This window comes from Ylistrum balloti, unplaced genomic scaffold (assembly GCF_031769215.1).
Source record: "Ylistrum balloti isolate Yb309-2 unplaced genomic scaffold, AGI_CSIRO_Ybal_v1 Utg369712, whole genome shotgun sequence".
Classification (NCBI taxonomy): Eukaryota; Metazoa; Mollusca; class Bivalvia; order Pectinida; family Pectinidae; genus Ylistrum; species Ylistrum balloti.
The window spans coordinates 692,887-758,805 of record NW_026781937.1 but is presented as its reverse complement, the minus strand read 5'-3'; the positions used below and the strand labels follow the sequence as shown (position 1 = coordinate 758,805).

Below are 65,919 nucleotides of genomic sequence, written 5' to 3'. Positions count from 1 at the left end.
AATACAGTGTTATATATTTATAGCTATATAGGTACAGTGTGTAATGATGGTACGTAACATGATAAATACAGTGTAATATATTTATAGCTATATAGGTACAGTGTGTAATGATGGTACGTAACATGATAAATACAGTGTTATATATTTATAGCTATATAGGTACAGTGTGTAATGATGGTACGTAACATGATAAATACAGTGTAATATATTTATAGCTATATAGGTACAGTGTGTAATGATGGTACGTAACATGATAAATACAGTGTAATATATTTATAGCTATATAGGTACAGTGTGTAATGATGGTACGTAACATGATAAATACAGTGTAATATATTTATAGCTATATAGGTACAGTGTGTAATGATGGTACGTAACATGATAAATACAGTGTTATATATTTATAGCTATATAGGTACAGTGTGTAATGATGGTACGTAACATGATAAATACAGTGTTATATATTTATAGCTATATAGGTACAGTGTGTAATGATGGTACGTAACATGATAAATACAGTGTAATATATTTATAGCTATATAGGTACAGTGTGTAATGATGGTACGTAACATGATAAATACAGTGTAATATATTTATAGCTATATAGGTACAGTGTGTAATGATGGTACAACATGATAAATACAGTGTGCTATATAGGTACAGTGTGTAATGATGGTACGTAACATGATAAATACAGTGTAATATATTTATAGCTATATAGGTACAGTGTGTAATGATGGTACGTAACATGATACATACAGTGTTATATATTTATAGCTATATAGGTACAGTGTGTAATGATGATACGTAACATGATAAATACAGTGTTATATATTTATAGCTATATAGGTACAGTGTGTAATGATGGTACGTAACATGATAAATACAGTGTTATATATTTATAGCTATATAGGTACAGTGTGTAATGATGGTACGTAACATGATAAATACAGTGTTATATATTTATAGCTATATAGGTACAGTGTGTAATGATGGTACCTAACATGATAAATACAGTGTTATATATTTATAGCTATATAGGTACAGTGTGTAATGATGGTACGTAACATGATAAATACAGTGTTATATATTTATAGCTATATAGGTACAGTGTGTAATGATGGTACGTAACATGATAAAAACAGTGTTATATATTTATAGCTATATAGGTACAGTGTGTAATGATGGTACCTAACATGATAAATACAGTGTAATATATTTATAGCTATATAGGTACAGTATGTGATGATGATACGTAACATGATAAATACAGTGTTATATATTTATAGCTATATAGGTACAGTGTGTAATGATGGTACGTAACATGATAAAAACAGTGTTATATATTTATAGCTATATAGGTATAATGTGTGATGATGATACGTAACATGATAAATACAGTGTTATATATTTATAGACTTTGAAAACGCCCGCCGCGCCAAAGATAAAACTCTGAAATATGCCTTTCTCCTAGTTAACATGTATAAGGCAGTCTAATGGACTGAAGTCCGCCCTGATATGAAACTTAACCAATGGGGCATTAGATCGTGGTATTTCCATGATACGATCTTATAGAATATGGATAAAAGGAGGGGAGTTGGACGTAAAACCCGTTAGAATAAATAAATAAAGTAAATAAAAGGGTAGGGGACAGAGCTCGACTGGACAAGATGATGATGATGATGATGATGATGATGATGATGAAATAAGCTATTGCACATTTGTGTCCATGTTGTGGTGTTTAAAGGCACAGTTGTGCAATTCTGTTATGGTTGGTGTAAAATTCAGAAATGAATATAATAGTAGGATAGGGTTTATTTATTTTCTAAATATGTAACATTACAGCTGAGTATATCTCTGAATTGATGCATACATCTATAGGTTGTAGATTGATCGTGTAGATCCATCAGATACGGACTGAATAGTTATATACTCTAGTCAGTTCCGTGTACAAAGTGCCACGTTACCTCTGTATAACGCTCATTTTTCTAAAATTTTGTAAACAAATTATATATAGACAGGTAAATCTTACGTGTTGTGTTTGTCATATGGGCGACTTAGGCTATGCCCGTATAGAGGTATTTTTGTTGCTAAAGGCACAAAACTCGAGTCTGAGTTGTGAAACTTATACGGTAGAAAGAAATAATACAGGATCTAGTGTTATTTCAAAAAAGTCCAATTGAAAATGAATATGATCATCGATCATTTTTTATACGTTTGTGATCGCTATTTAGTCTTAACTATACGAACTTTCCGTTTGGTTTTCAATCAGTAATATTTATCATTCATTTTTACCAAACCGCGCAATATGTGATCCTATCGCACAGTTGTTGTAGATGCTGTATAATGCATGTGTGCGCAAGATGTATGCGTGATGTGCGCACGATTTTTTTTAATGATGAAGATGATGATGATGATGATGATGATGATGATGATGATGATGATGATGATGATGATGATGATGCATCATCACCACCACCGTCATCGTCGTCTTGTTTGATATTAGCCCAGTCGCGCAAACTGTAAATTTTATTTCCTTGATTTTGAATATAATTACACCAATTTGTTATCTCTTGGTTGTTATCCCAGCCATACATACTATAATTTGTGCTTCATTTAAGCATTAAATTTCTTTCATTTGGCATACATGGGCATATGAATGCCAACAAAATAAGCGCAAATTCAATGAAGCACGTTAGCTTGTCATACTGATTTTGCATTTATCCAAGAGGTATTTTTAGTTGTCTTTAACCACAGGGGAACACGACCTCAGTTTGCTAATATTTATTGTTATATGCCTGTCCTGTTGGCAGTTTATGAGCTGATAATACACAACTGACTTTGGTAAAGTTACATCGTAGCAATGCTATAGTGAGTATTAAAATATGAACCATCCGTGGATACAATTCCTTATGTTTCGATGAGTTTTGATTTCGTGTACATTCTACAGATATTGCTGCAGGAAGGGCACGGGTGAAGAAAAACAAATTAACATATATTTGCATTATTCATTCTGTTACATCGAAATGGGATGAGAGCAATATTTAAAATCGTTCATTTTCGTGGGAGATGTATTTTCGTTAATTTTATGGATACTATGTGCATGTCAATGAAATGTTAAAGTCAGTATGATTTTGTTTCTTTACAACTATCCAGGAAGTTTAAGAAAAAACTACAAAAAATATGGATTTTGTCTAAACTTTACTAAACTTTTAAAATTTTACTTGTATTTTTGCAATTGTGGGGCTTTTATCTTTTATTTTTCTCTTTTTCTTTTTTTAAAAAATTGTTATTTATCATTTAAGGTAACGTCTTTCTCAAAATGCTTATTACGTAAAATTTACATGTGGTAATAGCATCATGGATACAAAATGTCGATAACCTCTACAAAATGTTAAGAGTGTGACGGGAATCATAACCACTTCTCATCCGTCTGTATATCTCACGTCTCTTACTCAATCACTGCTTCTCTCGGGTGTCACTGGCACCTCAATTGACTGATCTTTTAAGGAAGGTGAGTTGATCGATCTCGTTTAGAATATAGGAGTGTTCTATGCATAACCATATACGTGTTTATTTAGATTTTCTGAGCTACCAAACGAAGACATAATTATCAGATAAAACCATCGGCGTACTGAGTGAAGCGTGTGCCTGATCAGTTTTTCTTCCTCGTGGAGTGGGAGGGGGGTTCTAAGGCAAAAATCTACCATCTTTCTGTATAGATAGTAGGTAGGGGGTTCTAAGGCACGAATCTACCATCTTTTTGTATAGATAGTAGATAGGGGGTTCTAAGGCAAAAATCTACCATCTTTTTGTATAGATAGTAGGTAGGGGGATTTAAGGCACAAATCTACCATCTGCTTGTAAAGATAGTGGATAGGGGGGTTCTAGGCACAAATCTACCGTCTTTTTTGTATAGATAGAAGGTAGGGAGGTTTAATTCACAAATCTAACAACTTTTTGTATAGATAGAAGGTAGGGGGGTTCTTAGGCACAAATCTACCATCTTTTTTTATAGATATTAGACAGGGAAGTTCTAAGGCACAAATCTACCGTCTTTTTTGTATAGATAGTAGGTAGGGGGGTTCTAAGTCACAAATCTACCATCTTTTTTATATAGATAGTAGGTAGGGGGATTTAAGGCACAAATCTACCATCTGCTTGTAAAGATAGTGGATAGGGGGGTTCTAGGCACAAATCTACCAACTTTTTGTATAGATAGAAGGTAGGGGGGTTCTTAGGCACAAATCTACCATCTTTTTTATAGATATTAGACAGGGAAGTTCTAAGGCACAAATCTACCGTCTTTTTTGTATAGATAGTAGGTAGGGGGTTCTAAGGCACGAATCTACCATCTTTTTGTATAGAAAGTATGTAGGGGGGTTGTAAAGCACAAATCTTCCATTTGTTTTGTATATATATATATTATATATAATAGGTAGGGGGTTCCAAGGCACAAATCTACCATCTTTTTTGTATAGATATTAGGTAGGGAGGTTTAATTCACAAATCCACCAACTTTTTGTATAGATAGAAGGTATGGGGGTTCTAAGGCACAAATCTACCATCTTTTTTATAGATATTAGTAGGGGGGTTCTAAGGCACAAATCTACCGTCTTTTTTGTATAGATAGTAGGTAGGGGGGTTCTAAGGCACAAATCTACCATCGTTTTGTATAGATATTAGACAGGGAAGTTCTAAGGCACAAATCTACCGTCTTTTTTGTATAGATAGTAGGTAGGGGGTTCTAAGGCACGAATCTACCATCTTTTTGTATAGATAGTATGTAGGGGGTTCTAAAGCACAAATCTTCCATCTTTTTGTATATATATATATATAGTAGGTAGGGGGTTCTAAGGCACAAATCTACTATCTTTTTGTATAGATAGTAGGTAGGGGGGGGGGTTCTGAGGCAAAAATCGACCGTTAGTTTTGTATAGATAGTAGATAGGGGGGTTCTAAGTCACAAATCTACCATCGTTTTGTATAGATATTAGGTAGGGGGATTTAAGGCACAAATCTACCATCTGCTTGTAAAGATAGTGGATAGGGGGGTTCTAGGCACAAATCTACCGTCTTTTTTGTATAGATAGTAGGTAGGGGGGTTCTTAGGCACAAATCTACCATCTTTTTTATAGATATTAGACAGGGAAGTTCTAAGGCACAAATCTGCCGTCTTTTTTGTATAGATAGTAGGTAGGGGGGTTCTAAGGCACAAATCTACCATCGTTTTGTATAGATAGTAGTAGGGGGGTTGTAAAGCACAAATCTTCCATTTCTTTTGTATATATATATATTATATATAATAGGTAGGGGGTTCCAAGGCACGAATCTACCGTCTTTTTTGTATAGATAGAAGGTAGGGAGGTTTATTTCACAAATCCACCAACTTTTTGTATAGATAGAAGGTAGGGGGGTTCTTAGGCACAAATCTACCATCTTTTTGTGAAGATAGTAGGTAGGGGGGTTCTAAGTCACAAATCTACCATCGTTTTGTATACATAGTAGGTGGGGAAGTTCTAGCTTTTTGTATAGATAGAAGGTAGGAGGGTTCTGAGGCAAAAATCGACCGTTAGTTTTGTATAGATAGTAGGTAGGGGGTTCTAAGATACAAATTTACCGTCTTTTTTGTATAGATAGTAGGTAGGGGGGTCTTCCATCTTTTTGTATATATATATATATAGGTAGGGGGTAAACAAATCTACTATCTTTTTGTATAGAGAGTAGGTAGGGGGGTTCTAGGCAAAAATCTACCATCTGTTTGTAAAGATAGTGGATAGGGTTTTGGATATTAGACAGTCTACCAACTTTTTGAATAGATAGTAGGTAGGGGGTTCTAAAGCACGAATCTACAGTCTTTTTTGTATAGATAGTAAGTAGTGAGGTTTAATTCACAAATCAACGAACTTTTTGTATAGATAGAAGGTATGGGGGTTCTAAGGCACAAATCTACCATCTTTTTGTGAAGATAGTAGGTAGGGGGGTTCTAAGTCACAAATCTACCATCGTTTTGTATACATAGTAGGTGGGGAAGTTCTAGCTTTTTGTATAGATAGAAGGTAGGGGGGTTATGAGGCAAAAATCGACCGTTAGTTTTGTATAGATAGTAGGTAGGGGGTTCTAAGATACAAATTTACCGTCTTTTTTGTACCATCTGCTTTTTGTAAGAGAGTAGTGGATAAAGATAGTGGATAGGGGGGTTCTAGGCACAAATCTACCGTCTTTTTTGTATAGATAGTAGGTAGGGGGTTCTAAGGCACAAATCTACCGGTTTTTTTTTTGTATAGATAGTAGGTAGGGGGGTTCTAAAGCACAAATCTACCGTCTTTTTTGTATAGATAGTAGGTAGGGGGTTCTAAGGCACAAATCTACCGTCTTTTTTGTATAGATAGTAGGTAGGGGGGGGTCTAAGGCACAAATCTACCGTCTTTTTTGTATAGATAGTAGGTAGGGGGTTATAATGCACGAATCTTCCGTCTTTTTTGTATAGATAGTAGGTAGGGGGGTTCTAAGGCATAAATCTACCGTCTTTTTTGTATAGATAGTAGGTAGGGGGGTTCTAAGGCATAAATCTACCGTCTTTTTTGTATAGATAGTAGGTAGGGGGGTTCTAAGGCACCAATCTACCATCTTTTTGTATAAATTGTAGGTAGGGGGTTCTAAGGCATAAATCTACCGTCTTTTTTGTATAGAGAGTAGGTAGGGGGGCTCTAAAGCACGAATCTACCATCATTTCTGTATTGATGGGGTAGGTTGTGGGTCAGGGGTCGAGTCTAATTCATTAATTAGCCATATTTTCTGTATGTATTTTCATAAATTGTTGATAAATGATAATTAACAGTTGGTTGAAGGTCGTAATATCATATGGTATTGTTACAAAGTACCATATCAATATGGAAATTTTACAGAAATGAAGTTGTTTGGGCTTTATGATGACATTCAATCTGCAAACACTTTTATTTCAGCCTTGAGAGAAATATTATATATTTTCATGCTGGTATAAAAAAAATCCAATTGACAAGCTGAACGAATGCGCGAAACATTAATCAAGTAATTTAATGAAGGAATTTTTATTCCCTTCACATAAGAGATTGTATGACGTGACGTGACTTGACGTGACGTCATTGACAACTTTTTCGCGCCACTTTCAGTGGCCAGTAAACAGGAATTCCATTCATGAATCAAAGCACTGTGAGGACACAAATGACAGAAAATATTTATACAAATACTAAATATTTAAACATTTTAAAGCTCTAGTGCAATAGTTACAGGCAAGGTTAAAGTTAAACTGATAAACAGACAGACAGACTACACAGAAACAAGATGCACGTGATCTTTCGATCCGGTGGTATAATAAGCGATAAAATTGAAACTCTGTAACTGAACATTCGGAATATGTATCAAATATTCCTTATATCAAAATGATTAAATATCGATAAATCATCTACATTTGCTTAGACCATTGTGATGTGATGATGGCGATAAAAAAAATAGTTGAACCAAATGCTTTGATAACTTTAAACTGGGTGTAACTTTCATAAACGTGTTGTCCACAATGTATGTTCCTGTATCAAGTTTTCCAAGAACACAGAAACAGCACAATGGGCATATGTTTGATTTTTACTTAATTATAGCCTAGATATAACAACAGGACGCTTGACATGGCAACCATTTTAGGCTAACAGTCTTTTGTTCGTCATGCGTCGTCTGTTAATTTTTTTCACATTTTTATCTGATACTCAATAACAGTTGAACCGATACAAACCGAACGTGGTCACAAGCATCCATATTTGAAGGGACAAAGTTTGTGTTCTCCATTCTCTTGGGTTTACAGCGCTGGGCAAATACAGTGAAACCATGTTATTTTAGATATCTCTCCAGGAGACAAATACTTTCTTTATCAAGTGTTTAATATGGTTGTAATGGCAAACAGTAGTCCGAGCGAAATAGCAAACTTTGTGGTCCCTTGATGTACCAGAGATGGAGGACGTTTTCGACGAAGCCAAAATACTGAAACAGCATTGAAATTCCAATTGGTTTGAAAACTATCAAGCATAAGCATACATACATGATTTTTTAGGAAGTGATGCAACGATTTGTTCGGCAAATTGTAAGATCTTCTGGTCAAATGTCATCAGCATTTCTCTCTAAAATCTTCAATTCTTTGTATAGGCCCTAAATAACAATGCTAAATGATGGTGTGAATATTGCAGTCAAGGGATCAAAGGTCGGCGACACATAGCATTAGTAAACTGCCAATTTCCTCCAAATACGGTACATTATATGTCTTAGCAATTTGAAACAATATCTTTTTATCGCATAAGCAATTCCTTAACCAACATCTTTATCTGAGTGCCACCTGCTGGTGATGTATGGGCATTGCAGTTTTAGAATTTTAGCAGACCCGATAACCCTGAAAATACCTGTAGACGTTGTGGTTTGAAATTTCTGCCTTTTTTTATAGCATCAAAGTTCACAGAAAGATCTTGATTTTTGCCACCGAACAGTCTTAATTAATTAGTTTTAGGTAATAATCATATAACTGACTCGTTTATTACTTGTTGTGAAAGAGTAATGTGATTTCAATGTCAGATCAATATCAAAGATTTTCTGCCAATCATCTTGCCCTGAAATTACAAGGGATCAAAGATGTTTGTACTATATTTGATTTGATTTAATAATTATTTTATTGCAAAACTTTGTACAATTGGATTGGGCACAAGTTTTTCCAACTTATTAAGCCCTCTCCATTACATGGATGGTAAAACAATACTTAACTACAAGCAATGTAACAATATATTGAATCATAATATTTTTCATTGAAACAAAAAAAAGAAGGATGTAAAGAAGAAAGGAGGATAGGTGAGGAAGGAAAAATGGAATATATAGTACAAAGGAAGAAATGCAGAAACTAGCCAAATCGCCCAGAGGCATCAATAAATTTTTGAACAGCTCTAGCTAAAAGTGAGTTTTCAGCTGAACTTAGTCGTACGTCTCCATTTAAAAGTACATCTATCGAGATATCACCCTGATACCACGACAGTTCGGTGAACAGGGTGTTACGATTTTGAATGTAGTTCGAACAATGAATTAAATAATGAAAGGAATCTTCAGAGGGATGTCCGCAGGAGCAAGATGCTGAGTTCATGAGATTGGCTCTGAATAGGTCATAGTTGAGTGAGCTTGCCCTATTTCTTAAACGACAATGAAGAATATTCAGTTGACGGGGGCCATATGATAGGAAACACGATTTAAGCTTGTTGGAGTTTTTTGGACGTAGTTTGGTTTTAAACAATTTTAGTGAACCAGCCGTTTTTAAAGATTCATCTAATCTATTCCAGAGTTCAGTTGTAGAAGGAAAAAAAGAGTTACACATAGATTGAAGACGATAAGTTGGTTGTCGTAACTGATCTGCATTTCGTAAGTCATACTTAGTGAGATTACCAATATGTTCAGGGATAAAGTCAGTGAGGAAAGATGGTGCGATCCCATTAATTATATTATAAAAAAGAGATAACTTGCGATGTTGACGTCGTAATTTAAGTTCTTCCCAGCCCGTTTCATTTAGTAGAAAGTCAGATCTAGTATAAATGGGTAAACCAGTCACAATTCGGGCTGCCTCTAATTGAATTTTTTCAATATTTGATGACATATTAACTCCACAATTATCCCAAACTTCACAGGCGTATTCTAATAATGGCCTTATGTATGTGAGATACATTTTTTCTAAAGTGTGCCTGTTTAGAATTAATTTTAACCTACGTAAAGTTGTTATATATTTAGATACCTTTTTAGTAACTTCTTCTACGTGTTTATTGTTAAAAATAAATTGTGGTTGGTGATCAGGTCGTGTGTTAGATATTATCATTATTTCTGTTTTGTGTGGATTAAAAGACATTAGCCAATCTTTCGACCATTTTTCTAATTTTCTCAGATCACTATTAACTGCTATTTCTATGTCTGCTATATTACGAGAAGAGTAGGAGAGTGATGTGTCATCTGCAAACAAGCGTGATAAAGATGTAAGTTCTGTGTATATATCATTTATATAGATTAGAAAAAGTAGAGGCCCTAGAACAGAACCTTGAGGAACTCCTGCAGAGGTATTCATAACAGTAGAGCGAGAATCATTTATAAAGACAGATTGGGTTCTATTGGAAAGATAACTTGAAAGCCATTGAAGAAGTTTACCATTAATTCCATGTTTTTCTAATTTATAAAGAAGACCAATATGCCAAACCCTGTCGAATGCCTTAGAAAAATCACAAAAGACAAATGCAGTATGCTCATAATTTTCTAAACTAAGTTGGAGGGTATGATACAACTCGATAAGTTGATGCGTGCAAGAATGATTTGGCTAGAAACCTGACTGGAATTTGTAGACAAGACTGTTGTCAAAAAGGAAGTTATATATGTGTTTGTATATTACACGTTCAAAAAGTTTACCGATACAGCTAAGAAGAGATATGGGTCTGTAATTTGACACTTTGTTGTGATCACCCGATTTGAAGATAGGCATTACACTAGCAAATGTCCATTTATCGGGATATGAGCCTTTGGAAAGAGAAAAATAATAGAAAGGGGTAAGGAAATTTCTTTGGAAATAAATTTCAACATTTTATGACTAATCCCATCTGGACCTGAAGCTTTATTTACATTTAATGAGTGAATTACATCTTCAATTTCATTTTGTGAAATAATGAGATCAGAAAGAGTAGAATTAGTTCTTTTCTTGAAGTGAGGTACAGACTTATCATTATCAGAAAGTGAAGATATGGAAGAAAAAAAGTTGTTTAAGAGTTCACACTTGTCTTTGTCATTAAAAATATATTCATGTGATTTTTCATCGTAGAGTGGGGGTATTTCAACATTTTTCTTTCCTTTCATCAATAGACGCAAGAGTTTCCAATAAGTTTTAGGTTCAGATTTACTTTTATCGATAATAGTATCAATATTTTCATAAAAAAAATTCTTTGGCCCGTTTAATCATATTATTAGCCTTATTTCTTGCAGTTTTATATTTGTTCTTATTAAAGTTACTACCTCTTCGAATATATTGTTTTTTTAATCTATCCCTTATTCTAATTTGATGACGTACAGAGTTGTTCATCCAGGTTTATCATGAGTACGTAATTGAACTTCCTTAAAAGGAATACAGGTGTTTGCAGCAATTAAGATATTGGTAGTTAAAAATTCGCACATATCATTTACATCATTTAACTCATTCAAAGCGTGATTCCATGGAATATCAGAAATAAATTTCTTAAGTCCGTCAGTGTCAGTTCTATTATATAACCAGACCTTTCTTTTGACCACTTTGTTTATAATATTAGGTACATCAATAATAACAAAGACAGCATCATGATCACTAATAGATCTATCGATAGTTATAACCTCCGAGTAGAGAATATTCACGCTGTCACTAATTAAAATTGGATCCAATAAAGAAGAAGATTCAGCCGTGACTCTGGTAGGTTCTGTAATAATATTTTTTAAGTTGTAAGATGTAAATATGGTAGAAGGTTCACCTCGGAGAGGTTTAAGAAAGTCTATATTAAGATCTCCCAATAGAATAACATTATTTGTGAGTTCAAAAGCCCGATCAAGAGAGAAATTTATACGTTGCCACAGCCCGTTCAAGTTACTTGTATTAGGAGGTCTATATAAATTACCAATAACAAAAAAATTACCTTTAAAAACAAATTGAGCCCATATAATTTCATCGTTAAGACATTCAAGATCAATTAGACGTTTTGCAACTAAAGAAGAAGAATAGTACATTATTACACCACCTCCAAACATATTTCTATCTTTTCTAAAGGGTTCCTTACAAAAACCATCTATTATAATTTGATCATTAGAAACAGTATTATCAAGATGTGTTTCTGTCAGACAAAGGACATCATCAGTCAGTGTTTGGATATAATCAAGTTTGTTTCTCAAGCTTCTGATATTTAAGTGCAGAATATTTAATGAGTGGATGATGGAACTGTTGTTTGATTTAGGACCGGGATTGGGATGGATATCCCCAGCAATAGCCAAAAGAATATAGATAAGAATTGCTATGTTTGAATTTGGAGTAGACATTTGTACAAACGTAAGGAACAAGGTAAAAATCCAACATCTAATGATAGTAATAAATATGCATGATAATGCATCGAATGAAGTTTTTGAAAAGTGGAAACTGATTAGAACTGTCGATAATTTAGAGTAAAAACTACCTATGGCGGCCCTCCATGCACACAAATCATTACCCACTACGGCGGATAATGAATGTGTGCTTGTCTGGCCGCCATAGACAGTGTGCTAATGCCATATATGGGCGATCTGGTAGCTAGTTTGAGAGGGTGATAAGTAGGAAAGACGTAGGGAAGAGAGAAGGGAAGTAAGGAAGAAGGAAGGAAGGTAGGATAAAGAACGAAATATAAAAAGCATAAGAGACAAGAGGGATATGACGATAGTAAGAGATGTGACCCGAGAGAGAGGTAAAATGAGAGTAAAGCAGAGAGCGTTTGAAAGAACGCAGAGTGAAGAGTCATTGTGAGAAAATGGCTAGAACGTATTCAGGATCGGGGTGACTTAGTGGACAGAAAAGGACAATATGGAATATATATTTACAAAATATTACATTTAGTATACATGAGTCATAACACCTACATGTAGTAAATATGCCACTATTCATAGATTAATTAATTATGAGGAAGTATTTGATTGAATTGACATTAGGAAAAAACGCACGAACTAAATTTACTATAAGCAAATCCTTATTCTATAAAATCCATATGATTATTTTTGAGGAAGAATAACTGTAAATCACTCTCCAAGTTACCAAGATATTGATACTCTTAAAGGATACAAATTATATACGGTATGTATTGGATATAGAACCATGATAAGTTTGAGCAATGACATCCTGTGGAAAACAAAAGTACCGCAGAGCGGAACTATACAAAATAATCAATCTGAATAAGGTAATATAAAATGGTATTAAGAAAGACCGTGATAAGTTCTAGCAAAAACATCAATGGTTAGTGGAAATTAAACATTTATAAATACAATTGTTACTATGATAGGATACGTGTTGTGTCATACAACAATAGAAACAAGAGTGCCGCACAGCGGAACAATACGAAATAAATAATCTGATCAAAGTAAAATTGAAAATCATTTAGAAAAAAAAAAAAAAAAACATGATTAGATCTAACGAAACATCCCGATTGAGTGATCAGTGGATATCAAACATTAAAGTAATAAATACAATACTGTGATAGGATACGTGTTGTATCATACAGCAATGGTAGCAATAACCGCACCGCAGAACAGTGCTAAACAATTAATGTGGTTAAAGTAAAATAAACGCGCTTTGGGAAAAACAAGAAAACAGGTTCATGTCGTGTTTGATAAGCCTATAAATGAAATCGGTTTGAAAAGGAAGAGATCTACATGTATTTAAAATTTTCAAGGGGGATAACTCTTGAAAACACACACTGCACACACACCCTAACTGTAATTTGTACACTTTATAGACTAGCATAAAGCAAATACCCGTGACCCCATAAAAGTAAAATTGACTAGGGAACTACGTAATATGAGAGAACGCAGTAACCCAGTCCTGAAGACTTACCAGGTAATATAGCAGACTTACAGTATAGAACTGACAAAATATCTAATCTGGACGAAATACCGTACAAGGTAACGAGCTGTGAGCACAAGTAATACAATAATAATATATGTGCAATGTTAAAACTCCTACGTTCAATGTTTGGTAAACGAATAATATGAATTGTTTACATGTGTACTTGTAGTCCCAAATACCATGCTAATAAGATGGGTTTAAATATACCAAACAACGAGATGCAATCCTGAGGCACAGGTTGGTCATTATACCTCAACTCAGTATAATTTAGCAGGATCACGTTATACACGTAATCTCTATTAACTGTTATGGACATGCTATATCAATTATGCATGATGTCAAGACCAAGTTAGTGTTTCAAAGTCTTAACGTACATTCGTCATCGATTTCATGAACGAATCGAATACATATATACACTTTTGACAATGACAGTTATTATGTGATCAAAGTTTCAAAATAGTGCATAAGCAATTCAAAAGAAATAACAAGTCACGGGGAACATAAAAAACTTTGAAATAATTATTGTAATCATAACCCCAGTACTGTAAAAATAGCGGGATAGTACCGGATGTACGTATTATATTGTAGTAAGGGTACCAGGGTATAGCGAGTTACCGGACAACGCCGCAGTAATATAGAATATAAGGTACAGATAGTTTTCGGCAGTATTAGACGTACTAATTAAAATACTGAGGTGACAATTTTGGATTGTAACAGGGACAGCAACACCTGTAGTAATGATGTAGTTATAACAGTAATAGTACAATTAATATGTGTAAGAGAGGAACGTAGGTAGTACTAAATACCAACAAGTACGCCATAACTTAGACATAAATATATGATGATACCCAACTGCATGTTTCATTTACATTATGTAATCACAATTAATCATTTGATCGCGAATATGTAATTAGTCTGAGGAATACAAACTAAGACATACACACGTTTTGCCAGACTGTACTTACGGTGGGAAGTAAACGAATCATAGTACTAATAATTACGTAGTAGGGATTGTTTATCATAAACACAGTATGTTTTACATTGAATGAGTGTAATAGCAACACTCCCTTGAATGAACCGCCCTGGGCTGATCAAGATGTATACATGCATAAATACAAAAACTTTCACAATTGGAAGTTTTGGAAAACTGGAGATTACACATACATATACACTTTTTTATAATGAGATCTTTATATTCTGTATAAGCTAGAAAACATTATTTGAATATTCTGTATAAGCTAGAAAACATTATTTGATTGTGCCTACAACAGATGTACGCTGATGGTTTAACATTTTTATATTTGACGTATATTTTGATCAGAAAAAGTTAAGTATTTAATTCAGTGTATAATACATGTAGAATCATTTCTACTGTATCAATTCAGGTACCAACTTTGAACACTTTCGGAGAATCGACTGAAACACATTTTGCTTCACTTTTTAAATAATTCAAAGAGTAGTATCCGACAATTATGTATGGCTTAAAAATTGACAGAAATTATAGAACTTGTAAAAAACGAAAATACTTATTGTTGAAATTTGCAAATTGTTGTTATATAATCAATTATTTAAAATAGTGCATAACGGACAATTGACTCAACCACATTTTGCTACACTTTTTAAATACTGCAAAGAGTAGTAACTGACGATTATGCGTGGCTTAAAAATTGACAGAAATTATAGAACTTGTAAAAAACGAAAATACTTATTGTTGAGATTGGCAATTTGGAGTTGGTGTTCCGTGCCAGTGACTGAATTCCATAGCTGAGCAACAATATCCCATAGCCTCCACAAAGTGGGACAGTCCATAGGTCACTGTGGCCTCGGAATGAACGCATATACAAGAATTCAGCCATAGGAAAGGTACACACTTAAATATAAAACAGCTTTACTCGTGAAAAACAAGTAACAAACATATCGGAGATTTATGGTCATGTCACTTTGTCGGCTAGTTGAATCTACAACCAGGATTAGCACAGATAATTTCTAGATGGTATGGGATTAAAAAAAATAAATGAAAGTCTGCATTGGTTTAGGTAACACTCAATGGTAAACATGATATGGATATACATGTTTGTCAGTCAGTCACTACCAGTAAGTTTTAACGATTACTGATCAGAGTTGGGTACTAACAGGTACCCTAGGCGAGTAGACATAATTGGGAACCACATTCGATATTTCAGACAGATTTTTGATTTGCACTTTTGGGGAGTCTGTGTCTTTCTTCACAAAGATCCTACCGTCACGTGTTCTGAAAGATGCTATTTTCCTTTCATGCCGAAGTTTGTTAAGTTCATTAACAATGGTCTGGCGCTTTTTGGTCAGGGCTTCAACTACGAGAGTTTTATCCGGATTATGGCGGAGATTACCGTTTGCCTCAAAAACACGCTGACGGTCATAATACCTTACGAAACGCACAATTACGTTCACATTCTGATTTTTAATTTGGCCCAAGATGTGACATCTGGAGATAGCGTTGGAGGGAACTTTGACTTTCAAGGACCTTTCACAGATAGAAAGGACAGCAGCCAAAGCATCGAATGATTGGTTGGTTTGGTTAGGTGGTACTGGCACGTTAAGGAACTTCAGGCATGTTCTTCGGGAATATTGCTCTTGTTCTTCAACTGTATTTTGGAGATCAACCTTTGATTGTTCAAGGTCCTCGATTTTGGATTTCAACGATTCTATGGCTGCTTCCTGCATTGAAATTTTGTCAATTAAATCGACGCTCATAGGACCATAGGAGTGACATTGCGAAATGGCGTCCTTAATCAGGGCACCGTCACTGATAAGGGTTGTCACGTGTTTTTCAATAATAGGATGAAGTTCATCCATGAGTGTTTTTTGGATGATTGACGCAACTATGTCGGCTACCGGGTGGATGATGGTCTGAATGAGATGATTAACGAATGTTGGAGACGATATAGCTTTATAAATAGAGTCAGTAATAGCAGAAGATGAAGCCGGGCTTTTCTGGAGAAGGGGTTTCTTGGAGTCTTTTTGTGCGGAATTGTCAGGTGATATTTCAAAAAGAAATCTTTTTCTAGCTTCACTATCAAATAGAGGTGACGAAAACAACACAGCCTGTTCATGTGTTATCGACCCAGGGTTAACAAAGGTCATGCCTGTAGGCTGTGCAAAGGTAGAAGTAACGTCGCTACGGTTTGATGCGTTTACCTGAGTGACTGAGACGTCAGCCTGCACGTGGGTTTCACCTACTACTATATGCAGTTTCAAGGGAGATCACCTCAGTACTTTTCTTTGGATTGTGTCTGGATGTATATTGATAGCAATATTTATGGGGAAAATACCTAAAATAATTTTGCATGGTGAAACTTTGATACAGAAAAAACGCAGCAAACCTTGTTATTACATAGTCAATGCTTTCCATTTCATCAGTACCGACAAGCTGTAAAGGAAGTCTACAAGACGCATACGTATCTATTAATTTGTTACAAATCATTAGTGAGTGTAATTCGTAGCTAATTGATACAAGAACTTAATTAGGCTGGACTTCCATACAATCCTGAAAGCTTTGAGAAATAATTCGATAAACAATAGCCTAAAATACTTTTAACTGACAAAGAATAAAAGATCTTTTGAAAAACCTAAATTTCGTTTCTTTTTGACATGTTCATATTTGTCGCGTTGTTTACGCTTTTTATTTGTGAGACTATTCAATTTTTTCTTTTCTCATTTTGACATTAGCCCAATTCTCTCGTCACTGTTTTGGCAAATGCACCTTAAACTAACAAAGCACACGGCTATATACTGTAACAAACAGAAGGGAAGATATTATTAACATTTCGCTTCCCTCGATTGTTTACGAGTAAACTATAATGCTATCGACACATTGTCAATATACAGATCTGATTTTAAAGATACCATCTACAAACATCGGGTGAAAAAAAAAAGAACAACTTTTTATATTTATTTCCGGTGACCTTTCAATGCTCGCAAAAAATGATAATCCTTGTAGTTTGGTAACTTCAAAGTGGTATTAGATAAACAGGTTTGTGATATTCTTCTCTCAATCTATGCGAAGCTTAGACTTAAAAATTCTTCAACTATCTGTATAAGCAGCGTTAACGAAAAAAGGAAACAGAGAACAATATTACTGGAAAATAGATTGGAAAGTTAACGGTATCCACGGAAAGTTAACGGTATCCACGGAAAGTTAACGGTATCCACAACCATCAAATTCTTGTAATGGCGAAACAGAAAGTTAAGCGTTGCTATACATGCACAAAAATAGATATAGGATATGTTATACATTTGGAAAGAGAAAATGAAGAAATATTTTTAATGCACACGTCGTTAAGGATGTAATCCTCTGAGAATAAAAAAAAACAGCATTTAAATTTTTCAGGTAAAGAGGTTTTATCTTAGGAATATAATATAATTTATTACCAAATATTATTTTCATTTTTTTCCTTAAAAAACATATATTCTCTGATATTTTCGTGACAGCATTTTTAGGTCATCTGACCCAAAGGGTTAAGGTGACCTATTGCTGTCGTGCATAATCCCTCGTCGTGCGCCGTCCGTGAACTTTTCCTTTTCAACTCTATTTCTGGCTAAGGTGGTCGGGTGGTGCTGTGGTAACGCTCTCGCCTTTCACCTAACTGTCCGGTGTTCGATTCCCGGAATGGATGTGAAAAGGTACAGGGTCACCTGCCCGACCACATGGTTTTCCCAGGGTACTGCGGTTTCCTCCCTCACTGAGAGCCCTCGCGCGTTTCATCCGAGCCAACAAGAGTGATAAATATCAGTTGGAAAAACTTGCTTCGCAATTGTTGTAGAGCCACAAAGGGATAGTTAGACAATACTTTGCTTCAAAACATCACTCTCCTTAATGCTTGAAACTATTTCATTCAAATTTTGTCTGTAATATCAGTAGGGGTACACAAATAATTCTTGAATTCAGAAATTCAGACTCGGGGGTAGTGCCCCAAAAGGGGAAAATTAGACAATATTTTGCTTCAAAACGCTACTCCTTCTTAATGCCCGGGTAGATTTCAACCAACTTTTGTGTGAAACATTATTGAAGGTGGGTTGTCATTTCTAGATTTCAGAGTTTATTTGACCCCTAGGAAGCGGACACGAATGGGGCCCCAAAAGGGAAAGTTCTACCTTCAAAATTTCCATGGATTTCAACCAAATTTGGTATGAAACTTTATTGAGAGTAGGGAATCATTTCATAGATTCAGAAGTTTGATTTGTCCCCTAGGGACACGGAGGCGGGCAAGGACCCCTAATGGAACAGTTAGTCTATGTTTTGCATCAAAATGCAACTCTTTCTTAATTCTTGAAAGAATTTCATCATTGAGATTGGAGAACCATTTCTTAAATTCAGGAAGTTGATTTGACCCCTAGGGACCAATTGGGAAAATAAGTTACTAGTGCTTCAAAACGCAACTCTTCCTTGAGGCTTTAATGGTTTTTAACCAAATGTGATACATCATTGCTGGCGGAGAACCATTTCTTAAATTCAGTTTGAGTCGACCACTAGGGATTTATGGACGAGGCTCCAAAAAGGAAAGTTAGACAATATTTTGCTTCACAATGATACTCCTTTTTAATGCCTTTGTAGATTTCAACCAAATTTGACCTGAAACATTATCAGGGAGAAGCATTGAAATCAAACATGCATGAAGTGATCCTGAGATTTTTCTGACCAAGTCTTATTTTTACACTTTGGTCCAAGATCCAACATATCTCATTTCATATTGAATTATGTCTTACTTCCGGTCAAAACATGAGGGGAGTGTATCCTTAATTTTTTTCAATATTTTATCAATTCAAATTTCAAACGGGCTTATTACAGAACAACGTCATTTGCCGAAATTTCTACTAGATACTGTAGAACTAATCAATAGGTTATAGTTTAATCAAACAACATCAAGCAACAAAGAGAATGTATAAAAGTTCCACTATGATGAATAACTGGACATTTTTTTCAAAACGAAACACATAACTATAGATGTAAATGAACTTTACTGGAGAACATTATCAAATAGCTATACATCTGTTTATTTATATCTATGTTCAAATTTTCAAGCCTTGGAACTCTCAGCAAAGCATACCATACAAGCTTGTGGTTCCTCTGGTCCCTATATTATGCATGTCTGTGAAAAAGTCTTTTGGAAAATGCAGGGTAAACTCGGATTTACAATATTTAATGAATCCAGTTCAATTTCTTTCCTAAAACATGCAGGAATGTCTGTTAAACAAATCAATTATTTATTATAAAGAACGCCATTTTAATCATGTGCTTAGAAATTGGATTATAAGAAATATATTCCAGCAGATTTTACGAACATGGACGAATATCAAATACAATGCATTGAAATTTGGAATAAAACCGGTCTCTAATGAACAGGATCGAAATCTGCAGTAATGGCTGGATTTGCTTTTTTTCTCCATTTTATTTATTTATTTTTTTTTTTTTTATTAATCAGCATTGATACCAATATTCTAAATTCAGTGTATTATTTATAACTCTGTTTTGTCGTTTTTTAACGTTATATTTCTAAAAAGTTCGAAAATCACTGACTAATTCCGACGAGAAGTCAATGGTCGCGACCCTGTACTTACATATACAGTATATGCCTCTCGCCGATGTAAGAAAACTAAACAATGATTTCATTCAAAGTAATATATACAAGATTATATTAAGATATTATTTGAAAGGAAGATAGAGTGTATTGGTAATTTTGATCTTGAGAGGATATTTTATTTCTTGTAGTCCGGGAACAAGTAATGATGGGAACAGACTGCGGCTGAGAGTCCTGTACGAATGCGCCGCGTTTTGATTGGTCAAAGGTCAGATTGAAAATTAATTTTTAAATTAAATTTTATCAATGGAAGTAGTAGTTCCAAAATTTCACGCTAGATGTCGCCATGGCTCAAATCATATTGATATAGCAGAGATAACAGCATAGAACATAAACGTCTGTGTCGTTTGTGTCCAGAAGGGAGACCCGACAGACCCGCTGCAAGCTGGCGTGATGTCATTGACTCCTCCAATCATTATCAAGGGGGCGTGGCATGATTTTATTTTTCATCGAGGAATGAAAAGTAAAAAATGACGAATCTGAAAGCAGCATTTTCGATCCATTTACATGTATTTATTGTTCGATTTGTATACTTTTCCCTTTTGGTTCTGTACTGAGTATGTTTTAATAGAATCGTTATGTATCTTCTGTAAGTCACATTTAATAATACAAATGTATTTAAATGAAATACAAAATATAAAAAGTTGCTGCTGAAGCCGAAAAGGCCTTCACACGCACCTATACTTTGGAACATTTTTCTTCGCGTTGGTAATGTCAATAGAATAGAAGTTGTTACAACACAACCAGTAGAAGATCAGAGTGTGACGTTTCGATGACTACAAGGATACCTTCATCAGACAAATGACCAGTGTTGAGCGTACTTGCATTGACGTACGTAGTGTATAAAATCGTAAAGAATAGACTAACGTTTTCTGCTGCACTATAATCCTTTGTACACTAAGGTCGAAAATAGTGTGACAAGATGGTTAACAGATTCCAGACCAAGAACATATGTTGTAACAGATGGTAATAATGCAATAATTCGGCTACGCTTTGTTTAACACTTGGTCATAGATGTGCCGGAATATATCAATACACATCATGGTGAGATCACTGTGTTTTACAGACATAATAGTTGTGATGTTATGTTCATGGCGGGTAACTGTCACTAACTTCATTTTTGAATGTGAGTTGTAGTGCTGAACAAATTATTGCATATAAGTTCCTTTTCTTATTTGAGAGTGTCATTTTGGATCGCATTGTCATTCAAATTTTTCATTCTGGTATGCCGTTTTGAATCAAGATTATCATGAAAAAATGAGTCACATTTGTGTTCGGGTGAGTTACATTTCTCACTCAACTTTGAAGTACTGAGCCCGTTTTCTCATTCTAGTATGATATATCGCATCTAATTCTTCATTTTGGTACTAATGTTTAAAAACTTACTACAGGAACAGCATAAAGTCACATTTTATCTCACCCTGTGAGAGGATTCCGCTACGCAAGGAGTTTCACTTATGTATTCCTGTCTTGTATGGATGGGATGTTAGATATTGGTGCTCTAAGAGCTGTGCTCAGTCGTGATAAAACCCAAGTAAAACATTCCGGAATGGTGAAGTCAGCTGACGTCAGATGGTTTATAACTTCAGGGAGGCCACAATGACGATCGATCACGATAGGTATAATAACACGATCACGTCTACCTGTAAAAACCAATGTATAGTAATTAGTACTGAGGGATTTTATGTATAGTAATTAATACTGAGGGATCTTGTGTGTAGTAATTAGTACTGAGGGATCTTATGTGTAGTAATTAATACTGAGGGATCTTATGTGTAGTAATTGGTACTGAGGGATCTTGTGTGTAGTAATTAGTACTGAGGGATCTTGTGTGTAGTAATTAATACTGAGGGATCTTATGTGTAGTAATTAATACTGAGGGATCTTATGTGTAGTAATTAGTACTAAAGGATCTTGTGTATAGTTATTAGTACTGCGTAAACTAATTTGTAACTCCTTACAGACTTGCGTTATCTAAATCCTTCTTTTTGCATTACTGAACTATCACGTGATCAAATCATACACATGAAACCGTAGTTACATCAAAGTATTTCATATTAGATAAGAGTTGAACACACGTCCCGGTTCCTATAGTTCTTTATTAGATCAGATATATCTCTGCGAATAGTTTTCATTAAATAATATTATATTTCTAAATTACTGAATAACAAAATCAACATTATATCAAGACCGTTTAAATTCATCTATAATATTGTCGTGTAAAATAGAGGATACATTAGACACAAAGATAAATATTAACAAGTGGAGACGATACTTACAATTCGGTTTATTTAAAGCGGCATGTACTGTGAATTCTGACATCATGTCCTTGGCATAGTCTTGTGACATTACAAGAAGCAGTCTCTTACATCTAGCAAAAACAAAGGTATGGTCGTTAATTCCTAATTTGAAAGAAATGTCAAAATATAGATGATGAGGTGCGCTAACCCCATAATTCAATAAATCACGTGATGTTCATATATCTTACTGTGTAAAAAGAACGCCCAGTACTTGTGTTTATCCTGAATTATGCCACTGTCAAGTAAGAAAACGCGCTTTTAATTCTTTAAGCAGATGCAAGTCGAATTCCTCTGCATTTACTACATCATAAAGGGGATTTAAACTAACAATTCACACGTGATGTATTATAAACCAGAAGACGATAAAGTTAAAATTACCTGTGTTTGATTGTGTCTGATATAACCTTCACATTTCTACTATCGATAAGATCCTCGCCAGGGAGATAGAGATTGAAATTGTAAGGCTCTTGTTCAAGTGTAGCTGTTAACATTTTCACAAATTGTTTGTCTCTTTCTGATGAACCGTGGCTGACGTAGGCATCATAACTGTGTTTCACTGTCAACAAACAAACCAAACACAACTGTTTTAACATAACAAACCTTTGCTTGTATCGATACTCCAGTCTGTTGTACCTAAATTGTTGTATTCAAGAACAGAACATAAAAAGTTAAAAACAAACACGTTTAATACTGCAAATGATTTCGCTCGTTCGCCGGTCTGAAACTCCACGAATTTATGTGAAAAATATCCATGTCTACCGTACACCAATGCACTTTCAGCTCAGTAATCCTGGATGAAGTATCGTAATAATTATTTGAAAGGTGTATCTGAGTGTTATCAAGAATGAAGACATTTTAAAATTCCATGAAGTACGTCACTAGAATTGGAATATTTTTGGATACAGTTTCAGACATCTCTACGAAATGAACCTTTACTAGTGCTCATGAAAATACTTTATCTGTAATGATTAAAAAGATTTAGAGTTAACCTCTCTGCATCCATTTAAAATTACCGTATTTAATAAAACGCAGTAGTGACTATGAAATTGAACCTATCTTCAAGATTATTAATTAATTAAAAGATGGATAAAACCATTGAAGCTATAGCATATATATTGAGTGATTAAGTTAAAACTAATTCAGTGCATTAACTGAGAACGGATAAAAGAAAAAATCACCTTCTTTGTTTCTACAGTCCATCGAAAAATTGATGTCTGGCATTTTCACCAAATCTACGGCTAGCTGTGTCAAATCAGTGGTAAACTTTGGTTGTGTAACTGTTATTGTTGTACGCTTTTATTTATATACACGCCAATACACAAACTATTATATATCTATTTTTAACAACCAGGAAACCCATGCTTGGTCGACGATAATTGTTCAGCCAATCAGAGCAGTCCTACAAACGACAGGGTAGCAGACGACGTTTTATTTGTCCAATACCACATTACCTGAACAAAACCTATTTAGCACCCGTGTCGAATTCGAAGCCAGTCTGAGTGCGCTGTTACCGGGTAGGGCTGTGAGCAATAAAGAAAACCCATTAATTGTTATAATACGGAAGCCTGATATATTTACAAAGATACTTTTCGAAAAGGATTCATGTTGAATGAAACTTAGACATCGATGTAACATACACTTCCTGTATGTTTTGTGTTTGTCTAGTTCTATTTTAATCACAATTAAACATAATATCTAGGTATAATATATCAATTTGGTTTTATAATCCACAATATAAATCACTGCTGAGGACGTTCTCTGTATTACAGAATTTATATCGATTGGGTTTTATTACTGACGGGTTCTCTAATAGGAAGAGTGTAGTATGTCTTGGCCGGGAACCATGATACTTTATCATTATACCTTTTCCCGCTGATATCGTAATGTGAAAGTTTTTGAGCAACAATTGATATTTGAAAATGAAATCGAAAGTGAAATTTATAGTTTACGTTTCCAAAATAATAGGCATATATTTTATTTGAGATTTGTTTTGTATAAGGAATGCATTTTTTTTTTATTTTATCGCGCCTATGCCGTGATTAAATGAAAGTTATATGTCATTGATATAGAAACTGAAATCGAATGTAAGATTCTATTTATCATATAACGTAGACTTATTTTTCAAATAAATATGAAAACATCTTCCTATTAATTTGATTCTAACTACATGATATTCTAGTCCAATATGTTTCTTCGGTATTAATACCAGATGACTCCGTCATTGAAACTTCAGCCGATATCAGATTCGCTAGGTGTTCACAAACACAACTTATGTATTTATCTATTACACAGATACAAGGGCAATGGTGTGTGATAAAATGTTTTGTAATGGTCTGATTAGGAAATATTATTTATCGGTGTGTGATATGAATTACTTGATGCTCGTTAGCGTGCCTTGTGGTTCCGTTACTGTTAATCTTTTCTCATTTGATAGCGTAATATTACACACTTGGGTTGGCCAAGACTTATCTGTCGAGTTTCATCGACGAAACACAGGAAGCTGACCCTTACAGAACATCTGGTCCTATTTCATTGTACTTTTTTCGGGAGTATCAATGTATATTTTCTCTTGTTCTTTATTTTTTTATTATTGTTTATATTTTTTTCTAGTTTTATCGAGTTTGAATTAAGATTCTGCTGATATGTCGGTGCCTTCTGTCTTGTTTTTTTTTTAAAGCTTTGGCGGTCAAGATGGAGTTTCGACAAAAATCAAGGTCTTGACATTAATTACTTTCTGGTTACAAATACAAAATATTTGCTACCATCCCTAAATTTTAGTACAAATGTGGTTAATTTGTGGGAAGGGGGCATTCAAAGCCCTCTAAATGCAACGTTACATGATATATGTATTTACAAGAAGTAGTATTTGCACTTGGAACTATTTTGTAAAGTTCCGGTTCACGTTGTCAATGATGTCAAAGAAGCGAAATCTACCGCTTCCGGTACAATATGGTCATTCGATTGTACTCGCCGCCGTTCTAACGTTAATCTTTTATATTTTATAAAAAATTCTGATTATCGATGTATTGATATGATTATTGTTGTATCTCTTGTCTTTTCATTCATATGGCGTGTCAAGTAGTAAACGGACTGTTTACGCTTTAATGATGTGTACCAAAGACGTGTACCAACATTGTGCACTTAGGCTATGTAACACAAACATATCAATGATGCGACCGAGGATGCGTAATTTGCCATGTGTGTATTTTGACCATTGCAGCTATTCAAAGGAATTAAAACGTGGCATGCAGGTTCAGAGAATCCTCGTGGACTAAACTCCATAGGCATTCAATCTCAGAATGATCTACAAAATACACACAAGTTAATTGTACCTCCCTGTCTAGATTGTGATATTTCTTTCGATCACATTGCATTTTCCTGAGTCGCCTTCGAGGTTTCGAATATAAAGCCTTTTACACCATTGATGAGTCCTAGAAGGATGAAACGTGTATGATGTAGCATCAATGACGGGTCCTAGAACTACGAAACAGCTGTCTGATGCAGCATCACTGCCGGGTCCTAGAAGGACGAAACAGCTTTATGATGTAGCATCACTGACGAGTCCTACAGGACGAAACAGCTTTATGATGTAGCATCACTGACGAGTCCTAGAAGGACGAAACTGCTGCATGGTGGAGTTCAATTAACTATTGACTTAAATTTAAAATTTGTATTAAAAGATCATATTGAATACAGACAGCTTAATGTTAAACGATCCGTTTGATGTCTTTCGATTGTTGACTGTCAAATAGTGAACGATGCTATTTACTTATATGTCTTTTGTACAATTTTGGAATTTAAGTTCGAAATCCATTAAATATATTTTGACATTATTAAGTGGTTTGCCTATAGTACTTCATTCAAATATCTGCAGTATTTAAATTATACATAGATAGTGTAGCTAATACATCCTGGTTGCCGTCTGAGGGATAAAATTATAAAACCATTAAACGACCAAGTTAATCACTATGCAGTAAGCTCTCTAGTGGCAGCCAATCAGTTTAGGCCTTCACGGTGACCGATTTCTTTTTCCACGGAAACGTCTATTATCAAACATGTGTGTATTCGTGATAATTATCAGGTACGAGGAACAAATATTTCGTTTTTATAAAAGATTTTACCTCGGCTAGATATATCAACTTAGCAACTTGATATCTATTATGTATCGCCCCTCTCCTGTGTATAGCTTTGATGTATTATATAATCAGTTTCAAAAAGTTGACATTTGTTAATTTTCTGTAAAATAAAAATCATTTTTCTTTTGTCAAACATTTTCTTCATGAAATACATATATCCTATGGGCTTAGCACGTGCTACGATTGGCACTTGTTCAAAAGTAAACACGGCTAAGTGATAAAGTAACAACAAATGCAGTGTCTTTTATGTCTGTCTATAATTTAATATACATTATAGCAGCGTACAGTGAGATATAGTTTGTTTGTGATTTCGCGAGTTCTAGTCTTTGTCTTGAGGTGAAGCCAAAGAAAACTTCCTGTGTCGAGGGGAACAAGATCATAGACTTTCTAATCCATTCAGTTCATACTTTAACGTTTTATTTTACCGATAAAGACTGAAGATAATTTGGAACATCTTCGTATGACTGATTATGTCGGTAAAATAGAAGTTCTTATAACACAACCATTAGAAGATTAGAGTGTGACAATTCGATGACAACACGCTCACCTGCATCAGACAAATGATGAAGGTGACCGTGCAGTCATCGAAACGCCACACTCTAATCTTCTACTGGTTGTGTTATAAGAACTTCTACTATACTGGAGATATACATTTCAAGTGTTTAATATTTATAAAATGTATATGCTGTGATGGAAGTAGATATAAATGCAGTGATACCAAATGAAAGAGTTGGAAACAAGCCTCATCCTTCTCTGTTATAAAATTGACTAAAACAATATTAAAAACACAGTTAAGCGATGTCGGGCAAACTTCCGGATTATCTCTCATTAAGGACTTGTGTACTAAATGTTCAAAAGCTGTCTTCCAATGTAATTTACTATAGCTATGTACCAGCGATGTGTATCTAGGATGTGTACCAAAGTTGTGCACCAAGAATATGTATGAAAGATGTATACATAAGTTGGGTACGAGGGATATGTAGCGTAGATGTGGCTAAAAATGTGCACCAAAACTGCGTACTAATGCTGTGTACCAACGATGTGAACCAAAGTCGGGAGCCAAAGATGTGAACCAAAGTCGTGTATCATAGATGTGAACCAAAGTCGTGTATCATAGATGTGAACCAAAGTCGTGTATCATAGATGTGAACCAAAGTCGTGTATCATAGATGTGAACCAAAGTCGTGTGTGAACCAAAGTCGTGTATCATAGATGTGAACCAAAGTCGTGTATCATAGATGTGAACCAAAGTCGTGTATCATAGATGTGAACCAAAGTCGTGTATCATAGATGTGAACCAAAGTCGTGTATCATAGATGTGAACCAAAGTCGGGTGCCAAAGATGTGAACCAAAGTCGTGTATCATAGATGTGAACCAAAGTCGTGTATCATAGATGTGAACCAAAGTCGTGTATCATAGATGTGAACCAAAGTCGTGTGCCATGTGAACCAAAGTCGTGTATCATAGATGTGAACCAAAGTCGTGTGATAGATGTGAACCAAAGTCGTGTGCCAAAGATGTGAACCAAAGTCGTGTGCCAAAGTGAACCAAAGTCGTGTATCATAGATGTGAACCAAAGTCGTGTGCCATAGATGTGAACCAAAGTCGTGTATCATAGATGTGAACCAAAGTCGGGAGCCAAAGATGTGAACCAAAGTCGGGTGCCAAAGATGTGAACCAAAGTCGTGTATCATAGATGTGAACCAAAGTCGTGTATCATAGATGTGAACCAAAGTCGGGTGCCAAAGATGTGAACCAAAGTCGTGTATGAAAGATGTATACATAAGAACCAAAGTCGTGTATGTGTGAACCAAAGTGTGTATAAAAATGTGAACCAAAACTGCGTCGTGTACCAACGATGTGAACCAAAGTCGTGTGCCAAAGATGTGAACCAAAGTCGTGTATCATAGATGTGAACCATAGTCGGACATCAAAGATGTGAACCAAAGTCGTGTATCATAGATGTGAACCAAAGTCGTGTATCATAGATGTGAACCAAAGTCGTGTATCATAGATGTGAACCAAAGTCGTGTGCCAAAGATGTGAACCAAAGTCGTGTATCATAGATGTGAACAAAAGTCGTGTATCATAGATGTGAACCAAAGTCGTGTGCCAAAGATGTGAACCAAAGTCGTGTATCATAGATGTGAACCATAGTCGGACATCAAAGATGTGAACCAAAGTCGTGTATCATAGATGTGAACCAAAGATGTGAACCAAAGTCGTGTATCCAAAGATGTGAACCAAAGTCCAAAGTCGTGTGCCAAAGATGTGAACCAAAGTCGTGTGCCAAAGATGTGAACCAAAGTCGTGTATCATAGATGTGAACCAAAGTCGTGTATCATAGATGTGAACCAAAGTCGTGTATCATAGATGTGAACCAAAGTCGGGAGCCAAAGATGTGAACCAAAGTCGGGTGGCAAAGATGTGAACCAAAGTCGTGTATCATAGATGTGAACCAAAGTCGTGTATCATAGATGTGAACCAAAGTCGGGTGCCAAAGATGTGAACCAAAGTCGTGTGCCAAAGATGTGAACCAAAGTCGTGTATCATAGATGTGAACCAAAGTCGTGTATCATAGATGTGAACCAAAGTCGTGTGCCAAAGATGTGAACCAAAGTCGTGTGCCAAAGATGTGAACCAAAGTCGTGTATCATAGATGTGAACCAAAGTCGGGTGCCAAAGATGTGAACCAAAGTCGTGTGCCAAAGATGTGAACCAAAGTCGTGTATCATAGATGTGAACCAAAGTCGGGTGCCAAAGATGTGAACCAAAGTCGTGTATCATAGATGTGAACCAAAGTCGGGTGCCAAAGATGTGAACCAAAGTCGTGTATCATAGATGTGAACCAAAGTCGTGTATCATAGATGTGAACCAAAGTCGTGTGCCAAAGATGTGAACCAAAGTCGTGTATCATAGATGTGAACCAAAGTCGTGTATCATAGATGTGAACCAAAGTCGGGTGCCAAAGATGTGAACCAAAGTCGTGTGGCAAAGATGTGAACCAAAGTCGTGTATCATAGATGTGAACCAAAGTCGTGTATCATAGATGTGAACCAAAGTCGTGTGCCAAAGATGTGAACCAAAGTCGTGTATCATAGATGTGAACCAAAGTCGTGTATCATAGATGTGAACCAAAGTCGTGTGCCAAAGATGTGAAACAAAATCGTGTATCAGAGATACAGAAAAGTATCTGAAGTGATTACGTACAAGTTACGAGTAATTGTTTTGCTGTCTGTTTGCTTTCCTTGGTTTTCTGTTGTTTCTCATTCAATATTAATGTTCCATTTCGTTCTATCAATAAGGTGGACCTAGCGTATGCCACGCTGCCGGACAGAAATCTAGATCATTTCTTTGTGCAACAGTTGTGTAACAAATTGTCGACTGAAGTTAATATGCTTCCTGTGATGTGAACCAAAGTTACAAACCAAGCATTAATTTAAAGCTGTTCATCAAAGTAGTGTTCCATTCTTGTGATAAAGATGCATTCCAAAATTGCTTACCTCGGATTATATCAAAGCTTATTACTGATGTGGGTGAGGAACTAAGGAACTAAGGTACAGAGTACATTCGACATAATGAGTACTAATGGCCATACAAAATGTAGTATTCCGAAAATATACCTAAAGAAAAACGATTTCGTACAGGACTTCAAAGACCACAAAATGACAAATATAATGCACCATTTCACACTGAACAAACTAACGAAACATGTGTTAATGTTCATTCATAATTTTTTTAAACCGAATGTACTTAAGTAATTATGTATGAATCACTCAACTTTCTTTTCAAAAAATGTAATTCCGGGTTTCATTTTTCTATTCTAACCCCGTTGCCATTTTTCTTTAGAAATCATTTTTTGTCGGAAGCTGGACGTACAACAACTTATATTGATTCGCATTTAAACACAGAGATACTGTCAGTTAATATGATGCGACAAGGAAATGCCGGGAAAAAATGTTGTCAAAAATATCTCGTTTAATTATTCATGTTACACATGAAATATCATTTTCCATTTCCGTGTTGCCGTAGGATTTACCAGTCATCTAGCCAGTGTACCCAATTTATCACTCAACATCTCGGCGATATCTGTTTTATAGACCCTTTTTGGTGATGACGTTTTGTTCCAATGAAATTTGATCATATAAGTGATATAAATCTGAATACAACACATTCTAAAGTTACAGTTGCTGTGTCTGTGTAAGATAGGAGAAATGTTATAGAATGACTCATGAACGATAGCGGTTAATGTAAACAGTGACATAACGATAGAGCATATTTATTGCCTGTTGCTAGTCTACTATCATTTCATTTATATTCAACTTTACACCTTTAAATATATTTTACCTACACTGAAGTTGATTACGCAATAGGTACTTACCCTGTTGTAAGTACATTCAGATAAGGTACATATGATAAAGATACATTGTTATACTTATCACACAAAAGTTGAATATGTAGGATGGTAAAAATCATCAGAAAGTTTCACGGTTGTCATAGTGATCATTAACATATACTTCACTTGTTTGTAGGATATGAAGTTGGACGTGTTTGATGCTCGTAATTTTGCCTGCTGGCCCATTGTATACCTTGTTCTCATTTGTTAGCGTGATATTACTTATATGGATTGAGTACATGACGGTTGTCGTCGATGAAACAGAAGGCACTTACTCTTCAAGAACTTCTGGTCTTATTCTGCTCACACATTATCAGGAATTTCCATGTAAATCTTTCTTTTGGGCTCATTTTGTCCTTGTCTTAAGATTGGATTATGATTATGTTGACATAATGGTGTTTTCTTGTTTTTTATTACTCTGCAAGAAACCTAAGACATTTAGACAGATCATATGATAAGAACCTGACTGTTCAAGGGATACTTCAAACGACACACAAGTGGATGGCACCGTTTTAACACAAAGTTCGAATCAGACATACTGCAACCGGATGTTGAAGTAAACTGCATCATACAACTGTTTTGTCCTTTTAGGGTTTGTCAGTGATCCTAAATTGGCTGAATGAAATGTCAAAATCTAGCCCCATAACTCGATTAAATGTAATTTTCACATCTCTAATAATTTCAGAAAGTCGTGTATATCCTAATCCGTGCCATCATTCAAAATGGATTAAAATATGTATGAAAACATAATACCATATAAGTGATATAGCACCTAAGATACAACTGTTTAATACCATTTTTAAATGTAGATAGCAGCTGTGGTAGAATCGACATCAGTGATCGATAATGTAGATACAGATATAAAACAAGCATTAATTACAGCATGCACGTTAATGCAAATATCGAGGACTAAAACAGCCAATGATTTCAAGTTTATTAAAAAATTAGCCGAATATCGATTTTTGAGCAGGATTGTAAATCGCATTTCAAAACATTTCGAGCTAATAAATAATACATATCTGCGGTTATAACGCTGATACACCTAGATCAGGAAAACTGTCGTATCTGCTAGAGTATTTACTGTTCGTCGATGATAATTATCACGGATACACACATGCTTGATGACAAACATTTTCCTGTAATACTTAACCAGGGTAAACTGATTGGTTCCCAGCAGGATGTATGAGACAGGATTCAATAATGGAGGTGGTCGTTATCCCCAAGACTGCAGTCCAGACTCGTTTGCTACACCATGTCTGATCACTATATTAATTCATTTGACATTTCATTTAATAAACGTTTTTCTTCTGTCACCTAGATTTCTAAAGAATGGTTGCCAATTTTGGTTTTATAATTTTTCGTGTATGAATACTTTGTGATGGTCGTCATGATATGATGATATGAAAATAAGGTCACGTAGGAGACTATTTATAGGAAAGGGGAGCTTAGAAAATAAAATTGTTTTATATCTACTTATTTCAGGAATACTTTTTGTTCCTTTATACACACAAGATCAATACATTTATGAAACCATGTTTTAATTAAAAACATGTTTGCATATTTTTCAATGCGGTATCTTTGATGTATACCTTTAGTATCTATTCTATATATATATATATCCAGTAAAACGACCAATTCAAAATGGCGTAATTGTTCTTGTCAAATTATCTTTTGCCAAAGAATGTGTTAAAATTTCGTGAACTTTTTTTAACGTCGTTAAATATTATTTATAGTTTACTGGTATGACAGTTTATGTCTATATATTGCACTCATGTGTTGCACTCGTGACAAGTGAAGATACACTGGCATATTCGTGAAATATATGTAATATAAAACGTATCTTCTATAGATATATGTTCAACTGAAAACAATAGGAACTGTAAGAACTGTATAGTATGCATCAGGACGTTTAGCTCATATGTGAGATATAATCGTGAAGAGAAAAGCAGCCTTGCTCGTAGAAATTATAGGACACTTAACGGAACATTTTGGAGTAGTACCTGGCCTTAATGTTAAGTTTACTCTCACGCTTTACGTTATACTCGTTTCTAACACAAATATTTAAATGATACCCGAAATGAAAAGCAACGACCCTTATACTAATCCTCAGTATAGATACAGTTTATATATAGCATACATACAGAATAATATCATAAAGATATAGCATACAGACATCATAATACCATATAGATACAGAATAGAGACATCATAATACCATATAGATACAGCATAGACACATCATAATACCATATAGATACAGCATAGACACATCATAATACCATATAGATACAGCATAGAGACATCATAATACCATATAGATACAGCATAGAGACATCATAATACCATATAGATACAGCATAGAGACATCATAATACCATATAGATACAGCATAGAGACATCATAATACCATATAGATACAGCATAGATACAGCATAGAGACATCATAATACCATATAGATAGAGCATAGAGACATCATAATACCCTATCGCTACAGTATAGAGACATCATAATACCATATAGATACAGCAAAGAGACATCATAATACCATATAGATACAGCATAGAGACATCATAATACCATATAGATACAGCATAGAGACATCATAATACCATATAAATACAGTATAGAAACATCATAATACCATATAGATACAGCATAGAGACATCATAATACCATATAGATATAGCATAGACACATCATAATACCACATAGATACAGTATAGAGACATCATAATACCATATAGATACATTATAGATACAGCATAGAGACATCATAATACCATATAGATACAGCATAGAGACATCATAATACCATATAGATACAGCATAGAGACATCATAATACCATATAGATACAGTATAGAGACATCATAATACCATATAGATACAGCATAGACACATCATAATACCATATAGATACAGCATAGACACATCATAATACCACATAGATACAGTATAGAGACATCATAATACCATATAGATACAGCATAGAGACATCATAATACCATATAGATACAGCATAGACACATCATAATACCATATAGATACAGCATAGAGACATCATAATACCATATAGATACAGCCTAGAGACATCATAATACCATATAGATACAGTATATAGACATCATAATACCATATAGTTACAGTATATAGACATCATATCATATAGATACAGCCTAGAGACATCATAATACCATATAGATACAGCATAGACACATCATAATACCATATAGATACAGCATAGAGACATCATAATACCATATAGATACAGCATAAAGACATCATAATACCATATAGATACAGCATAAAGACATCATAATACCATATAGATACAGCATAGAAACATCATCATACCATATAGATACAGTATAGACACATCATTATACCACATAGATACAGTATAGAGACATCATAATACCATATAGATACATTATAGATACAGCCTAGAGACATCATAATACCATATAGATACAGTATAGATACAGCTGGAGACATCATCATACCATATAGATACAGTATAGTTACAGTATAGAGACATCATAATACCACATAGATACAGTATAGAGACATCATAATACCATATAGATACAGTATAGATACAGCATAGTTACAGTATAGATACATCATAATACCACATAGATACAGTATAGAGACATCATAATACCATATAGATACAGTATAGATACAGCATAGTTACAGTATAGAGACATCATAATACCACATAGATACAGCATAGTTACAGTATAGAGACATCATAATACCATATATATACAGTATAGAGACATCATATATAGTTAAGGTATAAAGTATGGATACCTTGCAGTACTGCTACGATACAGATGAAGTGTAAGAGTAAAGATACAGCGTTCATACAGTTTACATCATAAAACAGTACAGAAGCATTAAAGGTACAGTATAAATGCAGTATACATAATGAAATGTAGTAACAGTGTAACAGTATGGATAAAGTATATGGCAAATGGTAGATTTAGGATATTTGATAGTGTGTTCAGTAATAACAAAAATAAAGTCGAATATTTTGTTTATGTTGACACTATTTGATATTCTATTTATTACATTTTCACAAGCAAAATAACCAAATTACTGGCACATTTAGAACAGATATCAAAGGAGGAAGCTAACAATGCTTTTCGCGGACACTTCTCACTCATTATTTACTATTTCATCCCACAGTTCAGCACCAACTTACACTTGGGGAAAACTCTTTGTCTCAAAATTCTATGAAGGTAGCGTCAGGATTTTCAAAAAAGGAAAAAATGTGTCTTCCTGGGTGCGGGAATTACAAGCAATCTTCAGGCGTTCTATTTTTAGAAATATATTACTGGGGATTTCCAAACACGATGAACCAAGCGACAACAAAACAAATGACGATATCTTCATATTTTTGTATACTTAAACAACTTTCTTATAAAATCGAGACTGGGAATTTTTGCAGACCACATCCTTATGTTTTTTCGGTTATTTACAAAGAGGATTGGTGTTTTATTAAAAGACTCGCGTTGCTATTATCAGAGAAATGATAAGTGTGTTTCATTATAAAATTACCTTCTACCAAGACCATACCGCTAGATGATTTAGGTGTCTCGATAAACCCGGAAGGCCCTTTATAACGGATAAAAGTTATTTTAATCACCATCTCCATACAAGATTTTTTTTTGTCCGCTATAAAGGGCCTTCGGCGTCCATTGGCCGAAGGGATTATCGAGACATCTAAATTTACACCACCGCTCTCGATCTAGATTTACAACTTTAGATTTCTTTTATGTTCTATGTATGTGGTGCAATTCCTGTAATATTAATGTCTTGATAAAGGGACAGGTTGCCTCGAAATTTTGACAATTCGCTTGTCCGTGCTGTTGCTATTACTTCATAGGCCATATATCTATTTCAGTAGTTCGCATCTAACGAACATTTGTTTGTTAGGATCCAGTACCAATATTGGACCATATAGTCGATATTACTTACAAGATTCCATGTATATATATATTTATCCTTTAAATTTTTAATTCTGCTTGGTTCTTTTCAGGAGAAGGGTGAGTAAGTAATTATTCTTTTAATTTAATAATGATATCACATGTATAAACATGTACAGTTATATCTATATATTCATTTACTAAGTTATTTATTTACTTTCAGATTGATTAAGGAGTCACATTATCTTTTAAAATTTTCTTTTTATATTTATTCTGTAAAAATTATATTGCTTTTCTGTATAAACAATCCTTTTGTGGACCGGAGGTAGCTTAACACTAATCATTATAACGACACAGTGGTAACTACACCTATATATTGATTCTGACAAAGTCGCGAATTAGAATTATGCGCGTGTGGAAGTATTCGCCCCGAGGGTTTACGTCAAACAGGTTTTTATATATCAATCTTATTCTATATCATGCAATGAGTTTGATATAGCTGTCCATTTTGTATCACCGTAAAATCATGAATTTTCGCGGGGGATTTGTTTTCGTTGATTTTATGGGTACTTTTAATCCACGAAGTTATATCAGCGAACTATTTTAAGTACATGTTTTGAGCTATATCACCATGAAATCAACTGATTTTAACAACGAAATTAGGCTTCATGACAAAGTATGATTCTACAATATTGGAATTTTGTTTAATTTTTTTTTAAATAACCAGCTTGTCAGATAATACAAATTTGAGAAAAAATATATTGTTTTGGAGTTAAAATGTTTTGTAAAATATGAAAGCTACACGTTGTTACTTAGTCTCATTCACATTCAGAGATAGAAAGGAGTGATAATATTGCGGACAAAACTTAACCAATACCTGTTTAATATTCACTATATTATTCAAACTTAAAAAATGGCCAATCATGACGTGACAGGCGACAGCAATAGTCTCCCATTATGACGTAGATATCATGCGTCACTATGATATAAACGGTTCAGGTATCATAGTTGGGGCCTTCTGTAATATACTTCAGTGAACTAACACTATAAAGCCGGTATAGAAGTTCTGCGCTATTGTAAGAGGCTTACACAAACATGTCACAGCCTCCTAAACCACACACACGCAACAAATACACTCACCTTACAGACACCAGGTGACCGTTCTTAAACGATCATAGTGGTCGAGAAGATTTTATGCAATATAAAACAAGATCAAACCAATCAATGTTGTATTCTATCCGCGGAAAAACAAACACCACTCTTTGTAGTATACATTGATGAAAGCACATTCCTATTCAACGAGAAGTACGTCTTTATCAGGTTCAGCACCATCCTCGATACTCCAGGGTTCCGATCACTTTGGCTCTCTGCACCCCTGGAATAGGTCATGGCAAAATCTGGGGGTGGGGGGCACAAGCGATGTAATTTGTAATTTGATTGGTTTCAAGAGAAAAATACTGACCAAGCATAGGTTAATACACTCCTTTTGAAAATTACAAAAGAGCGACACCCAACTTCAAGGCCATAATATTATACCTTTATGCGACCTCAAGATTTGTTTTATGTACATCAAAGGATCAAACTAATTTTTTTCATTTTGTTCAAACAGTTTCGCACATGGAACTTTCAAATTTGCCATGACATTCTCCAGGAGTGTAGAGAGCGAAAATGATGGCAACGCCTGGAGTATCAAGAACGGTTCAGCAGGTTGTAGTTAAAGATGAAAACAGGCACCCATCCTTTAGAAGAGTTATCAATCATGTGACCACATACTACAGATTGCGGTTAAAGCACTGGAATATACATCTTAACTTTGACAGTGTGAAACCGATCAATAACTCTGCAAATGGTCACATGTACTCAAAAATGCCACCAGCACAGTAAACATCAATCTACAGAGTGATGAAGCACTGGGACTTGGCACTAATTCCCAACCAATGATCAATATGTATGTAATATATTGTCACTGTAATACAAAAATCACGGATTTGAGATGATAATTCGTGTCAAGTCCCTGTGTGATGTAATGTCAGATAAAACAACGCACCCTGTATCCCTAGTTCATAGCATTTCAAAATTGAAGGTTCCGTATGCGACACCTTGTGCACAAGACGAAAAGACTAGTTTGACCCTTTGATGTACATCGACCGAATCTCGAGGTGGCATAAGGGTATATTATAATAGCTTTGAAGTTGGATATCACTCCTTTGTAATCTTCAAAAGGGGCAAATCAGCCTATGATTGGTCAGTTTATTTCTCCTACAACCAATCAAATTACATGGCTTGTGCCTTCTATTTTGCCATGACCTGTTCCAGGGTTGCAGAGAGCGAAAGTGATTGCAATACCTGGAGTATCGAGGATGTCAGCCCCTAGGTTTTTGTAAAGAATTGCTCTTCTGAATTCTTACATCATCGAATCTTCCCGTAATTTGAATATCTGACATATCTGAGAGACTAAAATTTTAAAACTCAACCGTATTGATCATTTCCATATTCTAGAGACAAGGGCTATTAATAAGAAAACCTGCAGTAAGTTCATTCGTTGTAATATGATGCACAAATACTACAATCGGATGTTGTAAATCTATGCTTGAGCATGAGAATTGTTTCATGAATACGGGCCTTAGGTGTCGCTGATCTGGTGTCTGAAGTAGGAAATGCTGTTTATTTTGGATTTTCAACATTTAAGATAGTGCAATAAAAATATCAACATGTCAACAGATTCATAATTTAAACTCAAATTTGACGAAATTGAACAAAACACTTACGTGTATTTAACATTCTATTGAAATTATCCTTGTTGAAAAATATATAATTGAATTAAGGGTTTATTATAACTACTAATGTGTATTTTTACATTTATTTTCGATCAGCTTTATTTCCCAAACCGCCTCTTACTTTTCAAGTCTTTAGGCACCAACCAGTAATTTCATGACCGAGATCCTCAGAACAGCTCGGATTTAGGGTTTGGCTATACTGTGTCTAGTTCTGAATTTTTTTTATTGAATGCCAATATTCACCTCTGGGGTATACTTGTTACTGTTTTCGTAAAATGTTCACGTGTATAATATACAACTAAATATTTTAATACGAAAAGGTCATCGTCAAATATTCACGACTCTCATAATGTATTTCATAAATCAATATCTTAATATATTTTATACTGTAAAGTTGTAAGGGAGATAATTCATTTTCAGACGTAAACATATATTTATTCTAAGACTCAAAACACGTCTATTTCATTACTAAGCAAGGTTACAGATAATTAATCAATGTATTTTAATCGTTTCTTTGCACTTTTTTAAAAAGTATTAGTAGTAGTAAGCCCGTATGTTTGATGTGACTGGATGGGGATGCTTAATTCAGAGTAAAATATTGTTTATTTTGATAGATAATTGAAGATATCAACTCTACGCTGGTACTATTCTTTTGCATCCTAGCAAAAGTTGGTCCATTTGGATAAAAATCAGGACACAATGGAAAACGAAATTGACGTCAGTTGAAATTTAAGACGTTTTTCTTGATTCACACCAATACCCAGTGTTTAGTGCATTGAACCGTAACACTATCAGTTTTATTTTCATACATTTCATGTAATTGCCAAACTTCGTGTATCGCTTACAGATTAACGGGCCAACACAGCGTTTATGTAAGGGAGGCAATATTGGACATTTTCCTCTGTTGACTTCCATGTACATTGTATTTATATTTCAATTTCTACTCAAGTTGGACTCGATGCAATTACAAAATAAATTCTGTTTCAGTTGTTCTTGAATTTTACCAGAATAACATTGATCTGGACGGATGAATACATCCTTATTATGTAAGGGGAGATAACCCTTACACATATTGATGCTAACTTCAAGGAGAAGTAGTAAAATTTGCTCCTTATTTGAAGAATACATATTGATAAAGATATATTAAGGAAAGGAAACATTCCAAATTTTCAACTAGATAAGTTAAAGTTTACCATCTTCATTGATAACATTCGTCATGCAAATTTTAATTAATCTAATTAATTACTATTGGGGCTCCCCGATGAGCCGTGATCACGTGCCCTAAACTAGAATGTAATGGCACTGGTTTGAAATAAATTGAATTACCTTATATTCGATAAGATCACTAAAATCAATCAGATTCTCTATCTATGGGGTTAGTTTCATATCTTCTTTCATATTTTCCATTTATTTGGACAGACGTAAATTTCTAAAGCTTTCCTTATTTTGCCATCCATTTGTGCTCAACATTAAGCGCTTACTGGTCTTGGAATCACTTTAGATTTCTAGACGATATAACGTCCATAATCAAAATATATATGTAATAGCTTTAAACATATAAATTGTAACTGATTTAACAGTAAAAGACTTGAATTTTGAAGATTATTACCGGTATAGTATATATATCATTATTACTTTCGTAAAGGCGATAGTTTCTGAAGTTTCACGAAGAAATTGTGTAGTGTCTCAATCCACTTCAAATACGTATTTTTTATCGATAACCTACTATAAGAGATTTCAAACCAATAGTATGGTGTTCGGGTTTTTTTTTTTTTTTTTCTTCTTCTTTTATCGGATTAAGAGTTTGATAAAAATCTAAATGTAACTTTGTAGAAGCGTCTCTATGAAGAAAAATATCATAGTACATTTTATCATCGCTGGTTTTGGTCGTCTCTCGTACCCCACAAGGATATCAATTATTCAAATATTGGTATTAAAATGAATATATAATGGAGGTATTATTTTAAAAGCCATTAGTTTATTACAAAATCCGGCACTGCATGTATCTGAGTAATTTAGATTACATGTATATTTTAGTATGATATTTTGGTATTTTTTCGAACTCCATAAAAGGATCCAAAACTTTATTAATCTTCATGAAATGTTTTCTTTTTTGGGCTTGATACTTCTACTGGGGTATTAATTAAAAGCTTATTTACACTTTTGTAATGAGCAAACATTAATAAAGATAAGAATACTGATCACGGACACTCAATCATTTTCTGGGTTTTCAGTAACTCATGGCCAAATACAAATATACATTATAACGTTAAACACTTATTATAATGATAAAGTGGATTCTACATAACATTATATATATATATATATGGGTGTGTGTGTGTGTGGGGGATATTCTAAACGCATTTCGAAACAAAACATTGTCTATCACTGTATGACGCGGAAATGAAATTTACATGTTAGAAAAAGCACAAAGCTCCGTTACATTATCAATTCAAGGTTTTAATATAAGAACAGATATGTGTACATCTATATCAGTGTAAAGTAAATGTTATTTCTGGGCAGAATATGTACGTATGTACGATGGAAGTTGGCTGTTTAGCACGTGCGATTTTCATTAAACGTCTATTTGAATTTAACCTGTTCCCTATCATCAGAGTTCCTGACCCCGCCATTGTTGGTATTTTATAGAATACAACTTGTCTTATGTTCTCAGTGATTTTGAAGGGTTTCATTTTCCCCGACAAATTTCAATAGAAGTGTTTATTCACCAACTATGCAAAAAAAATTGAGCATGTTAATCGATGTGAAAGTTTCAAGTTTTATTACATCCAAATGCAATACAGCATATAGGTTTAAGTATATTGTATACATAATTAAATGATCAAAATTCATATATGTAACGTACAAAATGGCGGAGGACAATTCCACTCAATCACACACACACACACACACACACACACACACACACACACACACACACACACACACACACACACACACACACACACACACACACACACACACACACACACACACACACACACACACACACACACACACACACACACACACAACACACACACACACACACACACACACACACACACACACACACACATCATATATCTGTAGCACGGGTCAGTTACGTGATGGACAACTGTAAGTATGACGTTACAACAGGTACACATATATATGTGACGTCATGAAATAATGACAACAACATCGAAACAATACATAAAACGCACCGTGGCATATCTATTAAGTACTATTTAACGAGTTATTGACAGACATCAAATAACTGTTATTATACATTTATACAAATAACTTAATTAATTCTTTCCAATGATATTTCAATATAATGCTTACTCAGAGAGGAGATTTTTTCTTTTAACAGTAACGTACAACAAGTATTTACCCAAGAAAGACTGAGCGGTGATGCTGACGTCTCTCGCTTCAAGCTTTTACGTAACAAGATACAACCATGTGTTATATGGAAACGTGCTTAACGTTTTCCACAATATAATCCACATTTGAAGAAAAATGTCAAATTATGTGTGAAAATGCGCGAATATATGCCCTGATGTCACATTTGTGGTGTCGTGGCCAAAGAATATTATACACACAGATGTTACATGAACACCTCTGGTGTGTACAAAGCACGGTAAAATATTCTACCTTCTATCCTATTGACGCAATGTCTAATTACCGTTTACTTCAAGTTCTAGGTGGTATCCTCGTCTACAATCTCCATATGAAGTTGTGGATTTTATGTTAAACTCACTCACCATTATTACTAAAATCCTTCAATACAGTGATTTAATAAAATTTGATAGTAGCTATAGTTGTTCTCGTTCTTTCATCACCAAGCGAAGCAGCGTGTCGTAATGGACAATTAAAAGTGTAAGGTCGCCCATTGGATATCGGGGTGGAGGTGGGTTGGGGTGAAGTGGAGAGGGTGAGGTTAGGTGGAGTGGAGTGGAGAGGGTGAGGTGGGGTAGAGTGGAGTGGCGATGGGTTGGGGTGAAGTTGAGAGTGGTGATGTGGGGTAGAGTGGAGTGGAGATGGGTTGGGGTGGAGAAGTGGAGAGGGTGAGGTGGGGTGGAGTGGAGTGGAGAGGGTGAAGTGGGGTGGAGTGGAGTGGAGAGGGTGAGGTGGGGTAGAGTGGAGTGGAGATGGGTTGGGGTGAAGTGGAGAGTGGTGATGTGGTGTAGAGTGGAGTGGAGATGAGTTGGGGTGGAGTGAAATGGAGAGGGTGAGGTGGGGTGGAATGAAGTGGAGTGGAGTGGAGAGGAGTGGGGTGTGTGGTGGGATGGAATGGAGTGGATAGGAGTGGGATGGGGTGGAGTTGAGCGGAGTGGTGGAAGTGGGTTGGGGTGGAGTGGAGTTGAGGTGGGATGGGGTGGAATGGAGTGGAGAGGGGTGAGGTGGGGTGGAGTGGAGTTGAGGTGGGATGAGGTGGAGTGGAGTGGAAAGGGTTGAGGCGGAATGGGGTCTTCAGTGTCTTCTGCTATGTCGTCATTGAAGATACAGATATAAATGTGTTGCCCTCATTACAACACTTGTGATGTTTCATTTGGAATGTTTCCCGAATTTAGTTTCTGATTTTTCAGTAATAATTTGATTTTTTTTTCATTAGTTCTACTCATGTAGAAAATAAAAAATACAAAATAAAAAATGATATTCATTGAAAGTGTTTGTGTTTGTGGATATAGTTCTACAGGTATAGAATAAAAAATACGTGTGTATTCATTGAAAGTGTTTGAATTCAGGGATTAATAGTGCCTGCTGTAACCCAAAACCGGTACAAATATAAAATGAATAAATAAAAAGATAAATCAATATTGAACTCTTATAGATTTTGGATTATAGCTTTAAATATTTTATTTATTTATTCATTTATAGAGTTCCTATATATTTACCTGTTAAGGGGACTAAAGAGCCTCGGAGCTATGAATTATAGTCAAACACGCTCTATCAACTGATTTTCTCTCTACATCTGTATTTACTGCATAATGAGGGACATTGAAAAACTATACATATGAATACGGAGATAGAAAATGTGATACCGCCAGTTGAACAGCTGTTCTGATACCAGTAATGGATAGTATGCTTAAATAACGTGCAAAGACTTCCAGTAGTTGCTGAAATACATCATGGTGTGCATATCTTTGAATCTATAACATTTCCGTCATGTTTTTGAATTTCACTTGATCGATAAATATTCCTTATTTTTCCCATCATTTTTATTTGTCGTCTTGGTTTTCTGTTCTTCTCCTGGCTGGTATTGTTAAGAATTTTGTATCAATATTTTAACAGCACTTTAGTCATTATCATAAGCGTAGCTTCCATAAAAAAAACCGGGCTTACACATATAAAAATCCGTGCATAGAGTATGTCGGACAAAATTACAAAACTAAGGTTGAAAATAAATATCTAATATTTTTGACAAATAAAAAAAAAATATAAATAGAAAATTGTTGAATAACTAGGCCTAGTGCATTGCTTTCCGGAACCATATACACGTCATGCTAAACTACTTCTTACTATCATTTCAACGTTTCCGATTATAATGTTGTTAAAGTTCAAATTTTCAAAAGGAAAAAGGCTTCTGGATTACATATGTCGATCGACGAGTTTTTCAAACAAAGTAAAGTCGAATCGAGTGACCACACTTAAAGTGACACATCAAAGACCGAAGGTACATGTAACATTACAAGCCAGTCTGATTCACCTGGACAGGGCAAGATCGCCACAGGCACAGACCAAGGCACACTAGGCTTAGGCCTATCCGACTGAAAGCCATCTCCGAAAGGGCCCACTTACCCTGATATGGGATTAATTACCAAGATACTCAATGACGAACAGATTCATAATCTTGTAATAAAACCCAATGGCAAGATCTAGATGCTTTTGAATTTCCATCAAGGTAACTTTATGTAGTTTCATTTCTGCGTGCTGACGTATGTGTTTAAAAATCATAACAGTAAAAATGACTATGGTGACCATATAAAGCCGCTTATTTTTTGAGTACGTCACGTGACTTTATTTGCATAACATCGAAGTACACTGTAAACCAGGTCAACCTAGATTCCGTATGTAGAGTTCATCGAGTATCACTTGTTTAAGATTTTTGATAAATTAATCGAGTAAGGAATCTGTAATCGATTTTCGTCGGAAGTACTTGACATCGTAATGTATAAAAATAAATTATTTCAACACTGAAATTATTTTCAACATTAATAAAATTATTATAAAAAGACGACATTTGTTTTTATTAAAAAGTATTTTGTGCAATAAACAAATAAGAAGAGGATATTGGTACAACAGTTTACTTGAATTGCTGTTAAAACATTACACAAAATACGTATTCAGACTTGTATAATATCCAAAACAGACAATTAAGAATTAATCGATTTTAATCGATCATCGATCGATTACACAATGTTGATGATCGATCAACCGATTCCCGACACTAACTCATTTTTACCGATGTCACCTTTCTGTCGTGTTCTCAAAATAGGTTTTACCTTTCCCAACTATGAATCTCGAGCTCGTTTTCACCCTTTCTTTACGTTCAGGTAAGACAAAAGACCTACATATTTTTGGCTTTGTTTACATTTCCCCTAACGCTGATGTTATGAATAAAACACGGACCGCATTTTTTTTTAATTTCTATCCATTCATAAAAAATTGACCATACTAACTTTTGAATTGTATAATTATCAGCAAGTGCATAACTTTTAATATACTTTCAGATATTATAGGACTTTTTTTAGTTGAGACAGTGAAAACTAATGGGTTAGTCCCTATAGGAGTCGCTTTTTATTGTGCAGTCTGTGAACCAAAAATATTCTTATTATACAGTTGTATATTCGTATATGACATAACCTTGGGAAGAACTTTGAAAGTGTGTTCTTCATAATCGGCGGTCACGTATCTGTAAATAAGCTCTCTGAGAATTATAGATGTACAATATAACGAAAAATAAAATAATAATTTGAAATCACTGAAAGTAAATTCTAAAAAAATCTAAAATTCTGAAAAAAAGTAAATTCTAAATCACATTTTTCATTAGGAACAATTGAACAAATCTGTAACAGGTTGTTTAAAAGTCGTAGTCGTGAACAATTAGCATAATGCCATTATGAATTTAAACCGTAATTACAATCGATTGAAATAAGAATGATAAGATGTTCAAAATCTTTACTAGATCTAATAAAGCGACACTGAGTATCACTGACTTCGGCTTTATTGCATCAACAGATCTATTGGTAAGGAAAATGGGAAAATGAGAAAATTAAATTCTGCCTGGCTGAAGCAAAACGACTGGATGAGGTATTCCCTTGCGAAGGATTGTATATATTGTTTGCATTGTTCGATATTTGGTCACGGCGACCCAAAATTGAAAACTTTTACTCTGAAATCGCCGGTTACCGATTGGGCAAGCCTCGGGCAGCTTGTCAAACGCCATCTAAGTCCCGACTCTCAACATCACGCAAATGGGCGTTAACTACATAGATATTGAAATGTCGAATAAAGAATCGATTGCAAGTTCACTTTCATCATCGCACAAGGCGGAAGTAGCAAAGAAAAGGCACAAAAAAAGTAATAGATATCATAATTATGTGCGGCCGACAAAACATTACCCTCCGAGGATATATTGAGGAAAACAGCAATTTCATGGCATTTCTCCACATGTATGCCAAGGATGACCCAATTCTTGCAGACCATCTTGCCTACGCAACTTTTAAATACACCTCACCAGATATACAAAACGAAATTTTAGAAATATGCGGTAAGCAAATTCGATTCTTAGAAGATGTGACGGGTGCTATTTCGCGTTATTTCCCGATGAAACAACAGACAAGGCCACACAAACATATTTCTTAGGGTTCCTCCATGCAAGGTCAATTTAAGGAAGAGATATTTGTGACCATCTTGTTGAATTCATGCAATCAAAGAACATCGATATATCCTTAATGCGAGCGCAAGGATACGACGGTGCCAGCAGTATGCCAGGGCGGGTTATCGGGACGCAGGCCCTTATGAAACAACACGCGCCAAATGCATTGTATGTACATTGTAAAGCACATTGTTTAAATCTGACAGTTGTTCATAACTGCAAAGAACCATGTGCGCGTACAATGATGGCAACTGTGCAGGAAATTGGATTCGCATTTAGTTACTCGGCAAAACGTATGAATGCTTTTGTAGAAGAATTCGAAAACAACCAGAACGTCAAAGAAGCTTCAGACCGTTTTGTGAGCACATTCCGAAGATTGTTGTCCATTTGCCATTTTTTCTTCAGGACAAATCTTGTGACATGATTGCTGCAATGGAAGAGTGTCGCGTAGTTATTTTACAATTTGAAACAGAACGCAGCGATGATGCGGTGTGGAATGAAGTGTTCCAGAATGCAAAATGCGATTGGACAGGATTTCGGACTTTTCCCATCTATACCTCGTCGCGTGGGACGCCAGCAGAATAGAGCAAACGTTCCTGGTAATGACCCATACAACTACTTACGTCGTTCACTCTTCTGCGTGTTTCTTGACCACATGATTCAGGAACTGACAGATCGTCTATTTAATGCGGAGCCACACTTCACTGCTTTTCAGCTTATGCCAAAAAAAGTTAGAAGCATATCACATGAGCAGATTGCTCTCATTTTTTTATACATACCAGGCTGACATCACTGGGGATCTTACGTCTTTCAGAAGTGAAGTTATGCGATGGCAGAAACGTTGGGAGATGGCAACAAATAGACCAGAAGAGTTGACAGAGGTACTCGACCGCACTGCAAGACAACTTTACCCATCAATATGCGATATTTTGGTGATTGTGTTGACCATCCCAGTGTCCACTGCCAAAGCTGAACGGTCTTTCAGTGTCCTTAGGCGAATCAAGACATATCTCAGATCGACTACCAACATAGATCGTCTGTCATCATTGGCACAACTTCACATACACAGGGAAATTCCTATCGATACAAAAATTGGCATGGACATTTTCGCGAATCAAAAGAACAGAAAGTTAACTTTTATTTATTCAGGTGTTGAAGTTTGTTGTTAAAAAAAATTAAAAAACTGTCTCAGAAAACGATTCAAAACATCTTTGAAATCATGAAATTAATTTTCCGTAAGGGGGCTTTGTAAAGACTAAACTCGTTGTTTTCAAATGACTGTTGAAAAACACGTTCTTCCGCCTCGATGTCTTTCCCTCCTGGCACTATCGTATCGCACAGATGTAACATCTGCTGTCGGCTTCTTTGTAAAGACTAAACCCGTTTCTATCTTTATTCTCTATAATCAAAGTCTTCAGCAAATTTAAGATGACGTTTAGCATCTTTTCCGACCGCTTCGTGTAATTCTGGTTTTGTTTGATTTCTCAATGTGTAAACATTATCAGATTTTGAATTGATATACTTCCATCAATCCCTACAGAACTCTTTTGTCTCCATTTTTTGTGCAGTCATTCATCTATATTTCCGGCCATAAAGACCTTCAATTTATCTTGTCTCTTACAGTTTGTACACTTTGTTGATTTGTCAGGCCCATCACCATTTCACATGAATAATACTATCAGATGTACAAACGCTAGACAGTAACAATCCTGCTAGGTAGCACTTATTCCACAATGGAAACTGACAGGTGTGTTCGATAAGAAACAATGTATTATGACCAAGTGCCAATCTAGATCATACATCATACATCGCCAAGAGTGCAATTTTCACGCCGAGGATGCGGTTGATCAACATCATGCATGCTCAATTTCGAGGAAATATACAGAAATATCAATCAACATTATATTTTTTCGGGAATAAGAAAAGAAAACTTTCGCATTCAGCTATGTGGCCGATAAGATATGCGTCAGCAGTGCATTAGAGTTGTCTTTCGTTGGCCAATCTTTGCAAAGCAGTTGCTTTCCGTGCTGCTTGAAACGAATGCGTTTGTTTCGGATTTTTTTTTTTTTTTTTTAATTTTTTCTCGGTCATTCACGTTCTAAGGAATTGATGTATTTCCTATTGATGTCATTTGATATCATGAATTTAGTCTCTTAGGCTAGGGATAAATTATCAAGCAATGGCCCATTTTAAATAACCATTTGCAAAGGCAGACGTTAACATTATAATGAAATAAAAATCAATTTAAGGCTGTGATTTAAATAAAAATCTACATAGTTTTTTTTATTAAGAATCTATTGGTTGATTTTTAATTGGATGATTGTATAATGCCATTATTGGCTTATGGATTTAAAGCGCCAATATCTAGTGGAGTGAACTTTTAATAAAAAAAATTGTAAATAGACGTTTAAAAGTGACAATTAAAGCGAACAACGAGGCACTCAGGGAAGGAGATGGACATTACAAAACATATGCTTAAATATTACTGTGAAATTAAATCAGAATAATTTTTTTTTAAAGTTTACTTCTAAGGTGACTTGGCCAAGTTACCTCTGCCAACCCAAAGTATGGAGTGTCTACTTAAGTGGACGCTGAAGTTTCTAGATGTATATGTGGTTCAACGTTCCCTACCCGTGGCGGTTTATATTTCACGACAAGCTGAGAAATGGACCAGTCCGTGCCATTGTCATGATTGTGTCAGCGGGCAGGACAACTGTACCCTAATTGCACTGGATGACGTGTCTGAAATGCATTTCTCCTACTACAAGAAAATAGACTAGCCATCCCAGAGGGATCTTCTTGGCACACACCGTTGTTTGGTCTTTTCTTGAACTTTTCTATTATCTCCTTTATTTTTGCTCTTAATTAAATGGAATTTGAAATTCATGTGAAAAAATAGTGACTCGTGATCTTTAATTGTCAAACCAAAGATGGTCGCTGGTCGGCCATTTTGTTTCTCTATCGATTTAAAAATCAAAAGGGCACCTCTGGGGCAAGGGAGACGTATGTAGAAAATGTGAAAAGGTCTATCCAGTATTCCTCTCGAGACAACGACAAAATCTTTCATAGCCAACATCCAAGATGGCATATCTGCCAGCCATTTTGTTCGTCTGATCAGTCTTAAAATAAAAAGGCATAACTATATAGATTTAGGGACGCTTACATGCTGAATTTGACAGTACCTCTCAAAAAATAATGATAACCAGCATTTATTGTAAACATGCAATATGGTTACCAGCCAATCGAAAGATCGATTACAAACTTTCATTGTCAAAATCTACCATATCCGTCTGTCAAAACCAATCGGCACAAACCAAGGTATTAACAAGAATTGTTTATGAACTGATGATGAAAGACATATAAGGCGATTTGAATAGCATACATCGAGATAAAAATTGGGTGGGCCAGATTCGCTTTTCATCTTAAGTGTAATTTCATTTTTTTTTTTTTTTTTTCGTTAATTTCTTTTTTATTATTATTATTATTCTTATGTTTTTTTTTTTTTCAGATATGTATTTTTGCAACTCAAAGGCTGTTCCACAACTTGACTAGGATGTATAATTCCATTTACTGTTCCACAACTCAGCTGGGATGTATAATTCCATTTACTGTTCCAAAACTTGGCTGGGATGTATAATTCCATTTACTGTTCCACAACATGGCTGAGATGTATAATTCCATTTATTGTCCGCAACTTGGCTGAGATGTATAATTCCATTTACTGTTCCACAACTCAGCTGGGATGTATAATTCCATTTACTGTTCCACAACTCGTCTGGGATGTATAATTCCATTTACTGTTCCACAACTTGGCTGGGATGTATAATTCCATTTACTGTCCACAACTTGGCTGAGATGTATAATTCCATTTACTGTTCCACAACATGGCTGAGATGTATAATTCCATTTACTGTTCCACAACATGGCTGAGATGTATAATTCCATTTACTGTTCCACAACTTTGCTGGGATATATAATTCCATTTACTGTTCACAACTTGGCTGAGATGTATAATTCCATTTACTGTTCCACAACTCGTCTGGGATGTATAATTCCATTTACTGTTCCACAACTCGTCTGGGATGTATAATTCCATTTACTGTTCCACAACTTGGCTGAGATGTATAATTCCATTTACTGTTCCACAACTTGGCTGGGATGTATAATTCCATTTACTGTTCCACAACTTGACTGGGATGTATAATTCCATTTACTGTTCCACAACTTGGCTGGAGATGTATAATTCCATTTACTGTTCCACAACTTGGCTGGGATGTATAATTCCATTTACTGTTCCACAACTTGGCTGGGATGTATAATTCCATTTACTGTTCCACAACTTGGCTGGGATGTATAATTCCATTTACTGTTCCACAACTTGGCTGAGATGTATAATTCCATTTACTGTTCCACAACTTGGCTGGGATGTATAATTCCATTTACTGTTCCACAACTTGGCTGGGATGTATAATTCCATTTACTGTTCCACAACTTGGCTGAGATGTATAATTCCATTTACTGTTCCACAACTTGGCTGGGATGTATAATTCCATTTACTGTTCCACAACTTGGCTGGGATGTATAATTCCATTTACTGTCCACAACTTGGCTGAAATGTATAATTCCATTTACTGTTCCACAACTCAGCTGGGATGTATAATTCCATTTACTGTTCACAACTTGACTGAGATGTATAATTTTATTTACTGTTCCACAACTTGTCTGGGATGTATAATTCCATTTACTGTTCCACAACTTGGCTGAGATGTATAATTCCATTTACTGTTCCACAACTTGGCTGGGATGTATAATTCCATTTACTGTTCCACAACTTGGCTGAGATGTATAATTCCATTTACTGTTCCACAACTTGGCTGGGATGTATAATTCCATTTACTGTTCCACAACTTGACTGGGATGTATAATTCCATTTACTGTTCCACAACTTGGCTGAGATGTATAATTCCATTTACTGTTCCACAACTTGGCTGGGATGTATAATTCCATTTACTGTTCCACAACTTGGCTGGGATGTATAATTCCATTTACTGTTCCACAACTTGTCTGGGATGTATAATTCCATTTACTGTTCCACAACTTGGCTGAGATGTATAATTCCATTTACTGTTCCACAACTTGGCTGGGATGTATAATTCCATTTACTGTTCCACAACTTGGCTGGGATGTATAATTCCATTTACTGTTCCACAACTTGGCTGAGATGTATAATTCCATTTACTGTTCCACAACTTGGCTGGGATGTATAATTCCATTTACTGTTCCACAACTTGGCTGGGATGTATAATTCCATTTACTGTCCACAACTTGGCTGAAATGTATAATTCCATTTACTGTTCCACAACTCAGCTGGGATGTATAATTCCATTTACTGTTCACAACTTGACTGAGATGTATAATTCCATTTACTGTTCCACAACTCGTCTGGGATGTATAATTCCATTTACTGTCCACAACTAAGCTGGGATGTATAATTCCATTTACTGTTCCACAACTTGGCTGGGATGTATAATTCCATTTACTGTTCCACAACTTGGCTGAGATGTATAATTCCATTTACTGTTCCACAACTTGGCTGGGATGTATAATTCCATTTACTGTTCCACAACTCGACTGGGATGTATAATTCCATTTACTGTTTCACAACTCGGCTGGGATGTATGATTCCATTTACTGTCCACAACTTGACTGGGATGTATAATTCCATTTACTGTTTCACAACTCGGCTGGGATGTATGATTCCATTTACTGTCCACAACTTGACTGGGATGTATAATTCCATTTACTGTTCCACAACTCGTCTGGGATGTAGTTCCATGCGATTGTAATTTGTGTATTTTGGTTTAAGTTGGTGTTGAAAATCTGTTATCTGTCAATAAAATCCTGGCCATGGACTAATTAAGCAAGGAAATCCGTGCTTTAATCAATAACAAGGAAGTACCTTATAACCTATCACGATTCTTACGTGGAAATAATTACTTTTAATATAATTTTGTATTAAAAAAAAAATTAATAATTTCTCATTACATTCAGCTTCAAGTAAGAACTGAAGAGTTCATTCTCACGAAAGCACTGCAAACAGTATTTCAAATGTTTAATGAAAAAAGAAATTATGAAACTGACGTTGATAGGTCCGGTATGTATTCGTAGAAAATGGGGACGGGTCATCATGATTGCTCAATGTTAGTAAACAATATCAACTCGTTAAAAAGCATGTTCACACAAGTCTTGGTTATTTATTTTCACATATCACATGACAAGCAGCATTCTTTGCACCTGTATAGGAAATATGACATTTAGTTAAAAATACGATAAACTTGTGTCTTGCCAAGGCTAACAATCTAGAAGATATACATTTAGTACTTCGCTCGTTCCTTGTTTACAGTTCGTATTGAACTCACCTGCCTTATCCGCGATGTGACGTCAGCATATGTGTCACGTGAATGGACGCGGGAACGAGGCACATGTATAGCCGCCGCCATTGTTGTGGGAAAGGAAGCGCTTTTCGGGGATATTTCGTTGGAATTTACGTATACAGCAGGACTTGATATAGTGGAGTGAAAAACATTGTGAAACCTCAAACTTTTAAGACATTGATAGACTTATTGTTTCTTTGTGAGAGACATCTAGGAGGACAGAATAAGTGTGATGTCGGCAAGCATTGATCAGGTGGGGAAAGCCACGAAGGCCATGCGCCATTTCCTACGTATTCAAGATGGTCGCATGAAAATTGTCTGATTTCCTTGTAATTCTTTCGATGTGATTTTGTCGATGTTAATTTAATTATTTTTCGTTTTTTTATTTTCATGTACATTGCTGATTCACAGAGGACAAAGGGACAGCCAAATCAAGGTAAATAACTTTGTGAATTAACTGACCCACTGTCGCAAACTGCCTCGTGTATTGCGACTGTAAGCCTTGATCAACAGGTCTTGACCCAAGCCTATTCAACAAACTTAATTGCGGAATGCATACGTGTCCACCATTTCCAATGGCCTATTCCCATTCATTTGTGTCCACAATCTCGGCACTCTTAATTTTACCCTGACATTCACACACGGGATGAAATTGAAAGTTCGATAACAGTGAACACACCCGTATGTTTGTGTATATTTGGGTTTGGCATGTACAAGATCCCGCTGTGTATTCCAGGAAATCTTGCTATTTAAATGGTATCGATAAGATAGCTAAATGTGATGTTTTTGTGGATAGTATTTACTTTGAAAAGTGGCGAACCTGTAAGAAACAAATTTAATTTATTTCTTATAAGCAAGATATCATACGTTAAACGATTACTTGTATACAAAAATATTATGAGAAAAAAAAGATATTTTGATTATTGAACTTGAGGTAATCTGGTTAGCAATTTAATTTTAAGGAAATAAGGAGTTGCATTTCATAATTGGAATGGTAATTTTTTATAGTGGCGAATGGAGCTGTTAAAGAAACTGTGAAGGAAGAAGAGTTTGATCCCTACCTCCAGCAGCCAGCTGCCCATCAGGTAAATACTGTTGGTTAGATTAAGGTTGACAAGTTGATGTTAAGGTACCACAATTTCATCGATATCAGTAAGTGTTGATAATTGTTGGATTGAAATTGTTTTGTAGTTCAGGAAAACTATAGAGATTGAAGAACTAAATGTAAAATCATAAATTTTGGCAAGGAATTTATTTTCATTTTAATCAGTGGTTACTTTTAAATTCCACAAATGTATATGTCCACAGATGAAAGTTGACATGGATTTAAGAACTAATGAACAAAATTCATTTACAATTGACATTGAAATGTATTTTTTTTTTTTTTTTTTGAAAAAAAAAACCACAAAATTTTAGCCCCCACGAAAATACAGTAGATGTATGAAACAGTTTCATTGATTTGAAATGCAGCTCTTACTTGTGATGTTCTGAAATATAATCAACTTGCTTTGAAGATGACCTTAAATTACTGTTACCTGTAAAGGGATAGAAATGTTTTTTTCTTATGTATTCTGCCAATAGATTGTAGAATATTAATTTCTATGAAAATACTTGTAAATTGTTGTATTTTACAGGCTGGATACAGTGCCGGACCAATGTCAAGCCCTGGAGTTTCCGATACCTTCATGCCAAGTTATTATAATCCTTCTATGTCTTTCCCATATTTGGGACAAGGACTGAGTGAGGGTGGAGCCTGGTCTAATGGGGGTGATGCCACTATGTTCTCAATTGGAAGTTATGATTACAATGGAATGTTCAGTAGTGCAGGATTTGGTTACCCTCAATTTGGATGGACTGATTATTCGGGGAGTGACTATTGGGGTAATGCAGCAGGACAGGCTAGAAAGGATGCTAGGGGTTACCCTGATGATTACTACCGGACAGAAAACATGATTCCGGCAGATCCCTACACAATGAATGGTGGTGAGTTTGAACGTGATCCAAACATGGCAGGGGTGGAGCAGGGACTAAAAGGCATGAATATTAGTGATAAACAGGTGGATGCTCATGGTGTGACTGTTAATGACCAAGGTCATTTACAAGGGGACATGAGTGGAGCACCAGTTCCTGCAGGACCTGTGCAGCATGTGCCTGTGACGTCTCAAGCTCCTAAAAAGGCTTCATGGGCAGCCATCGCCAGTCAGCCTGCTCGACCCCAGCCCCAACTGAAACATCGGACTATTCCTAGAGCCCCAATGAATCCAAACAACAAGCAAAACATGGACATTGGGACTTGGGATACCCGCAACAATGGAGGAAACAAGCAAGGCAATGGACAGGGACGAACGTGGAATGTGCCACGAAGGTCTGGCATGAACTCTTATAATTCTAGTTCTAATTCGGGCCACTCTAATCAATCTTCAAGCGCTGGAAGTTCTGGACTAGCTTTAATTCCGAACCCCCAACAAGGGGCCACCGCTCACCCTGTGTTAGAAAAACTGCGCTCTGCCAACCAATACAACCCAAAGGATTTCAATATGAATCCACGTGGAGCCAGGTTCTTTGTCATCAAGAGCTACTCGGAGGACGATATTCACCGTTCCATCAAGTACAGCATTTGGTGTAGTACAGAGCATGGTAATAAGAGACTGGATAGTGCATACAAGGAGCGCGAGTCGAAGGGACCGATCTACCTGTTCTATAGTGTCAATGGCAGTGGTCACTTCTGTGGCATGGCCCAGATGATGTCTACACTGGACTACAATCGTAGTGCAGGGGTTTGGGCCCAGGACAAGTGGAAAGGTCAGTTTGAAGTCAAATGGATATATGTGAAGGACGTTCCCAACAGTCAACTTAGGCACATTCGTCTGGAGAACAATGAAAACAAGCCTGTCACGAACTCTCGTGATACACAGGAAGTGCCGCCAGAGAAAGGGAAGCAGGTGTTGAAGCTCCTTCATACTTACCGTCACACAACTTCCATATTTGATGACTTTGGTCACTACGAGAAACGCCAAGAAGAAGAGGTGAATTGAGATTCCTGTCTTTCACATAAATATTAGTTTGTAGTGGAGTAACCACTGCAGAAAAGTCCAGGTTGTACTGGTACCAGTGCACATCATTTTGGAAAGCTGTCGAGGTTGAAGGGGCCAGAGTGCTATATCTTTGTTCTTTCTTGAAGCAGTGTTTTGTAAAAGTGGGGCTCATTATCTCATTTAAAAATGTTGATTTTAATATTTAATACTGTTCATCATTTCCATACATCTAGACAATCTCTGCATGAATATATAAAGATTGTCAGATGGCCTATGTATTAATTGTAACACTATAAACTAAGTTATCAATATTACTGTAAAAGTAGATCTAAGGCTGATTACACCTGAACAACTGTTTGACACACTGAAACTAGTTACCATCAAGGCAAGTTTTGATTTTATGCCCCAATTTTAGAGGGAAAAATTAATATATGTAGTACTACAAATGATTAAGATAATTGTCTGACTAGATTTGACCATTGATTGTGGTCCCAGTAGCAAACAACACAGATATATTGATAATCATACTTTGAATTCATTGAAAGCAGTCATTTTAGTCTGTTCATGATTACGGTAAAGGAACAAAGTATTTTTGGAAACAAAATATTTGAGCTGAAATGTCCTCTTTTCTTTTTTTTTCTTTTTTTTTTTTTCGAAAGTTTTACATATATGCTTAATATACATAAATAACTGCCAGAAAAAACAACTGTCACACAGATTCAAATACCCTTAACAGTTGCTCAACACTGCCCCAACCACATTGGTTGCTCATTGTTTACAAGTTTCTTCAACAGAATATTGTAACAGTCAGTGAGAAACATAGGTAAAATACCGGGCTTTTGTTTTTATTAGAAGGAAAAGGCTTGCATATAAGTTACAACGGGAAACAAGCCATATTCATTAGCAGGGCTCTCGATCTGCCAGATTTGGGGACGATATTCTGTCCCATTCCCAATACAAAATAGTATCTTTTTTCCCCAATTTAGACCCCAAGTTTTCCGAATTCTAAGGAAAACGCTGCTATTTTCCCCAATTCTGAGGGCCCTGGGCCCCAGTCTCAAAATGGGGTGCGATAGGCTTGATTAGTGAAACAAAACAAATTAAAGTAACTATTAATTTGTTTCTTGTTTCTAACAATGACATATATGTTTTTCCTCAACCCTAACCCAACAAACAACAACAAAACATTGTGATAAGAAAAGAACTACATTTTACATGTTGATATAAAATATGGTAGCTAGGCCAATTACACAGTATAACCTAATGATTCAATTGTTTCACATGTACAGAGAGTTTATAATTACTAATTTAATTTTTATTAAAGCATCCTCTCAGCTGTCTTGGGTAACAAGTCATTCAAGTATTAGTAAGATTGTGTTTGGTTTTTGTAAGTATAAAGGAATCTGATGCTTTGGATGATCCTTTAAATATGCTCTGGTATCAATAAATGTACGAACAAATTCCATTCTTGTAGAAGGTTATCAGGATAGACCTCGTGTGAGAAGAATGCCTGAGTTTCATGTGTATAAAAGTGCATACAGATAGATATAGCAAAATATATGTTCTTCAATCTACAAGCAAATTTGTATACTATTGATGCTTTTAAGTTCAGAACAAACAGAAATTTACTTTAAATGGTTATAGATTTACAGTAGATGAATGGCCAGTCATATTTTTTGACAGTATTACTTGACAAAATATCACAACACATGAATTTTCCTACAGCTATGACATCTTCAATATGTATATATACAAAAAAAAGCACCACATTTTTTTCAAATTACATGAAATGAATGCCCTCAGGAACTCCTTTATTTACTGTACAGTAACAACCTGGATGTAATGACTCCTATTAAGATAGATCTAGAGGAGGAGTTGAATGTTGATATTTTTGTCTGTCCGAACTCGTACAGATTGAGCAGACAGGGTAAAAGTGGGTCACCATATGGCCAGTATATATTGGTTACTTTCACACCGTGTCCTTACATTAACTGAAACCAAAAGAAATGCTAACAGAATATCCTGATAATTTGAACTACTTTTTGTGGTAACTTTACCCAAGAGACACATGCAATCAGTTGTTTCCCCATGATAGCAAATGAAGCTTTAACTTCTTTATATCAATGCTGTTTTTAATATATTGTTACATTATTTAGATATAAAACCATGGCCAAATATGTTTTGTCATCCTTGATAAGTAGTGTATGCAAGATAATAGATTTGTCTTGTCTCTGTAGTGATTGCAACAAAAACTTTAATTATTACATATATATGTTTATGATTTCTTAAAGCATATTCAGTATACAAGATCTTTTTCTTGAAAGCAAATTTAAAGTCTAGGGTGTGTATGTGTCATTCATTGTCACAGTGAGAAAGCATGTAGGTGTACACAGTTTTTATTTGCCCTCCAAAATTTTGACAAGGTATTATGGTATGGCATCAGTCCATCATTAATTCATTAGGTATATTTGAAGTTGATATTAGGGTTATACATGTATTTTAAACATCTTTTTGAATATATTCACACTTCTGTTTGGTTGGTAAAACATCAAACTTTGCATCTTCAAGTGAAAATAAGAGTGTTGTGATGATTCAAATCCCTGTCTGGGGTTTGTGTTAAATTGTAGAAAGCTGAAATCACAGATTGCCTTGTGCTGTAGTGTGATGGTTGTCTTTGGGCAAGAGATGTCGTATATAAGCACATTATTTCAAGAAATCATATTTTTAAGATATTTTGAGATACAGACTGAGTTGGAAGTTTTTTTTTTAACATCACGGAAATGCCTAGTTATTGTTGTTCGAATTTTATATATAAATATATGTATAGAGTGTCAAATCATATATATATATATATATATATATATATAATACAAAAATGTACTGATTATGAAAGTAATTCTAAAATGGTAATGATTCCATTTGACAATGAAAAAGAGATCAACATTTCATTTCTGTTGTCAAATATGTCATTACAAATATATTGTAGTTTTAACAACAGGGCTCTCAATCTGCCAGATTTGGGGCCGATTCCCAATGCACAATAGTGTCTTTTTTTCCCCAATTTAGACCCAAAGTTTTCCCAATTCTAAGGAAAACACTATTATTTTTCCCAATTCTAAGGGCCCCGGGCCCCAGTCCCAAAATGGGATGTGAGAGCCCTGAACAATGTCTGGCCTTTCATACGAGACTGACTTATCTAGATACCATGTCCTGCAAGGAATCTTGAAACTTCTGCTTGCTTTCAAGATTACAGGGTAGCCCATCTCAATCTATAGCTGCTGGGTGTTGAACATTAGTTTAGATTCTTAATCAATCTTAAAGTGATATTCTGGACCTAAACTTGCTACATGAGTGATCTTGTACAAGGGAGATAATTGTAAGATAAACTCTAAATGGATTTATTCATTATTAAAAAGATGTTTTTTTTTGGGGGGGGGTCGTGGGAACTAAAAAACCTAAGTAAGACCAAAAAAAAAAAAAAGGGGGGGGGGGGGGGGGGGCAGTAGAAAAAAAATATAACTGGTGAAATGTTGCATCCATGCCAGAAAGGTGGAAAAGAAATATTTGCAGCATGGGGCTTGGAATCCAGATGTTTCATCACGTTTGCACGGCTATTGGGAAGGTGGATATGTTTCAATGGATAGATTGTTGCAGACATAAGTTACCTTTCTTTCACAGACTTTTGAAAGAGACTAAGAGATGTTTTTCCTGCAAATATGAATAATATTTGACCTAAGGTTTTATTGGCAATTTGTTTTCTTAAACTCCAATCGAGGTATAGAAAGTCTTTAGGTGTTGTAGTAAAATCATATTCATGTGAGGATGCAGAATACAGCTATCTAGATATTTAAGTCTTTGTCCTACACCCTGGAGAGCACCATCAAAATCACACACACAAACAACAAAAGGTCATGCTTTTATGACTTCGTCATCTGGTAAGCCAGGTATTTTGCTGTTAGGGCCACACAATGCTAACCCAAGTATTTGTTGTTTAGGTCACATAAGTGTCTTCAAATGAAGAATGTCACTTTGTCCATGTATATCTTAGTTATCCTTTATGACGTATTTGTTAGATTTCATTACCATATCTCTTACAGAATTGTGAATATGTATTGGAAATTAGAGTCTATCATTCTTCCCCAGAAAAAAAATCCGGCATCTATTAAATTGGTAAGCAGGTCATATTCAAGTTTTCAGGCAACTGATAACAAAGTCCTGCTGCAGTTTGCAGGTGAGCAGCAGACGATTAGTAGGAAAGTCCAGCTTAGGTTTGTAAGCAACTGTTAACCAAGTCCTGTTTCAGTTTCATTTGTAGGTAACCATAATCAGCTCCTGGCTCTGTTGGTTACTGGTACCCAATTCCATCAGTTTGTAGGTGACTGGTAACCATGGTTACTGCAGTTTGTAGGTGACTGGTAACCATGCCTACTTCAGTTTGTAGGTGACTGGTAACCATGCTTACTTCAGTTTTTAGGTGACTGGTAACCATGCCTACTGCAGTTTGTAGGTGACTGGTAACCATGCCTACTTCAGTTTGTAGGTGACTGGTAACCATGCCTACTTCAGTTTGTAGGTGACTGGTAACCATGCCTACTGCAGTTTGTAGGTGACTGGTAACCATGCCTACTGCAGTTTGTAGGTGACTGGTAACCAGGTCCAGGATCAGTTTGTTGGCTATCTATAACCAGCTGTTTTTAGGTGTCTTTCAACCTCATCCTACTTCAGTTTATATGTGTCTGAAAAACCAAGTCTCACTTTAGTTGTAACAAAGTCCTTCAGTTCACAAATGGCTGCTGGTAACATATGCCACTGCAGGTAGCCAAGTTGGGAGATCTGCAAATACATAACTGAGCACATCTAAACTAAACTTTAATCATAGTATTGATATTATTGTGTTCTTGTTGAGTTTATGACGTACCATTTTGTGATTTTAGGATCCAGCTGATGAGGAACAAGCACCAACACAGCAACAGCAGCAGCAACAACGCCCTGCACAGCAGAGACAGTAGAAATGTCACAGGATGACCCCCGGTTCTAAAGAGGTCAAAAGGTCTATGACCACACCTGCGACTTCCCCCACGGAACTTGAAGATATATATAAATATCAAGTGTGGAGAGGAAATTTTCAGTTTATTTAACACGTGGATCTTAACTAACTAGTGTAGTGATATGGTGTTGATGGATCCAGATATAATGCGCTGTGAGAAAAATCGTACAAAAATTCTTCAATTTTAAAATTTTTATTATAAAGTGATATTCTGTTATATTGTCTTTGTTTTACATCTTCATTTGATTCTAAATCTTGGAATTAAAATCTACAACAGGTTGCCATGAGATAACGAAAAAAGCAATGCGTCGCGAAAACACTATACCCGGTACTTGGAATTTTCTTAAAGAAATAGTGATTCTGTGCTGAAAAATTCAAATAATACAGTACAAGTCAATAATGCTGATTTTCTTTTATTTTTAACTTCAAAGCATCATCCTTTTGATTTTAAAAAATATTGTACTAGTCGTACTGATGTTTGCTATAGAGGATGAGACAGACCTATAGTGACAAATGTGTTTTCATATAAATTCATCAGTTGCAACACACAAAAACATTAATTATGGACCATAAAAATATGCACGTTCGAGTGATATTTGACCCAAGGTGGGATGACTTTTCTTCATACTTCATGTATCGAAGACATCGCCAAGTGCATTAAACTTCATTTACCATGAAACATTTGAAGTAGGGTGTGTTTGGTATGTAATAGACTTCCATTTGACAAATCTGTGCTACATTGCCTGCCTGAGGATGCCTCTTTGTGGATAGACACAAGTTTTAAATAAAAGTGTGGTTTTGTTTTCTCGGACAATTCACAACTTACAAAGACAGAAGAGAGAAACAAATTCAAGGAAGGTTATTTAAAATAAGGAAAGCAATTTACAAGAGACATCCGGATGCAGTGCATTTCCCCCCTCTTTAAAGAAAAAACTTGCAAGACAAATCACAGAAATGTGGGGAATATCAATCATATGGAGGTAATGAATCCTTGTGTTCAAAGAGAAACAATTCTCTGTGCATATTTCAGTTTGAAACCAGAGAAAAAAAAGGATGCATTTATAATAAATAACTCAACATTAAGTTTTCTTATGAATTATTCCAGCTGTTGTGTGGTTGTTCAAAGGACGCATGGCTGTACTCCTGAAAATGAAATCGTCCGATTGCCTATTAAAAACTGCTACATACTGTGCAAATATTATGTTGTATTTGTCTTTTCTAGTCATGAATGTTTATTTCAGTTTTAAGTGACCTACTGCAATCTCCTTTTGTCCATTGCCAAATATGAACAAAAAAGAGAGTTATTCTCTACCACCCAAGTGGCCTGAATTGAAGGGGTCGATGTGATCAACAGGTCTAAAATCTACTCCTCGAGACCTAGATGTTTAACCAAATAGGGTCTTGCAATACTTAACAAAAGATGAGAACTTTATAAGGAATAAACAAGATGTCTAACGGTCTTGTCGGTCACCAATAAGCAATATTGAATATAAAGGTAATAGAATCAGTAGCTATTGCCAAAAAAAAAAAGAAATTGCAACTTTAATGATGGTAAGACTAGCGATATGTTGAAAGCTCCTGGAGTCAGTCTTGTGTCAATACATGAATACCATCAAAACTTGTCATCCTATACTGATTTACCCAATTATTTCTGGTGGAAAATAACCTTACCAAAAATTCAATTTTCTTAAGAAAAATATACAACTTCAACCACTCTCCAGGAGAAATGTGAGACAATAGGGTTGTGAAACTCGCCACTATTGTGAAGCATCATAAGATCCATCCATCCATGAACAATTTATCATATCGGGGTGTTGAGAAGATTCATTCAAGTCAACTTGACAGCTTCTGGTTCTGCCCATCAGCCTCTGATGGTCAACGAGGGCCAATATCTGCATACCAACAAGCAATCATCATCCTTTGCTTCAATCGTTCCAATTGAAATGAAACAAATCGTCAAAAAAGCACTTCTCCAGTATGAACTAGTAAACTTTACTCCCTCCCCATGGGGAAATGCGAGACCATTAGGTCATGAAATCTAAAATTTTGGTAAAGTAGCTTAAGACCTTTCCATCAACGAAGAGTACATAATTCTACCATATCTGGATGTTGCAATATTTTGAAATTGGATTCAATTTGGCCCTGGCCACAAGCCCCACAGTGGGGGTTCCTTATATCATTCACAATCTTTTGGTTCATCTTTTGCCAGGGAAGGATTTTGCAAAATGTTATTGAAATGGCTTCAGGGATTTGGATAAGTCCAATATGTTTATGGACAGTGGGATAAAAGGTAATTACAAAAGGCCACCATGAGACCATATGTCTCGGGTGACTGAAATTAAAGAAGGGAAAAATCCTATTTTTTAAGGTTCAAATAAAAATGAAGCAATAATGGGCACCAAGATATCTTGCTTTAGCATCATTTAAATACTGTGACCTGGATGGTCAAATATGAGTGAAAATTCAAAACATGCTATTTTCCTGAGGTAAAAAAGATACATTTTCACTGAATCTCACTGCACAAAAATGTAACAAACCAACTTGTGTTGCAGCAAGACAAGTCTTTATTGATTTTAAATTACATGAACGGAAACAATTTGTCACAAATACATATTCATGTATCATCAAACCAGCACCTGGTGTGTAGAAAATTGTCATTTAAATAGTCCAGTACAATAAATAGCATGGATACTGCATATCGGTCTGCGCTGATGTAATTTCGTCACAATTTTGGCCAAGTTAATTTTTACAATTAGCTCTTATTGCATAGTGTTGGATAAGAATATCCAAATTCACATCTGCAGGAAAAACAACAAAACTAGAACAAAAATAAACATTAATACACAAAGACAAGAATTAATTTAAAAGTACAAGTGTTCTACTTTATCATTTAAACTTAACAGCCTGAGGGTGTTTATACCCTCATTTATACACTGTTTTCTCTTTACTTAATAGATTTCAATATTATCCAGTCAAAACCGACCAGTCAGTCAACATGACTTTGAAAAAATGGAAACTGCATAACGAGTATGCTTGAGACTGTTTTACAATGAAATGATCCAAGGGTGCAGAGAGCAAAAGTGATCGTAACCCCTGGAGTACCAAGGTTGTGCTTTGGGTGATTAAGGAAAATATTTAATTTAATTTGAATCATACTGAAGGATGGTAAAAATGAAAACTTAATCTATTTGTAATGTAAAAAATATATATATATATATTAATTTAAAAAACATTTTATACTTTTTGAAAATTCCATTTTGAAAAATTGATATCTCTTGGTTATGAAGTCTGAGACAGTTGTTTGTATAAAGGTAATGAATACAAAGTAACAATTCAACATTATAAATTACACTGAGCCTTAAGTCTTCAATGTTAACAACAGTATCAAAGTATTCTAACAGACCTGACATGAAATACACCTGGCATATTCAATGAATGAGACTATAGGTTCATCTCAGAAATCAAATCAAATCCAACTTGTACAGGGGTTATGTTTCATACATGAAGGCTATATATTTGATTTCAGATTTTTGTCAATGATTCCTGGATTCAGATTATAGCTTACAGACAATTCTGTGAAATATCAGATAAAAAGCACAATGTTTAATTAACTTGAAATATCATTAATTAACATAATACATATATATTGTAAATTTCTTAATTACAATACTCAAATGCTGATATACATAAATATAGGCCATTTTTGTTCCCAATGATTTACAATTCTAAAAAAGTGAACTTTATAGTTATCACACCTCTATAAAGGGGTCTGTTAAGGACACTTGTTTTGGTACCCAATGCAACATACAATTTACAGTGGTTGAGCCGCTGTACAAAAGGTTACCTGTCTATAAAGGCCATTTTCGTTGTTATTTTATGATGACTAAATTCATCTTTAACGATTATATAAAAATCTTACGTATATTATATCTTTATACTAATTATCATATATAACTAAATGACATTTTATCACAATAGTACTGCTAAATACCATGACAATAAAAAAAGGTTCTTATAAAAATGTAATCAATTATTAATGCTGTGTTATGTACAAAAATAACTTAATTTTAATATTGATATTTGATACATGTAAAGAATGACAAAATACACTGATCAACAGATGTTCTCTTTATCTTCAGCTGTTCAATATTTACAAAAATATGATTGATGTCATCATTACAAGGGAGATAACTGCACATTTTTTCTTCCCTTTTTTATCAATCTTGAAAATAAAAATTCTCAAATTCATTCATTATAAAGTCGTCTATATAGAATAATTTACTTATTTATTATATCATTGTTATGATTGCTTCAAAAACCTAATGGACATCAAGATAGAAAAGGCACTTGTGAAAACATTACATGGATTGCTATAATTATCAGCACTGAAAAATATATAACTGATATTATTAGCATATCATTACATTCATCACTAGTTGGTCTGCTTAGATAATAGAATATCACTGCAGTCATATCCTATTTCCAGACATCTGAATCATGTAATAATGTGACTTGTATCATTAATAAATTTGAAAGTGCATAAGAGCAAGAGGGCCATGAAGTGTTAAAGAAACAATAATTGGAAATTTAAACAAAATAATTTTCAATATGTTATTTCAACTTGAAATAATGCAACCATAAAAAAGGAAATGTAACAGTGAAATCCAGTCAGAGGTGTTTACTTATCTGATGAAATGTGGCGACTGTAAACAAATCAATTTCATAATACCACAATTAGTTGG

The 65,919-nt window shown here is 35.1% G+C and overlaps 2 protein-coding genes across 2 annotated transcripts; one reads left to right on the top strand and one right to left on the bottom strand.

Annotated features, from left to right (window-relative positions):
* Positions 1–42,594: 42,594 nt before the first annotated feature.
* Positions 42,595–46,229, bottom strand: LOC132565304 (uncharacterized). The gene is made up of 2 exons (XM_060229943.1): positions 46,175–46,229; positions 42,595–43,265 (listed from the first exon to the last, which is right to left on the bottom strand). The coding sequence occupies exons 1-2, from the start codon at positions 46,227–46,229 to the stop codon at positions 42,595–42,597; spliced, it is 726 nt and encodes a 241-aa protein (XP_060085926.1).
* Positions 46,230–53,141: 6,912 nt separating this feature from the next.
* Positions 53,142–61,394, top strand: LOC132565310 (YTH domain-containing family protein 2-like). The gene is made up of 5 exons (XM_060229949.1): positions 53,142–53,348; positions 53,507–53,531; positions 54,104–54,180; positions 54,730–56,121; positions 61,065–61,394. Exons 1-5 carry the CDS (start codon positions 53,328–53,330, stop codon positions 61,137–61,139), a joined length of 1,590 nt encoding a protein of 529 aa, XP_060085932.1. The 5' UTR covers positions 53,142–53,327; the 3' UTR covers positions 61,140–61,394.
* The last annotated feature ends 4,525 nt before the right edge of the window (positions 61,395–65,919 follow it).

Excerpts from the sequence above, each read along its gene's own strand:
- LOC132565304 (XM_060229943.1), bottom strand. The coding sequence starts at position 46,229 with ATGGCGTTTGACAAGCTGCCCGAGGCTTGCCCAATCGGTAACCGGCGA. Across the intron at positions 43,266-46,174 it reads CGGTAACCGGCGATTTCAGA|CAGAAGACACTGAAGACCCC; the intron begins GTAAAAGTTTTC and ends ATGACGACATAG.
- LOC132565310 (XM_060229949.1), top strand. The coding sequence starts at position 53,328 with ATGTCGGCAAGCATTGATCAG. Across the intron at positions 54,181-54,729 it reads AGCAGCCAGCTGCCCATCAG|GCTGGATACAGTGCCGGACC; the intron begins GTAAATACTGTT and ends TGTATTTTACAG. Across the intron at positions 56,122-61,064 it reads AGAAACGCCAAGAAGAAGAG|GATCCAGCTGATGAGGAACA; the intron begins GTGAATTGAGAT and ends TTGTGATTTTAG.